This window comes from Vitis riparia, chromosome 7 (assembly GCF_004353265.1).
Source record: "Vitis riparia cultivar Riparia Gloire de Montpellier isolate 1030 chromosome 7, EGFV_Vit.rip_1.0, whole genome shotgun sequence".
NCBI classification, from domain to species: domain Eukaryota; kingdom Viridiplantae; phylum Streptophyta; class Magnoliopsida; order Vitales; family Vitaceae; genus Vitis; species Vitis riparia.
Window position 1 is genome coordinate 1,075,581 of NC_048437.1, and position 58,257 is coordinate 1,133,837.

Below are 58,257 nucleotides of genomic sequence, written 5' to 3' on the forward strand. Positions count from 1 at the left end.
GGAGAGAATAATTATGGGCCCCACACTATCAATTTGAATGCTGATAGGATCATATATATATATATATATATATATATATATATATATATATATAAAATATTTATTTTCAGATAAAATTATAAGTAAATGTCACCCAAAATCAAAATTTGAGTGTCATTTAAATGAAAAGTGTCACTGTTTCTTAGGAATTACGAATTAAGGTTTGTTTGATAACTGCTTTTTTAAAATAATTTAAAAAATTATTTTAAAAAATTATTTTTTAATGTTTTATATAATAAAAAATTATTTTGAAACTTAAAATATTTTTAACTTATTTTTAATATTTTTAAATATGTTTAAAAAAAAATTTATGTGTAGTGTTTTATTTTTAATCGTTTTAAATATTTGTATGATTATTTTTTAAAATATTTTGTAAAAATTAAGTAAAAATAATAAAAAAATATTTTTTAAAAATATCCTTATTTCTATTATTAATAGAAAAAATTATTGGTTATTATGAATTATGATGATATTGTGGAGGAAAATCATATTTATTTGTACAAAAATCATAAAAATGCAAAAGGAAAAAACAGATTAATTAATTTAATAAATTTATTAAAGTACACTACCCATTAAAAATAATAAATAAAAGACAAAAAAGGGGGAAAATCCGAAAATCTTCCAAAGTTGGTCCAAGGGAGTTGGTATTATTCATCTACACTCAACAAAAAGGGAAAAACATCGGAGAAGAAGAAAATGGCCAATTTCGGCGGCCGCAAAAACGGCATCGTTTCGAGGGCGATGTGGGAGGGGTTGAACCCGGAGATACTGGCTTTGATTCTGGTTCGAATCCCCGTGGAGGAGCTGCTCCAGACCATTCCTCTGGTCTGCAAATCCTGGTGGTCCGCCGTCGCCGGACCCTACTGCTGGTCGAATATCGACGTCGAGGATTGGTGCCGCCGTTGGAACCGCTTCGACCGAGTGGACTCGCTAGTCCGCAAACTCGTGCGCCGCAGCCGTGGAATGTGCAGGAGGCTCTCTGCTTACAGACTCGGCGACCCCGGCTTTGCTTTTGCTGCTAACTGGTACTTTTCTGGTACTGTTTTTTGGGGTTTTATGAGCGTTTTGGCGGTGTCTAGGAAGTGGGAAAGTTGAGGGAAATGGTGGTTTGGTTTGGTTTTTATCGGTTGTGACCCTGGCTTCTGTTCACGTTTGTTTTTTCTCGGGAACCAACCAGAGGGAACCCCTCCTTTTTTTTTTAACTTTTTTCTGTTGTTTTTGGGGTTTGATAGTGCTTTTGTTGGTGTTCGGTGGTGAGGATGTCGGGGGAAATGACATGTTTCTGTGGGTTTTTGTAGTTGGTTTACGTAAATTTTCTTGGGAACCAAACAGAAAATGGCGTTGTGTTTTGTTATGATTCGAGTGCAAATGCTTTTTGCCTTTTCGAAGTCCATCACATCTTTTGACTGCCGTAAAATGAAGCAAAAATTTGATTTGGGTTTTGTGGGTTTTGAGTGGCATTGTTTACGTAAGTTTTCCCGGGAACCAAACAGAGGATGACGTCTTTATTTATGATTCAAAAGCACATGCTCTAATGTTTTTGCCTTTTGGAGTCATCAACTCCTGCGCTCCCGTTTGCGTACCGAGAAAAACGGAAGAAAATAATGGATCCGTTTTGGGTTTATGGATTTTGACCTTTGAGTGGGTTCATTTACGTACCTTTTCTCGGGAACCGAACAAAGCTGATATCACACTGCACGTCTTATTTTGGAGTTTTTTGTACCCTACTTAGTCTGAGACACTGAGGTTAGCGTTTGGTTGACGAGAAACTGGAGGAAAAATATGGGTTTGTTTTCGTTTTCCGGGCAGGTTTTTTTTACGCCCACTTTCTCGAGAAACAAGCAGAGCTTAATTGCTGGACTTCTGGTGCCTATCTGCCTTGCATCTTATCTTTTCCAATTTCAGTATATCTAGTCTTCCTGTTTGGTGCCCAAGAAATGGGAGGAAAAACGTAGGATTTTGAGTGCTGGTTTTTTACCTACCATTTCCTGGCCAACCAAACAGACGGCGGTCCTTTTATTTGATTGTAAAACAGATACTCATATGTTCTGGAAGTTCACCAAACTTTGCCCTCTTGATTGGGTGCTAAGAAAATAGAGGAAAATTATGGGTTTTGCGTTCCTTTTCCTTGACTTTGAGTGGGTATGCTTAAATTCCATTTTTCTCTGGAATCAAATGGAGCAGTGAAAATTCATCCTGTTTCGGAACTTTTTTGTGCTCTACCGTGCTTTCTTGGTCCTTGGGTACTGAGAAAATTGAGGAAAAGAATGGGTTCATTTCCATTTTTCTGGAATTTTTGAATGTGCTTATGTACACATATTTTCTTGGGAACCAAACAGAGAATATACAACTGTGGACCTTTAAGCTGAGTGGTATGGAAAATTTAATCCTCTTCCCATTTAGTTGCCAAGAAAACTAGGGAAAATAATGGGTTTCTTTTGTTTTCCTGCATATTGAGTTATTTTCCTTCCTGTACATTTAATAGTAACCAAACAGGAGTAGATCATTAGGTTTATGGTGTCCATTAGCACTAATTTGATTATTAGAATATGGGATAAAGAGTCCCAACTATCTCTAGCATGTCTGTTTGGTTGCTGGTAAAACCCAGGGAAAGTGAAGGTTTATATTCTTTTAATCTTGCTTTCATTTTTTTGGTCCTAATGCATGCTGTTTTGGGATCAAAAGCAAGGATAGACAGCACGTCTTGTGATGTCTAATTGGTCCTTTATCTTGATGATTAAACCCTACTACTCATATTTGGGTCCTGAGGAAATTAAGGAAAATGTTGGGTTTATGTTGCTCCACCTTTTAGTGCTTTTACATCTTCTCAGTATCCAAACAAAGTATAGATTACCACCCTGATGTTATCCAATTTGGCCCTTATCATTATGACTAAAACACCTACCCTATGTTTCCAAAGTCCAGCTCTAGCCCTTCCATTTGGTCACTGAGAAAGCTAAAGGAAAATGAAATGTTTGAATATTACAATTCATGTTCCTGTTCTGGTGTTTAAGTGCTTATCCTTGCATGCATTTTGTCACTGGCCAAACAGAGCATAAATAAGTATTCATATGATGACAAATTGGGCCTTCACCTTCATGCTCAAAATAATAGGGGACAACTGTCCTTTACTTGTATGTGTTCCTGCATTTTCCATGCATTTTAATTGCTTTCCTAGGAACACTTTCATGGGAACCAAACATAGTATGAATAACTAGTCTTATGGAAGCTAATTAGCCTGTGCACAAACTTACAAATGGAACCCAAAATTTATGTTCTGTTTAATTACCTGATCTATTGATGAAAACATAGGAGTTGGAGGAGGAAAGGAAGAAAACGACTAAATGATTTTGACAAGACACGAGAAAATTGCCACTATTTGTCCCATAAAATATGAGACAAGCCATTGTCCTATGCAGAATGGATAACATTATTCAGGAATTATCAGTGGTCTTAGGGCTGCTACTAAAAGTTTTGTTCTGGTACACACATTAAGCGGCGGGTGTCCTGATCGTCCCTAATGCATTTTTCAATAATATCGAGTGTTGACATCTGTGAACGCCAATAAAAGTATTAAATTATCAATGGTCTCATCTTGTGCTCCTGAAAGAGGTTTTTGTCGTAATATGAGTTGTTAGGATGTTGTTTGTCTGCAGATTGTTAATAACCCTAATTATTTTTTGTTATGATTCGAATCTTTTGATGACTGAGAAAGTGTTGGTTACATTTTGGATGACGATAATTTTCAGTCTTGTTTTAAGAAAAATAAACAGCAAGAAAATTTGTTTTTTTTGCCCTTTCTTCCTAATAAAGGAAAATATTTTATACCAATGCTGCTCCTACAATCTGCCAAAGTAAATTTATGCTTTCATGATGTTGATATCAATTGAAGACTCAAAATTTTTCATTTCCTAGGTCGATCTAGCAGAAAAGTATGTGTGGTTGTGTGGATACTTATTGAGTGTTGTTGGATGAACAACCTTGCAGGGTGAGATGCCTTAAGGTGCTGCAGATTCCAATGAGTGAGGTCTCGGACAACATGGTGGAGAAGCATGCAGAGTCGCTAGCGACTCTGACAGTCTTGGACATCAGCTACTGTTTGAGGATCACAAGCAAAGGGCTCAAAGCAGTGGGAAAGAGTTGCAAGTTCCTGATTCAGTTGAAGAGGAATATGCCACCTCTGGAGCTGGAAGAGACTGAAAAAAGGGCTAAAAAGACGGATGATGGTGAGGCTATGGCAATCGCCAACACAATGCCTGGGCTTAACCGCCTTGAACTTGCTTATGGCCGCTTTGGTGACCATGGCCTCAACGCCATTCTCACCAACTGTAAGGCCCTCACTCGCCTTGACATTGAAGGGTGTTTGTACGTGGAGCTTAATGGTGACCTTGAGCAAAGGTGTGACCAACTCATGGATTTCAAGGCCCCCTGGACCGATGATGACCACCTTTTAGCTGTGGCAGCTGCAGCTGATGATGACACCGAGGACTTTTCATCCTCAGAATCAGAATAGCATTGGGTTAGTTATCTTGAAACACAAAGGGCAAGTTTTGTTTCTCTCTTTTTCTTCTTCAGTTTCTTGTCTTCCTTTTTGGTGGGTACATGCTAAATTTACAGAAACAAATCATACATATAGTGGAAACCAATTACATTATCTAGGATCATTGAATTTGCTGTATATGTAAATTTTACACATAAAAGTTGATTCCACATTTTAGCCATACCTATCAATATATATATATATATATATCCATCCACATTTTGGCGGTAGATTCATATTTGCAGCTGACTGGTGGACTTTGTTTCTGAGAGATATGGTGTTAAACACTGAAGAGCTTGATTTTTAGGCCATGGCTGCAACATGATTCAGGTGATCACTGTCTGTTTCTTTCAATGAGTCTTACTCCTCTTCCCCATACTGCAAGTTTGACAGGAGGAATGGTGTTTGGCTGTGGAGGATTTTCTGGGAGGGAATCATGCAGAAGCATTGATGCAGTGCTCTTCTTCATTATCATTCCCTCCCCCTCTGTATTTTCCTTTTAGCATTAGGCTGATGTTATGGTGGCCTCCAATTACTATTTTAGACCATTGTAGTTGGAGGAGATGGTCTATGCTCATTTGTATTTTCGAATTTAAATTTAATGTTAAATTGTTAATAATTATTCAATTTATGTACCAAAATTATTGATAGAAACTGTTATTAAACCATGAATCAATTAGCTGACTCGAATTAGAAGCCCGGTACAATGAAGAAAGTTGAACATGCGTTGAGTGAATTCAAATAAATAATCTGAAAATTAACAACTGAGGTGGTGTTTTAATATATTTCCTAATTTTTTGTTTTCAAAAAAAAAATACAAGGTCATTTTTAGTTTGTTTTCAGAGAAAATCAAAATTAGGTCTGCAAACTTGTGTTAAAAAATGAGTTCAAAAATTTGGAAAAATCGGATTTGTTTAGGAACTGTTTTTAAGAACCATTTTTTTTTGTTTTTCAAAATAAAAAATTTAGGAATCATGTTTGATAATCAAAAGTTGTTTTTTATTTTATGTTCTTAAGAACAATTTTTAGATAACATTTTTTTATTATTATTTTTTTCACTTGTTTTATGAGGGTTATTTTAAGAAATAATTATACAAACATGTAGAACGATTAACAATAAAACACTACATATAAATATTATTTTTAAAGCATATTTAAAAATATTAAAAACATTTTAGATTTCAAACGAACTTTTATTCTGTAAAAATTAAACTAATTTTTTTCGAAAATAATTACCAGACCTCAAAACACCAATTTGGTCTGGTGCTTTCAGAATTTTCTTGAAGAAAAAGTGAAATCCCTTTTTACAAAAAGTTGAAAAAAATTCAAAAAAAAAAAAAAACAAACTTCATATGATCCGTGATATGAAAGGGAAATAAGTATTATAAATATGAATCAAATAAACATATATAAATTATTTTTGATTTTCTTGAAATTTTATCTCATTTATCACATAAATAATTTATTAGATTTCATATATTATATTTTATATCATATTTAAATTTATTTATCATTTTTATGTGAAGAATGAAAATTAAAAAAATGGATAACTTTTAAATTAATTTTTTATTTTTTGGTTTTCCACCTACATAAAAAAAAGGAATTTGATTTCTGTTGAAATATATATTTTTTTTTATCAATGAAATAATGTTGATTATAAAGTTAAAATATTCAAAATGACTTATTTCAAAGATGTTCTTTGAAAAACAAAAATAAAAGTAAAAAATATAAAATGTTGAATCATTTTCAATTTGTAGATTACATGGGTGTGAAATATGAAAAAAATAACCTAGTGTTTGTAATTGTTATTGAAATTAGTTTTTTATATTTTAAAATATAAAAGGTTTTCGTGATATCATTTGGATAACTTTCTTATCATTTATTTTAAAAATAAAAAATAATAGTAATTCATGTATAAAATATAACAACTCTTAGAGAATTACAATAATAATAATAATGAATTTTAAAATTTGAGATATTAAAAAAAAATTATTATACTTTCCATACAAGAGTTACTATATTTTATGTACATCTTATTATTTTATAATTTGTTTTAAAAAAATGCATTCAAATAAGCACTAACTTTTTTTTTTTTTTTTAAAAAAAAAACACTGCTAGACACATTTTTTTTATCGAGAGAATTTGTTACGAAAATAGGTTTTTTTTTTTTTTTTTTAAATGTAAGATGATTTAAACTATTTTTTGGATCATTCTAAAACCAATTAAAAATATATATTTGATGATATTTATGTTATATATAAATGTATAGTACTCTAGAAAAAGTCAAGATAATTATTTTTTATATCTGAGTTTTTTTAATAGAATTTTATTTAAAAATAATTATTAAGAATGATTTTTAAAAGGGTTATATAGTTAAAAGAGTTAAAATAACATAAAACGAATCCCCACGTATTAAAATATCTGAGATGTCTCATATACTACAAAAATGCCTTTATTCCTTTTATTTCTTTCTAACACATGACAATCTAAGGAGATTATTCATCTCTCTTGAACCAACATTTTGTTCTCCCCTCGGGACTTCAAACTAGCATTTCGTTCTTCCATTCACACGATTTCAACTTTTCTACTCTTGAGATTAAACCAACATTTAACTCCTAGAAAACCATAAAAAACCTCTTTCATTTTTCATTCTCTCTTGATTTAGATCATCAACTTCTTTTTCGTTCTTGTTAGCCCAAGGGTTCTCATAATCATGTTTTGATGATAACAAACTATGGTTAAATTACTAATTGGTTTGAATTATAAAAAATTTAAGATGTTAGTTTGGAAATTCATCAAAGGACCTAATAGATGCAAGATCAAGTTTTTTGAAAGACTTTTTATTCATAGGAAACATATGTAAGATAAATGCATGGGTGCACTTAGAATTTACATATCATTTCATGCATATTTGAAAAACTCGGTTTATACTTTAAAGTTACATTTCCATCAAAATCTGAGATCTATCAAATGAATCTTAGACAAAACGTTTCAAAATTGACATATTATTTTACCTAAAGACCTTGCCTAAGTGCTATAAGTAAAAAATACAAGAAAAATATAGGTTTTCGGGCCAAAAACGGTGAACAGGTCGAGGCACTGGTCAAACCTGCTCAACTGGCTAGGGTACCAATCAACCGATTACCCCTTCCCGGTCGAGGTTTGATTGAGAGATGCAAAAAACACACTCTCTCTTCCAGTAGCCTTTCTTTCCCAATTGAGGGATTTGCCTTCCTGGTCGAGGTCCGGTTAAAGTCCGGTCGAGGGTAACGGTCACCTGTCAAGCATTAAATGCTCTAATGGTTAATGAATCGGTTGACCCCCAAATCGATCGGTCGAGACTGCTTTTTATTTATTTTTGGCTCTCGAGATTAGAAACCTATAAATTGAGAGTTCCACTTCATTTATGAGTAAGAGAACATCTGCATTTATTTGTTATATACTTGTTTGTGCATTAAATCATCATTTGCATATTCTTTAGTGCACCCTTGTGATTCATCCTAACATTTGAGTTGTATTTGAGTCATTGTTGAGCTAGGTTGAGAGATTTATATTTGTTGATTGAGTATTAAAGCTTTCAAAGAGAGTAGAGACTTGAAGAGATTGTGTAAGAGCCCATTGGAGCCGGAATCCAAGTGTAAAAAATGATTAGAAACTTGGTTGAAGCTTCAAGTATAAGTGGAATCTTCACTCAGTTAGGAGCTTGAGGAGAGTGGATGTAGGCAAGGAAGTGTCGAACCACTATAAATTTGAGTCTGCTTTCTATATCCTTATCTCTTTGTATTTGTGTTTTTTGTGCTTAATTTTTTTTTTAAACTCCAATTCACTCCCCCCTTCCTCCTCCCTCTCCCCCCATTCCCCCTCTCTTAAGTGTTTTTATCCTTTTAGATTAACCCTTTATTTTCTCAGTTCTCTATCATAGATAGACAACAAAAACCCTAGAAAATCACAGGAAACCTCTTCACTTTGCATTCTCTCTTGATTCAAATTTGTATTTCCTCTTTTGAAGTTATCTAACATCTTATTTTTTAAGTAGTGATAACTATATATATATATAGTTCCTTCAAGAGTTGTAAACCAAAGAGGTTCAAAATGATATAGAGAAAACAATTATCCCAGTTGCTAGCAAGATGAAATGAATCTATTGAATCTGTAAGTATGGTATTTCTTTTCTAAATTTTTGGAATTTATGTATTATATATGTTCCAAATTAAGGAATTAATAATATTAATCACTTATGATTTGTAGGATAATGTTATTAAATGGTATTTGATTTCAATTAGGTTTGTTAGTTGATGTTTTTAAAAATTTGAGAATTTAGGTATTGAAGTGTGTTCAAAATAATAAATTGCATATTTGTAATTTTTTTTTAAATAAATTTTCTCCATCATTGTTCATCATGAATTTGAAGTGGATTACATAATATTTCAACATATGTATTGTCATTTGATTAGGTTAATTTCCTATCTTAGAGTATAAAATTTATAAAATTTTAGGCAATTTAGAAATTTGTTTCATTTCTTATGTAGAATGTCTATTAATTAAGAATATATATTTTTGTTTGAAATTAATTTATAGAAGTAGAAAATTTTACAATATAATGTAGACATATATTTGTTTTTATTTTATGAATAAATGTTTTTTTATAGATGAATGGCAATATTAGATTTTTCTCTTATATTGTATAGTAATTTCAAATAATAATTAATATTAAGAGAGCTTTCATAAATTTTTTTTAAAGATAAATATTAATTCTAGTCTTTTTTTGGAAAATGTCTTTTAAATGCATACTAGTGTGATTAGTTCAAAAATATAAAACCTCATAAAGAAATCAGGGATGAAAATTATTTAAATAGACAAATTAGCAACTTTAAAAAATATTTGGCTTTGTTATTTTCTATGGGATGAAAGCAATTTGGTTTATAATTTTTTTTTTTTGTCAAAGAATAGTCTTAAGTCATTTTGTTTTACAAAACTTAACACAATTTTTTGTAGATGAGTCGTAACCATAATTAAGTTCAAGTTTATTTACAATTAAGTCCATGTAACCATTTTGATTTCTATAATTTAATTTTGCAGGATAATCATAATTAAGTTTTGGTAAATATTTTAATTGAAAACTTTACCCTGGTTTTTTTTTTTTTGTAAATGAAACTTAATGATAATTAAGTTTAGGTGAATATTATGATCAAGAACTTAACCTCAATTAAATAAAACTTAATTATAAGTCTAGGTGAATATTTTGATTAAGAACTCGACCTTAATTAGTTTTTTATAAAAGAAATTCAATAATAGTTAAGTTTAAATAAATATTTTGATTGAGAATTAACTTACTAACAAGACTAAAACCACCATTATTTTTCATATATGAGACTCCTTATCATCTTTTAACATTGTTATATAGTGAAGTTTTTCAATTCTTTTTGAACTAATTATTTACGTCTTTTAATTCATTTTTCATAATTAACAATGGGAAGGGTTTTTTTTTTTTTTTTTTTCTTTCTACAACGGTGGAGTTAAGATTTAGATTTATTTATCATCGAGGAAAAATGAAAAAGAAAAAAAAAGAAAAAGAAAAAGAGAATTGAAAGGAGAATTATCATATTGGATGGATTGGATGTGATAATGACTATAAAGGACCACCTACTTTGATGAGTCTTCCAAATGCCTCCAAATATAAAAAGTCAAGTATACCCTTACACTTTTTATTTTAAAGTCAAACATATCCCTACTTTATCTATTATTATTATTATTATTATTATTATTATTATTATTATTATTATTATTATTATTATTATTATTATTATTATTATTATTACGATAACCATCATCGTTAATAACCTATTAAATAAGTATAATATTAATTCTATTACATATAAATAATATAATAATTAATCATAAATTATTTGTGATAATTTAAAAAATAAATTTATTATATTTTTATTATAAAGTTTTCTTAGGAAAATATTACAACAATTTTTTTAAATATATTTTTATTAAATGGATTTAAAAGATTTTGAATTTTTTAACTTTATAATATAATTATTTATAAATTATTATAATAAAAAATTATTTTTACAATTGTTAAAAAATGAAAGAAAGATTTGTTGTAATGTATTTTACTTTTAGTATACTTATATTATAAGTTTAATATATAAGTGTTGTAACTGCGTCTTTTTTTTTCTAATCATCATCACCATCATCATCAATAACCTATCAAATAATAATAATAATAATAATAATAATAATAATAATAATAATAAATATAAATAATATAATAATTTTACAAATTATTATTTCATTCAAATAATTAAAAATATAAAGTTATTATATTATTTATTATAAAAATTTCATAAATTTTGAAATAATTAATTTTACAATATAACTATTAAGAATATATTACAATAAAAATATTTGTTGTAATGCTGACTATTAAAGAGAATTATGACTTTCCCAAAAACCAAAGAGGTGCCAAAAAAATAAAGGAGAATAGAACATAGGAGGGAGTAAAACAAAGGGCATCTTTGTTACGTATGAGTCATTTTTTTGTCTTTTAGTGAAAGGATTAGTTTTACAAATAGGTTTATTATTTTAAACCTTTTAATCAAATAACCATTTTTATAAGTACACACTGTTATTCAAAGAAACATCTTTGACAAAAAATTTATTTACATTTTAAAAAAAAGTTTCCCATTTTAGCTACACATATAGAGTTGTTTAATGGGTTAGGATACACATTTTGACCTGTGGCTTGATAAATTAAAAGGTCGGACTAGACTGATATGACCCAATTACTGTCGGGTAAGACCAACATGAGCCAAAGGAGTGGACGGTGTTAGGGCTAAGGAGATGACCCATCATACCATCATGCTAGTCCACTTGACCATTTCAAATATCACTTTTTACCTTTTTCTTTTTTCCTTTTATTATATGTCAAATATCTATAACATCTCTCTCAACAATTATATAATAAACTTGATAAATAGAAATATAAAAAAATGAAAAATACAATTATTAGAGGTTTTTAAAGTAAAAAAAAAAAGAAAAGATAAAATGACTTAAAAATTTAAATTAAAAATTTTAACAAATGACTGGCCCATGAGCCATGAGCCGCAAGCACGTCCCATTGCCACGGTTGGCAGGCACGGCACGATTGGTCCGCGGGCCTATGGCCTGTGCCGGGCCACCTATTTTGTTTACATGGGCCGATCCAGCCCAGCACGATTTTTAAGTGGGCCGGCGCGGCCATGTGACACCCCTTCAGATAGGAGACGTTGAAGAAGCGGTTTTGGGAGTTAGGCAAAAGGGAGGGAAAAGCAGAGCGAAAAAATGGCGGCGAGAGGTTGGATTTGTACGGACGAGAGCGCCAAGGAAATGCTGTCTAGGGTTTCAGCAGAGCGGTCATTGATGCTCCTCCCTCCTCTCCACAGAGTTCCTCTCCGCCTCGGCAACGTCGTCGAGATCGCCGGCCCTTCCCCCTCCGCCAAGACCCAGATTTTGATTCAGGTACCTACAAACTCTCATTTTTCAAATCTGGAATTTATTTGATTTTGGTTACTGTTGTTGTGTCTTTGAATGGATTTTTTTAATATTGGGTTGCTCTCGTTTGGTTGGTAAATGTTCGCATTTTGCCCTTGATTTTGCAAAAATTTACGCGGCGTTGCATTTCGTGCAGTGGGATAACTCATTTTTGCATTGTTATTTTCGTTGTGTATATGTCAATTGAATTGTTAATTAGGTTGCTTTTGTTTGATTTACTAATGTTTTAATCATATGGTTTTTTCCCCCCACCGAAACCTAAAATTTTGATTGAACCCTCATTTTTGAAATCCAACATTTACTTGGGTTTTTTATTATTTTATTTATTGATTTGGTTGTTGTTGTTGTGGCGTAGCGGAAGAGGGAAACATGAGAAGGAAGTTATATTTTTTCTTGGTTTAAAAAAATGAAGGAATATGAAATATTTGATGAAGATAATTAAAGAGTTTGTACATTTTTTATGCTTAAGATTTACTTGATTTTTTCTGTTGAATGTGTGAATTGGTTTTTGGCCTATAAAAAAAAAAATGTAAATTGAACTGTTGATGTTGCATGTTGGATCATTTGATTTTGGTTACCAAAAAACTACAAAACATCATTTCTCAAATCCAAAATTTATCTTTCTAGTTTTTTTTTTTTTTAAATTTTTATTGGAGTATAATTTTTGAACCGTGGATTGCTTTTGTTTGGTTTGGAAATGTTTGATTTATACCCTAGTTGTGCAAAAAGTTATAACGAATTGATGATAATGAATTTCCAAGATATACATTAAGAAAGAGAATTAGTATTAGTTGGTGTTGAAAGAGAGAGAGAGAAAACCTTAATTCTCATTCATATGATTAACTTCTTACAATAGAGAAATATATATACAAGGCTAGGTTGAACTAACTACCATATTTGTGACCTATATTAAGAAAGGAAAGAAAGATTGTACACTATAAATACATTATATTCAACACTCCCTCTCAAGCTGGAGCATATATGTCATATGCACCAAGCTTGGTACAAATGTATTTAATCCTAGGACCTCTGAGAGATTTAGTGAAGATGTCTGCTAGTTGATCATTTGAATTAACAAAACTTGTAGCAACACACCTTGATGTGATCTTCTCTCTAATGAAGTGACAATCAACTTCAATATGCTTGGTCCTTTCATGAAAGACTAGATTAGATGCAATATGTAATGCGGCCTGATTGTCACATACTAACTTTATCTGTTCATCTTTTCCAAATCTCAATTCCTGAAGGAGCTGCCTCAACCATATATAGTTCATGTTGCCAAAGCCATAGCTCGATACTCAGCTTCGGCGCTTGATCTGGCCACTACATCTTGTTTCTTACTCTTTCAGGATATTAAGTTACCTCCAATAAAAACACAATACCCTGAGGTGGAATGCCTATCTGAGGGTGAACCAGCCCAGTCTGCATTTGTGTAACCAACAATTTGGGTATGACCCTTGTCTTCATACAACATACCTTGGCTTGGTGTTCCTTTAATATATCGAAGAATACGGATCATAGCATCCCAATGGTTGTCACATGATGACTGTAGAAATTGACTAACCACACTCACAGGAAAAGAGATGTTTGACCGAGTGATGGTGAGGTAGTTTTTTTTTTTTTAAATTTTTATTGGAGTATAGTTTTTGAATATTGGATTGCTTTTGTTTGGTTTGGAAATGTTTGAATTATACCCTAGTTATGCAAAAAGTTATAACGAATTGATGAGAATGAATTTCCAAGATATACATTAAGAAAGAGAATTAGTATTGGTTGGCATTAAATTGGGATTAGTACTACTTGCAATTAAATTAGGATTAGTATTTATTGGAGTCAAATTAAGAGTAATTAATTAAGTTGTAGGAGAATTAGAATTAGAGTCATAATAGGTTATTAGAATCCTAGTATACTTTAGAATTTTTAGAGAAACCTATAAATAAAACTAATTGATGTAAAGCCCGCCAAGGTGACCTAGTTGGTTAGGGCGAATACTAGGATGTGTGGTAGAGGTGCATGGTCCTAAGTTTGAATCCTACCACTATTTAAATACCCTGATTTACCTGATGTTGGTTGTTACTGACGCGGTTAACACTCCGAGGTTTGGGTTCCCATGGAGAGTCCTAAAGGCTTGACCATGGAAGGTTCCTTGTTTATCAAAAAAAAAAAAAAAAAGGCTAATTGATGTAAATCAAAGTAATGGATTGATGATTGATAATATTATATTTTCTTGCATACTTTGTAGTTTTCAATGGTTAGATTTCATTGATTTTCTTCTAGGTGAGACTCTTGGAAGGCCTTAGTGCCACTCTAAGGTTTCTCCTTATCTTCTTTCTCTATATTTTTTATTTTATTTTTTTCCACCATAAACTTTATCCCCTGTTCCTCTCCTTAAACCCTAAAAAAAAATAAAAACCCTACCCCACCTATTTGATAGTATGAAACCATCTTAGGGTTGTCCTACATTAGCCCATGGTTGAAAGTTATGACTTTTTTATGCAACCATTGGTGAACGTACCAAGGCTAAATGAAGAGGAGGATTGATGATGTACTAGCATCTTTTGAACTCATGTTGCTCGTCAAAGGAAACTATGTGCTATGATTATTAATGGAGGTAGCAGTTCCAACTTATCTTAAGAGGACCTTGTTGAGAAGCTTAATCTAAAGAGAGAAGAGCATCCAAATCTTATCGAATAGCATGGGTAAATAACATATCTATTTTGGTGAGTTCTTGTTGTCTAGTGACATTTAATTTTAGTAATAATTTTGAGATATCAGTATGATGTGATATTTTGCTAATGAAAGTTACCGATATTGTGCTCGAAAGACTGTGACTTTTTTATGGAAGGGCCTAACATGATGGATGTGAGAACACATACGCTTGTGCGTAATGGGCGTAAAAAGATCCTCTGTTGAATGAAGGAAATTCCATCACAACAATCAAAAGAAAATTTAGCATCCTTGAACACAAAAAAACCATCAAATGTTCCCATTAAGAGGCAATCCGAAGTTACTAGTAAGAAGGAAGAAATTATCAATGATGAATTTAGAATGCAAGATGTGATTGAACCCATCATAGAACAACCTATAAGAGAGCTCAAATAAGTTGTAAAGCCTTCAGAAGAACCGTTGCTCGACTTTTCAAGGCAAAACATTCATTTTTTTTTTGATAGGCAAAAGTAGAAATATATTAGAAAAGGGCACCTTGAGGAAAACCCAAAAGCATACAGGGAGTATACAAAAGGCACCTTATGGCACAAACAAAAGAAGAGAAGATACAAAACCATCCCTCATCTAGCGCCTAGCCAATAAAAAAAACTAAGTAAAGGAAGAGGACCTTCATTTACAACCGACTTTGTCCACAACCAAAGATTACAAACAAAAGAATTTTTCAACCTATGAACCGAAAAATCCTCATTATCAAAGGCAATCCTATTTCTTTCCATCCAAACCGCCCAAAAAAGGCACAATGGGGCTGCCTTCCACACCTTTCTACGTTTCTTGCCCAACATAAAGCCCCTCCATTCAATAAGGGTATCTCTAACCGAAAACGGGAGGACCCAAAACACTCCAAAAAGGGCGAACAATAACTCCCATAAAACTCTTGCCCTGGAGCAATGTATAAGAATATGATCAATAGAATCCTCTTCCTCACAGCAAAGGAAACATCTATTAGCAAGAGCCCGCCCCCTCTTTTTAAGCTGATCCATAGTAAGCACCTTACCCCAAGAAGCCTCCTAAGTGAAAAAGCTCACTTTGGAAGGCACACTAGGGCTCCAGATCAAACCATGAGGGAAAAGACCAGCACTTCTTGAAGATAGATCATTATAGAGGGATTTAACTGAAAAAATCCCATTCGAAGTCACTTTCCACAACATTCTATCTTCCACAAGAGGAATAAGCCTTACACCCGGATTGTCAAAAGAAGCCTCTCCACCTCCTCCACCTCCCAATCATTGAAGGGCCTAGAGAATCTAGGACTCCAAACCCCTTCCTCTCCCGATGAATCCCAAAACTCCTTTACCCAAGCCTCCTTAGAGGAGGCAAAAGCATACAAGGAGGGAAAAGAATTGCAGAAGGCGAGGTTCCCACACCATTTATCTTTCCAAAATTTTACCCTTCTACCATTCCCCACTGAAAAAACGACTTTATTTTGTACAAGGGCACCTTCCTTCCTTATTTCCTTCCAAAATCCTACTCCATAACTCTCCCTAACTTCTCTAGTAACCCAACCCCCTTCTTCCTCCCCAAACTTCCTACTAATGACATGCCTCCAAAAATTCTCCCTTTCATTCGCAAAACGCCAATTCCACTTGCAAAGAAGGGCCCTATTGAGAGTAGATAGACGTCTAACTCCCAAGCCCCCCTTCCTTTTGTCCAAACAAACGGTATCCCAATTAACTAGGTGAGGCTTCCTCTCCAAAGCACCCCCTCCCCACAAGAAATCCCTTTGAATTTTTTCCAACCTCAGACTAACTACTCTTGGCATTCGAAGTAAAGACATCAAATATATGGGCATACTTGACAATGTACTACGAATTAGAGTGATTCTCCCTCCTTTGGAAATAAATTGCCTTTTCCACAAGGCCAGCCTTTTCCGAAATCTCTCTTCCACCCCATCCCAAATGGCCACAGACTTGTGGTTCGCCCCCTAAGGAATCCCCAAATAAGAAGAAGGTAGCCTGCCCACTTTACAGCCATCCTCGAGAGCCAAAGTCTCCAAATTCTCCATTCTACCAACCGGCAAAATTTCGCTTTTGTCCAAATTGATTCTCAAACCTGATATGGCTTCAAACCACATCAACAACCAGCTTAAGTAAACCATCTGATCTTCGGAAGCTTCACAAAACACTAAAGTGTCGTCGGCAAACAACAAATGAGAGACCAAGGCCCCATCCCCACCCCTTCCATTGACTCTATAGCCTGAAAGGAACCCTCCCCCCACTGCTCTATGGATGAGCCTACTAAGGGCCTTCATTCCGATCACAAAAAGATAAGGGGATAGGGGGTCCCCCTGACGCAACCCCCTTGAACTGTTGAAGTAGCCTTCCGGAGTGCCATTGACCAAGACTGAAAACGTTGCTGTAGAGATGCACCAGGAGATCCACCCGGTCCACTTCTCCCCAAATCCCATTCTTTGCTATACAAACAACAAAAATTCCAGTTTATGTGATCGTATGCCTTCTCTAAGTCCAATTTACATAACACCCCACTCTTGTTTCGTTTCAATAAAGAATCTATTGCCTCATTGGCAATAAGGGCAGCATCGAGAATCTGTCTTCCTTCAACAAAGGCGTTTTGAGCTGAAGACACCACTTTGCCCACTACCTTCTTAAGCCTGTTAGCTAACATTTTTGCCAACAGTTTATACAATCCTCCCACCAAACTGATCGGTCTGAAGTCTCTAAGGTCCTCAACGCCTGCTTTTTTTGGGATTAGGACCAAGAAGGTCGAATTCAGGCTCCTAACGAATTTGCCATGCTCGTGGAATTCTAACAAAAAACCCATAACTTTTTCTTTGACAAAATCCCAACAAAATTGCTAGAAACTAAGGGGGAAACCATCTGGACCCGGAGCCTTGTCCCCGTTCAGATCTGAGAGAGCTAGGAAGACCTCATCCTCTGAAAATACCTTCTCCAGTCTAGCTGCTTCCTCATCTCCAATTCTATTAAAGTCCAAACCTTCCATAGATGGGTGCCAGCCCCCCGGGTCAGTCAACAGGTCCTTAAAAGCTCCAACCACACCCCTCTTTATCTCTTGCTCCTCTGTTAACCATACTCCGTCTATTTTAATCTTGGACAGGCAGTTTCTCCTTCTATGGGAATTAGCCATTTTATGAAAAAAAACCTGTATTTCTATCACCCTCCCTCAGCCATACTTCTCTTGATTTTTGTCTCCAAAAAACCTCCTCCATTAGAGCCCATTTTTCGAAGTCCCCCTTTGCTTCCTTTCTAGCTTCCAGTTCCTCCAATGATAAGGGGCGAAGCTTCTCTTGACCATCCTAGAAATCCACCTTGCCCAAGGCCAATTTCTTATTGACTCCCACCTGCCTAAAAACATCCTTGTTCCAAGACTTTAAGATAGCCTTCAAAGCCTTCAACTTCTCAGCAAGGATGAAACAAAAAGATCCATTGAAACTTAGACTTTGCCACCACCCCTTCAATAGGTCCTTAAAATCCTCCTCCTTAAGCCACATATTTTCAAATGGGAAAGGGACAGGACCTCTTCTAACCCCTCCCCCATCCAATAGGATGGGGAAGTGGTTGGACACAGGCCTAGGAAGAGTACACTACACTGCCCCCTTAAAGTGACCCTTCCAGTCCTCCGACACCAAGAAACGATTTAGCCTGGACATAGCTTGATTGTTCAACCCTCCGCTCAAGGTGAATGGACCCCCTTGAAGAGGGAGATCCCTCAAGTCCAGATCATCAATCACTTCTGAAAATCTTCTCATTGAAGAAGACAACCTCCCCCCCCTCTTCTACTCTCATTCGGAAATCTAATCAAATTGAAGTCTCCTCCGATACACCAAGGATTGCTCCAGAGCCCGCGGATGGCCCCTAGCTCTTCCCAAAACAATTCTCTATATCTTTTCAAGGTAGGGCCATACACTCCTGAGAAAATCCAACTAAAGCCATCTTCACAGTTCTTGAACCGATAGGAAATGGAGAAGAGATCCACCTCCATCCCTACCAGCTCCAACACTCTATTATTCCCAAAAACCAGCACCCCTCCAGCTGTACCCCGTGCATTCAGAACTCCCCATTCTAAAAATCTCCCCATTCCAAGACTTCTCACCACCCCTAAAGACATCTGTGACATTTTAGTCTCCTGCAGGTATACCAAGTCCACTTTTTGTGAGCTGATTAAGGCCTTTATTAAACTCCTCTTATTTCTGTCATTCACCCCTCGGACATTCCAAGATAAAATTTTAATCTTCATTTAAAGCACAGAGCTCTATCCCCTTTTCTTCTATCCGAACCTTTCTTCCTGCTTTCTCCTTCATAATTAATCGACCATTCCAATTTTTTCACTTCCCTATCAAACCTAGTCATTCCTAAAATTCCTTTCTTCTTGTTCAAGGCAAAACATTCATGATTGGTGGCAAACATGAAGAATCCTATGATATAATAAGAATTGATGAAAGAGATTTTCTTTGGGGAGGAGAAAACTTGGAAAGGAAAGTGCACCTTGTTAATTGGGAGGTTGTGTGTACGGAGAAGGAAAAAGGGGGGCTTAGCCTAAGGAAGCTAACCCCGCTAAATAAAGCTTTGTTGGGAAAATGGATTTGGAGGTTTGCTTGTGAAAAGGAAAATTTGTGGAAACAAGTGCTTTTGGCGAAATACGGGCAAGAGGGACTTGGTTGGATGACCAAAAAGGCTAATGGGACGTTTGGGGTAGGGGTTTGGAAGGAAATTATGAAGGAAAAAGATTGGTGTTGGGAAAATATGGCGTTTAATATGGGGAATGGTTCCAAAATCAGTTTTTGGAATGATCCTTGGTGCGGTTGTACAGTGCTGTCCCAAAGGTTTCCTCACCTTTATGGGATGACTGCTAATAGGAATGGCACAGTAGAAGAAATGTGGGATCAGAATGTGGGCCAAGGAGATTGGGATTTAAGATTTGTGAGGGGTTTCAATGATTGGGAGTTGGAGATGGTAGGTAATATGCTTCATACTTTGAGGGGGTACAATCCTACGTTAGAAGAGGATGCTGTTTTTTGGAAAGGGGGGAGAAACGGACAGTTTAAAGTAAAAGAAGCCTACAACTTGGTGGTAAATACCGTGGCTAATAATTTTCCGAAGAACAACATTTGGGTGGATAAAGTCCCAACAAAAATTATGTTTTTTGCTTGGGAAGCTACTTGGGGCAAGGTGCTTACGCTTGATAGGCTTCAGAAAAGAGGGTGGCACCTCCCTAATCGGTGCTTCTTGTGTGGCTGCGAAGAGGAAACTGTAAATCACATCCTCATTCATTGTATAGTGGCAAAAGTCCTGTGGGATATGATATGTGCTTTGGTTGGTGTTCAGTGGGTCTTTCCAGAAACTGTAAAGGAGGTCTTATTAAGCTGGAGGGGCCCTTTTGTAGGGAAAAAAAGGAAAAAGATATGGAAGTCTATACCGTTGTACATTTTTTGGACCCTTTGGAAGGAAAGAAATAGGCTTGCTTTTAGGGGAGGGATGATAGATATTCAGAAACTTAAAAATTCTTTTGTCTGTAATTTATGGTGTTGGGCAAGAATGTATAGTGGAGAAAGGTCGCTGTCTCTTATAGGCTCGTTGGAGTGGATAGCCTCCACTTAAGGGCTGGTGGGTTTTTTGTTGTCTTTTTGGTGGTGAGGCTTAGCTAATTTGTATACCCCCTGTATACGTGTGGCTTTTTGGCCTCTTATCAATATATTCTGTGCTTACTTATCAAAAAAAAAAAAAGAATTGATGAAATTACTTTTGAATATAGGGGATTCAGAATCTAATTATTCTATAAGATAGTTTACAAGAAGAGTTTAGGAAGCAACTGTCATGAAGCTTATCGATGACACATAATTATTTCGAAAACCATCAACTTCTTTTACAACATTGGGAAGTTTTTTGAAGTTTTGTTTTTGCTTGGCACAAAATTGAACCAAGTTCAAGAGATCTTGAGAACCTACCTTATCATGGTAAAGAGTTGATGAAGAAAGAAAGGGTGGTAGGCAATGCTTCAAATTTCAATTGATTGTGGAAAATAACTAAAACTCGAGCTCTTAGGTTTGAGTTCTGGGTTTACCTAATACATGGTTCTTAGGGGAGGGGTCATGAATCCATGGTTTTCCATGCGAAATGAGGCTAGTGGGTTTCCACATCATTAAAAAAAAGAGTATGTGATGACCCTCATCATATTGCTGATGCAAATATGTTCTTCATCCTGTTACATGTAGGCTGCAGTTTATAAAAGAAAATTGTATTTGATGACCTTTAGTATATTGCCAATGCAAATGTGTTCTGTATTCTGTTACATGTAGGCTGCAGTATATTGCATTCTTCCTAAAGAGTGGCGTGGCGTGCATTATGGGGGCTTGGAGCATTTAGTGATGTTCATTGACTTGGATTGTTGCTTTGACATTTTATGCCTTTCACAGTCATTAAAGCATAGGCTCATGGAAACTAGTGGTAAGCTGTATCCCTTATGTACATCAAAATATATCTTTCTCAATTGTATTTTGTATCTCATTTATTTGAATTACAGGCTTATGAATTTCCTGGTTATTTGTATCTAACTCATTTGCTATGTGAAGATAACATTATTTTTCAAAAACTTGTTTTTCTCAAACTTTTATGCCCTCTTGGTATTATTTTATTGTATTCATTCAAAGGATCTACAGTAGCGGATGAGGCATAATACAGGAGAACCTTTGTTTCTTGAATGTTGGTGTTGTTGGCTAGTTGTAGGGTCAGCCTGAGAAGGTAAATGCTGATAGCCTTGCTGCTTACCTGCTCATTTATGGTGACACAAATGTTTTGGAGCTGTTACGGAGTTCTTGTTGGATTTATGCCTGTTGATGTAGTTGCCACATCTAAGAGCTATGGCAAATACAAGTGATGTCTCTATGGGTTTGGATCTGATTGGTTTAGAGTCCTTATTTGGTGGAGTTAGTGCCAATGGTGGTGTTTGAGGCTGGTTTAATGGGTAAGATTGGTAAACAAAGAGAAACTAGGGTTTGGGGCTTAGGGTTCAATGGTAGAGACGCTTGGAGTGCCACACATGGCCTTTAACAGCGAAAAGATGTATTGGAAGAAATAATACTGTAAAGTAACATGTATAGATAAATAAAGAAAAAATTCTGGATTCAAGGCTCTAACAAAATGACGGTTTCTTTAAGATAAATTTGCCACCCTACCAGTAACTTTATGAGTGCAAATAGGACAATTGGAAAAAAAGGGTATACGAGAAGGCATTTTTTTCTAAAGTTTTCTGGTTTATAGGATTTGCATTGCTTGTAAATAGCCTGAACTTCAAAACAAATAAAACTAAAATGCCAGGGATATGAGAAGAAGGCATTTTTCTTTTCTATTTTTTGTATAATATAAGACATATTTTGAAATATTCTAACAAGGTGATGGTTCCTTGAGGGAGTCTTTCTTAAGTGTTAAGAGGACACCCAGTAAGGGGACTAGATGAGCGTAGGAGAAAGAAGTGCTACTTGAATCAGTGGGCTTATTGATTGAGCACTTCAAAATCTTATAAACTGTTACTTTTGTAATCAGGTAGACCAGTGGGAGGACCAGATTCTAGGGCTAGGTGGTTTTTCTGAGATCCCTTGTCCTCCACGTGGGGAGGGGATTAGTCTGGTTCCTTGGGGCCAACTGGAGGTATCACTTCAGTATATTTGTTGAGCGTTTATCTGTTTAGGCATCAGATTCTTTTGGTGCCTAGATCTTAGGACATGGGAACACCACTAAATAATCATTTTTTTTCCTCGTTCTATAACCTGGGCCAAATTGAAGTATATCTCTAATTTGAAAAGTTTGATGTGGGTATTTGACTTGTATTCATGCAACAAACAAATGGATTACAGGTGTCTAAGGTAACTGAAGGAACTTTGTTTCTTCTTCTTCCTTTTTTTGATCTGTTGGGTAAATGGTCTGACCAATAGGCATGTTAGGCACACATTCTTAGTCCTCACCCAAACCCTTGTCATATCATGTCTAACATGGGGTACATTCACACACTTTGGAGTTTGCACGTGACATTTGCAAATTGCAATCAATATTGCATCAAGGATTTTCTTGTTTTTGGCCAAGATATTTTATGCTTCACACAATAACGTATTGATCACCTCTTTTCAATCTCTGGGCTAGGACATAATAGTTTATAAATTCCATCCACAAAGCCTATCTGTATAAAGTCCTTAAGATCCTCAATTCCCCCTCTCCTTGGAACAAGAGTAATGAAAGTTGCATTCAAGCTTTTCTTGGACTCTCTGATATCATGAAATGAGTTTTGCTCTCTCAGTACCTGCTTTTAACCACATTCAATTATGTTGCTAGATTGCCATTTTGAACTGGTCTAGGCTTGGAGCCTTATCTTCATTTTCCTTTTGGAGCCTTCATAGCCTCCTCCCCAAATTCTCCTTCAAGCCACCATTCTCAATCAAGCTAGTAGACTGGAATTCCATACTGTCCAACCTATTTTCCAATGGTATTTGAAAAAGGTTGATGAAGTAGTGAACTAATCTATTTCACATATCTTCCCTCATGTTCATTCTCATTGTCCTCAATATCCTAGTAAGGTTGTCTATAATGAGCATTCCACACTTGCTAAAGAACTTTGTATTTAGAACCCCCATCCTTTCAAAATTCATCCCTGGTTTCTGATGCCAAAACCTTCATTTTGGCCAATCCAAAGACTTCCTTCACATGACACCTCCACTTTTGACAAACCCCTTTCTTTTTCCTTGTCCTTTTCCATGTTGCATTTTTTCCCATCTTTTCTAGTTGGAATAACTCTTGCTTTTTTTTTTTTTTTTTTTGCTGCTATACCCTGAGTCACTTTCATTGTTCTTTTTAAGGCCTTCCTTGAGTGGTTGTCTTCTTAACCATAATTAAACTATCAATTCTTTATCACTTGATAACCCCTTTTCTTTTAACCTTATGACTTCAACTCTGAACATACATTTTCCCCTCCATAAATCACCACTATCAAACAAAATCAGGGTGTGGCCCATGTGGAGAAACACGTTTCTTAAGGAGTTTTGACTTTATATTTTATGTAAATAGGTTTAAATTTGGTAGATAATGTAATCTTTGATTTTTTGGGATTTAATCCCTGATTTATAGGGATTTAGTTTACTGATTTATGGTGATTTGGTTTAGGGTAGTTTTAGTTTTCTATAATACTCCTATGGCTTGTCCTTTTTTATATAACCAGATGAGTATTCTATTTAGAATGTATGAGATTTTCTTCTCAATTTTTCCACATGGTATCAGAGCCTTAGGCTCTCAGAATTCACATTCTTTTGCCCTTTGTCAACCTGGTTTTCTTCTTAAGACCTAGTATTCTTCTATAGTCAAGTTCTGGTTCTCTGCCCCTTATTCAATCAGAGTTTCTAGTTCTTTGCTCTTTCTTCAATTTAGAAGAAAAAGAAAACATCCACCATGTCTAAGACATCCGAAGCCACCAACATTTTTTTTTTTTTGATCAGAAACAAACATATGTATTAATTGAGAATAAAAAGAACATGAGAAGGATGAGAAATCCTCCTCAAGAAATACAAACCTGATAAAAGAACTGAGAAAACCTCCACTTTACAATGGGGCTATACAAAAAGTACAAAAAACCTATACAAGTGTAACAGCTCCTGACCCTGTAGACCCAGCCCTAAGGTGTACAAATCGAAAGCCAACTAAGTTGAATTACACTCAAAGGGTAGGGTTTAAAAACGTTTGTACAATAAGCCCAAAAAGAAACAAGGAAATCAAGTAAATTCCACATCATCACCGGCGTCTTCCAAGTGTCCTAAAAAGTCCTAGTTTTCCTCTCTCTTCACACAATCCATAACAAAGAAAGACATGTGATCCTCCGAAGCCACCAATGTTCCTGCAGTACAACCAACTGAAGGGCTGCCAAGTCAGTTCAATGGGGAGCTTCAAAACATTCACGCCACATACAGGTTGAATGGGAAGAATTATTTGTAGGTCACAAGTTGTGAAGACATTCTTGAAGGGGAAAGGAAAGTCACTTGTTGTGTATGGGACCAGAGCAAAGTGATCCCAAATTCCAGATTTGGGATGAGGAAGATTCCATGATTATGTCATGGCTTTGGAATTCAATACTACCTGAGATTAGTAGCACTTTCATGTTTTTGTCCACAGCTAAAGAAATTTGGGAGGCAGTGAGACAGACTTACTGAAAGTTACGGGGTGCAGCACAAATATTTGAGATAAAGATGAAGATTTCAGCCACCAAAGAAGGTGAGCGTTTGGTGATTGAATATGCCAATCTCCTGAAATATTTGTGTCAAGAGATGAATTATTATCAATTCATTCAAATGAAGGATAGTCAGGATGCTGCCATATTGAAAAGATTTGTTGAGAAAGAAAGAATTTTCGAATTCCTTGTTGGTCTAAATCTAGAGTTTGATCAAGTCTGAGTTCAGGTCTTAGGAAAAGAGGACCTACCATCTATAAATGAAACTATTTCCATAATTCGAGCAGAGAAAGGAAGAAGAGGTGTAATGATGAATGAAACACCTACAGTAAAAGCTCAGCTGTGCTGTCAAACGCTGGAATATGAAGAATGTTGTAGAAAATCAGTCCAATGTTGCAAACAAACGACCAGATTCATCCAGGTGGTGTAATAACTGCAAGAAACCTGGGCACACTAAGAGTGCGTTTGGTAGTGGTTCTAAAAAACGTTTCTAACATTTCAAATACTTAAATAATGAAAATTTTCAAGTATTAAAAATGTTAGAAACACTTTCTAAAATCATTACCAAACGGGCTCTAAGGATATGTGCTGGAAGTTGCACGAAAGGCCACCAAACTTCAACAACAATAATAGGGGATGGAGACCTAATGGTGAACAACAACAAAAAGTTCAAGGGCAGACAAATCTCACCAACATCAATCTGCTAAATGATGAGAATGAGACCCCAACACATGGAGAGTTCAAGGAGGATATTGAGAGGCTGAAAAGATTGTTTAGATCATTTGAAAAACCCTTTGGTGCTTGCTCCTTATCACTTTCAGGTAAATACTCTGTTTCTCATGCATTTAATGTCTTAGACTCGCCTCTTTCAGATTCTTGGGTCATTGATTCAGGAGCCATGGACCATATGACCGACTCCGCTTTGAAATTCTGTTCCTACTCACCTTGTCTAAGTAACAAGAAAATTTCCATAGTAGATGGCTCTTCGATTGCCGGTCAAGGAAAAATTCATATAAATTTGTCTCTTACCTTAGATAATGTCCTTCATGTTCCAAAACTTTCAACTAATCTTGTGTCCATACATTGGATCGTCAAAGATATGAATTGTTGTGTAGTCTTTTACCCTTCTCATTGTGTTTTTCAAGACCAGAGTTCGGGGAAGACGATTGGACTTGTTAAAGAAAAAAACGAGCTTTACTATCTTGATGTATTGGGTGATCAAAATAGGACTGAGAACAAATTTCCCTTGTCATACTTAACCAAAAGCTCCATCTCAAAGAAGGACAAGATTTGGCTTCATCATCTTTGTTTTCCTAGTTTCCAATTACCTGAATTTTCTATTTCTAGTTTCCTATTTTAGTTATTTCCATTATTTTTGCATTACAAACATTATTGTGTTTCAAGCATAATTAGCAAGCTAGCAGTGCATGATATAACTCACTAGCTTGAGGGGGAGTGTGGAGAAACACATTTCTTAAGGGGTTTTAACTTTGTATTTTATGTAAATAGGTTTAAATCTGGGAGATAATGTAATCCCTGTTTTTTGGGGATTTAGTCCCTGATTTATATGGATTTAGTTTATTGATTTATAGGGATTTGGTTTAGGGTCATTTTAGTTTTCTATAACACTCCTATGGCTTGTCCTTTTTGTATATAACTAGATGAGTATTCTATTTAGAATGTATGAGATTTTCTTCTCAATTTTTCCACAGATCCAAAACTGATCTAGGTAGAATGCAATGGAAGATGTTCGAAAATTATTATTATTATTTTTATAAGCAAACAAAGCAAATATTATAATGAAAGTATTAGAAAAAGGCACTGCAAGGTATAAATGATGCATACAAAGATCGCCAAAATAGGTAAACAAAAAGGAAAATGGAAAACAAAAAACAACTTTCCTTTCCTTACTTCAAGCTTAGCTAGTCTACAAAGCCTACCATTGAAGAAGCATCATCATCTATATATAGTCTAATCTAGCTCAATTCATGAAGTTATGCATAAAGGAAGTTTTAAGCTCTTGTTTCGACTGCTTTACGCCTTTAAAAGATCTCATGCTTTCTTTCTCTTCTTTCCCATAAAGAACCATCCAAACTCAGAAGGTTGCCTTTATCGGAATAGTGCATTACCCAGGCCACTCTAAACAAAGAGAAAGCTAACTACCACAAGATTTGTGCTATGGGGTAGTGAGGCAAGTGATCAACTGACTCTCCACCCCCTTTACACATGTAGCATTTGTTCGAAAAGTTCAAACCCTCCAACTAAGCTAGTCAAGAGTTAAGATGCTTCCCTAAACAGTTTCCTAAGAGAAGAAACCCACCTTCATTGGCACCTAAGGATTCCAAATGATCTTGCAGGGAAGGGCTCATTACTTCCCTGGGTTAAGGATGCATAGAAAGATTTAACAAAGAACTTACCCGTCTTTGTTTCCTTCTAACTTAAATTGTTTTCCACATCCCTTCTAATTGAGAAAGGATGCAGTTTTAAAAAAAAAGATTTTCACTCTCGATTCACAATCACAAGGTTATCTATGGAAATGGGGGCTCCATAGCCTCCCTTCTCGAGCTCTCACAAATCTACTATCCAAGATTCTTTGTTAGTGGGTTTGGCAAGATTCTTTGTTAGTGGGTTTGAAAAAAAGCAATAAGAAAACCTCTTCCAAAGAGATATCACCTCACTAGATATCTTTCTAGAATTCTATTCATCTACCATTACCCACAATTAAATGAGTCTACTTTTAAATATTTCCCAGCCATTTTTTATGGCCCTCTATAGCCCACCCTATAGCTATTCCTTCTTTTGACCCATGCCTTCTAGTTATAAGCTGTTTCCATAGGGACTCTCTCTCAAATGTGAATCTCCAACTCCATTTACTTAGAAAAGCATTGTTAAGAGTATGGAGCTTTTTGATGCCAAGCCCCCCATCCCTTTTGTCTAAGCAAATGGTGGCCCAATTAGGAATGGTGAAAAGAGACATGAAGTATATCAACATACTTGATAGTGTACTTTTGATCACAATGAGTCCCCTTCCTTTTGAAAGCTATTATCTCTCCTACAAGGCTAACTTTCTCTGAAACTCTCCTCCATTGAGTCCCATACCCTTGTTGATTTGTGAGGTGCACCCAAAGGCAATTCTAAGTGTGTAGAAGGTAGGCTACCCTTATTGATTTGTGAGGTGCACCCAAAGGTAGGCCTAAGTGTGTAGAAGTTAGGCTTCTGACTTTGCCTCCCAACATGGAGGTAAGGTCCTCCACATATGTTGTTTCCTCTACTGGGATAGGCTTACCTTTCTCCAAATTTACCCTTAGGTTGAAATCACCTCGAACAACATAAGAGCTCATCGTAGATACTTTAATGCTCCTTGTTAGCATTGCAAAATATTAGGGTATTATTAGCAAACAACAAATGGGATAATTTCACCCCCGCCCCACCTCAACCTCCCTCTTTGAAACCCAAGAAGAAGCCCCCTTGTCAGTTTTCAGAATCTGACTGAGGGCCTCCATGGCCTAAAGGAAGAGATAAGGGGAAAGAGGGTCTCTCCACCTCAAACCCTTGGAGCTCTAGAAAGAATCAGATAGAACCCCATTGACTAGGATAGAGAATTTTTCCGTAGAAATGCACCATTTGATCCATCTCACCCATTTATGACCGAAGTCCATTTTCTCTAGAATTGTTGGCAAGAAGTCCAAGTTTACATGATCATATGCCTTTTTGATGTCTATCTTGCAAATGACCCAACTGATGTTAACTCTTTAGCCTTTGAATCTAAGGCCTACTTGCAATGAGGGCTACATGTAAAATTTGCCTAATTTGCCTACGCTCCACGAAAGCTTGTTGGAACATTGAAACCACCTTACCCACCACCTCCTTGAGATGGTTAGCCAACACCTTATCTAGGATTTTATACAACCCCCCAACTAAGCTTATAGGTCTGGAAGACATTTGGAAAATGCTCATCCAAATCCATCGTAACTATGATATAATGCTTTATTTTTGCTTTATATATTCTTCTTGTACATCATAATGAGTGGGAAAATGTAAAATCTGTGACCACAAAAGTTGATCAACTTTTTTGTTGTCCTTAGCAGGTTAAAATCCTCTAGCACTAACTTTTCTTGTTTATGTTTATTTATTCTGAATTCATTGCAAACTACTTTCAATCAGGTTACATTCTTCTAAGAATACTGGCATTTAAGAGAATTTGATTTATCTTGATTTTATTTTGCAACAATCTATGCAGTTTTTCTTCAATTTGTCATGCAGTTATGATATGGTGAACTTCTTGACTTAAATCTTGTCTGCATTATAGTGATTTTTAATGTTTTCATTCCACCTGCTTGATGGACAAAGGATCACTAAAAATGCTTTTCATGTTTGCACTATTGTCATTTGGTGTTATCAGATAACAATACTAGAGATATCAACTGTTGTGTTTGTACACACTAGAGAAAATAATTCTGTTAGTGTGTTAAAGTTTCATTCAATTGTCTAGGATCTGGCAATAAAGTAAATTGGGAACAAAATGATGATCCTTGGGGCTTTGGTACAGAGGAGCCAAATATTGGTTATGATGAGGAACTATTTGCAGCATGCATGAGACGGTTCTTGTACATCCGTTGTTATGATACTTTTGAATTTCTTGCCACTCTCAAGGTGAGGAACTCCTTTAAATTACACTACGGATAATTATTATTTTAAAAAACAAGAAAATTTTAAATTTGCCCATTTTCGAGTGATATAAATTTTCTCATATTAATTTTATCCATGTAGTGTGAGTTTTCCCTTGAGTTTTTAACCATAATAGTTATGAGGAAAAATGAAATAGATACAAGAAAAATGGAAGAAACCAAAATCACATAGTTGAGGGGATGTTTGGGAGGATGATTGAAACAAATAGAGTGAAGCTCTACAATCAAGCTTTTTCTTATTCAAATGATAATCCATCATCAAAACATTCTCCCATATGTAGTCATACATCATTTACGTCTACAATAGATTAGTACATATCAATTTGTCTTATGTAATTACACCTAGTTGCTGTTGTAGTACTCTCTTCAGGGGAGTAAAAAATATTATTGGTGCTGGATTGTTGGAATTCAACACTATGATGGGAATTTGGGTTTTTGGGTGTTTGTTAATAAAAAGGTTTTAAGGAAGAAACCTTGGAAACCACAACTAGGGTTTTCTAAACAATCAAACTCTGGGAAGAAGGCAATCACACCCTCAAGCAAGAGTTTCAAAGCTGCAAATTCTCAGTGGCAATTCATCCACTTAAAAGAGAAGCTAAAATATTTTAATAAGATTTATATGCCTGGAATAAAATCAATCATATCTCTTAAATCAAGCCAATCTCAACTTCCAATTTTAATAAATAAAAGGACTCAGAGGACAACCCTTTTTTATTTCACTGCCAAATTAGGGTGATCTGTGTTGCATCTACCAATGCTTGAATTGATGCTAATTTAGGTAATTAAAAATGTTATATATTTTGTTTTATTGTTTTATTCTTCTGGATTGCAGACATTACGCTATCGACTTCAAAGAGCAAGAGAAACACATGGTGTTACTGCTCATTTCCTTATGATTGACAGGTATGCTTTAGAGTTTGGAATATTATATGTAGGCTTGATCATGTTAATAATGCTTACATGATATTTGGTTGTCCTCAGTTTTTCAGTCTTTGCAATGGATTAACTGTACCATTGGTACAATTGGTTAGTTTATCAGTATGAGGATGAGTATAATTTTACATGGAAGCATTCTGTTAGTTTGAATAAACTGCTCACATTAAAACAGATTTTTTTTTTCTTTTCTTTTTATAAAGCAACTACAATTGAAAAATGTCTGGTAGATGAAGTGAAAAGTTGCACTGAATAAAAGGGCTGCCAATTAGTTGATTTATTTAGATATGTAAAGATATTTTCTTATCTTCTAAGTATAAGTAAACCCTTTCTCTTTTTGGAACTGAGATAACGTAAAGAAACAATTGATGATAGGAGGAAAACTTCCCTTTGTATATGATATGCTATGGTCCACAGATCTGGATATATATATCAATGATGATGGATTTCCCTTTTAGTTGACTAAGGATAAATGTAACCGGGTGAGATTTCTAATGAGAATGATAACCTGAGGGATTTCTAAGCTAAGTATTCCTTCCATTTGCCTATAGAAGGGCCAGAATTTATTGAAAACCCTCTTAATTCCTGTTAGGCACTTATTGCATTCTTCCTGTAAAAGATTGTTTACAAGATCAAGGCAAATTAAATGCTCATCTTCTTGTTGCTTGTTTTCTCTGAAGCATCATATGATGGAGAACAGTTTGTGTTTCTTTTTTTTCTTTTGAAAGAACCTTTAATGGTATTTTCATGTCATGATGCTTTTTATGAACAGAACATAAAGAACCTTAACATCTCCCTCAAATCTACAGCCTGTAGATTTTATTGCACAGTTGGTGGGTGAAGGTTTTAGTGCCATTGGAATCAATCAATTGAAGGGATACTGATCTGATTTAATCATTATAATCTGAATTTGCATTTCCGTTCTTTACCAGCATTGGAGCATTTTATTGGGTAGATCGTACCTCAACATCTCTGCATCTAGAGAGTAATAGCAGGTAATTGATTCAGTAGGGTCATCTTGAGTTCTAGTTTTTCAATAAGTCTATAGTTTGCTAACATTCTATGGCAATTTCCCAGCTATTTTGTTTCTCAATTTACAATTCTTATGCTGGAAATTTATTCAGAGTTGAGTATGATACAAGCCTTTGAAGTGTTATTGTTAGGTGATTATTGTTTTGTCCTTTTATCTTGTTTCTGCTTTCTTCTTGTTGTTGTTTAATTAATTTAGTAACCATGTGGATACACTTCCTGTTTCTATTTTTAAAAATAGAAAATAGTGGTAACTTCTGTATAGAGTACAAGAATTTTTAGAGACTTACATTGAAAATGTAGTAGTTTTTAAAAACTAATTAAAAAAATTGAGGCATTAAAAATTTTTTAGTACCTCAAATTTTAAAATTTTTGAAAGTAATTTTTAAGGGCATAAGAGACATTTATACTTTTTGTATTAGAGTTTCAACATTTGATATAGAAGTTCCTATTTTTAAAAACAAAAAATAGGAAGTGTATCCAAACAAACTCTTAATTATTTAATTTTTTTATACAATTTGTGGGTTTGATGCCTTATTTTTGCTAAAGACCAACATCATTTTTTTTTTCTTGCCAATAAGAAACGTATGCTTAATTGAAGAGTAACAGGAAAAAGGATACAAAAAGGATGATCTGTTCTTAAACCTCCCCCCACCCTTCCAAAAAAAAAAAGAAAAAAGAAAAAAAATGAAAAGAAAAGAGATAGAGATGTTTCAGCACCACCCACACTAGTGTGAGCCAAAATCATCCTGACTAATAGCAAGGTTTCATCACCAGCCACACAAGTCCTTGGCACTATTCATTCTCTTGATAGTTGATTTTGTCATGAACTGCATTAGATTGCCCACTCTTGGTAAGGCAGCAGCACAAACTAGTTTGTATTTTATTGACCTAGAATGCATCTATTGCATGGATTAATATATATTCTTGTAAAGGTGGTCATATTGTTATTATCTTTTCCTTTCATCGTCAATATACTTGGTTCAAATAGGTTATCTTGGTACAACTTGTCAGAAGTCTCCAAGTGAGGTTATATTGATTCTTGGGATTGCTTGGTTGTGTGCATTCCATTTGAAGTTTGTGTGGGAAAATTTTTTTTCATCCTTGTGTTTTTATCCTTTTTATTTTCCCTTTTGTTGTCGTTGTTGGTTTTTTAGGTTGGAGGAGGTGGGGTGCAATTTTTGCCATGAATATAATTTGGCTGGCAGTAAATTCAAGGTTGTTACTGAACAAAACAATAAATCCTTCTTGACCATAGTTGCAATTTATTCATCATAAATTCTGGTTTTGCGAATGCTTAATGCATACACCATTTCACTCATTTATGTGCTAATCCAAATATTAATTACATATGCTTGTCTATTCATGTACATTGATAAACAATAGTTAACTCTAGCCATATTATAAATTTATAGATTTGCTGATAGAAAACTTTCTAAATTTGTTGACAAAAAGTAAATTTATAAAATTTTCAACTTCCAGGATGAATCTTATATACAGGTTCTTAATTTCTTTGGTGTGTAGGAAAAGACTCTCCCTTCAAAGTATATCAGAAACTGTAGTTGAGGAGATCAGAAAGCTGCTTCTTGTGCATCCCATGCTTGTACTTGCTACAAAAGCTACCATTTTAGGGGACACATACTCAACAAATGAAGTCAAGAGGTGAGTCCTCATTCAGTCAAGAAGTTTGATGATTCATATTTATTACTTTTTTAAGTTAAGGAACTTGAATCCTCCATCTCTTGATGTGCACATGTTAAGTTCTCAGCATAAGTGAATTTATTTCTGGGGTAAGCATTAACATTCCTGACAAAAAATTCTTAAGATTAAAAAATCGGGTAGAGTGGGCTGTGGATAATATTTTTGTGTTAATTTCTTGTTGGGTCTGTTGCTAATGGTGTGTGTCCAATGCAATACCCCATTGTCATTTGAGTAAAATATAATATTGTTTGATTTCTGTCTTTTTTTTTTTTTTTTTTTTTAATAAAGTGAATATTTGCGTATCTATATCTGTAGATGCTGACATTAGTTATCTTGTCACTGTTGATTGCCAATTCACATTTTCTTGTCACTCCTTGGCGGATGGCCATAGGATATGGCAGTATTTGAAGTCATCTCTAAGAAAGGACTGAAAAGCACCTATGGTAGAGTGAATAGACCTAGAAGGGGGGGGGGGGGGGGGGGGGGGGGGGGTGTGAATACGTATTTCTTGATTTTTTTTTTTTTTTTCTTTTGTTTGAGTTTTTTGAATTAATCCCATTTAATTAATTATCATGTTCAAAGAGTAAGCCAAAGCAACAAGATGCAATGCAGAAAAATAAATAAGAGACAGACCGGGTTTTACATGAAAACTCCAAACTCTGTCTATTTCTGGTTGAGGTAAATGTGTGGGGCATGAGCCAAACTAGATTGAATATGTGCTATTCTTCCTCCTCAGGAAGGATTAGCTTCCTTACATTCATCTTGTCTTCTAAAGGTACTCCATAAAACATGGTCCCAAAAGCTCTTCTCCTACAAAAAGGAAGGTCTAGTTAGGAGAAGGGTAAATCAGAAGTGTTGCAAGATGATTGTGATTGACATTAATACCAGAAAAGATGCTTTTGTCTGTGTTTCTCTAGGTCAATCTAAGTGTTTCTCATATTTTATTTTTCCTCTTTTATCTATATCTTCCATCTTTCAGGGGCATCTCCTCCCCTCTTTGCTTTTCAGAAATTGTTATTTCTATGGAAGAAAAAAAAACACCTTTTTTTTTCTTACTTCTATGATTTTGAAAAGTGATTTCATTGTTGATAAAGAAAAATTACTGTTTTCCATTCTGCACTCTGTTGATCTTTATTTGCATCCTTCAAAAGCCTGCTGCAGATGACTTTAATATAATGATTTGTGCTGTGTCATGAAAGTTGAAGTTTTGAGCTGGTCACATAGATGTAAGGTGGCATTTTTTTTTTCCTGCATTTACGTTATGTTCAGTTGTGGATTTAACAAACCATAACTCTTTGTACAGGACTTCCATGAAATTGTCTTCAAATGATCCCTCAAATTTAAGAACTGTAACAGGTGGTCCTCAGAAACTTTCATATCGTGAATTTATGCCTTTGGTCTGGCAGGTGTGTTGTCATCAATGGTTTGTTTTTATGAATTAGACATTGATTTATATATTTAACTTTGTCATTTTATTATTGATTACTTTACTAGTAGCGAATATCATGTCAATCTCATATATAATTAATTATTACATGAATGATTCTGTTCTTATGTTTGATGTAAGCTTTTATTTGGGCCTTTTTTTTCCTTTTTTTTTTTTATGTTTAAAAGATAGGAGTACATATTGGTACTTGTGAAGTAAAATATTAACAAGCAAATGTCAGTGATTCTATCAGTTTTCTGAATGCTGGTTCTTGAAAAGGTCACTTTACAAGTGAAGGGCTTGTATAATTACGACTTTGCTACTGATTGACAATATTGATGCTTAAGACTGTTTTCCCATATGGGTGCTCTTGTTTATGAAATTTGTCAGGTCTTTTTACCTGGATGGGATATGTAGTCTTGAAATATTAGACATGATGTGAGGGATTATTTTGTTGTTTCAATATTGGCAGTCTTGAAGTGTTCAGCTCTGCACAAGTTTCTGTTATGTTTACAAGCTTTATTCCTGAAAGCATGATAGTCATTCACTATTCTAATTTCCTATAGCTCATAATTTTTTGGGTTGTTGCAGTCTTTTGTTACTCACAGGATACTTGTACGAGCAGCAGGTTAGGACTTTTCTTCTTGTGGGAAACTGTAGCCTAATGTTCCTTTACTTAGTTTAGATAATAATAGCTAATTATTGACTATCTATATTATGCATTTAAAATTATTTTTATTTTGCCGCATCGCAGATGATGATCCTGCTAGTAGCAAATATCAAAGTCAGTCAATCTTTTTGTCAGAATGGTTGATGCCACCATTAAATTCTTCGGACAAATTTATAGTGAGAGATGTAATAACATGCATTTGCTGCTATCATTTTGGGAGCACACATTTACAAGTGTATTAAGTTTAAGCAGTCCTCATTGCATCTCTCTGACTGTTGTCATTTGCCATCTGCAGGCTGGTGTCTTCGTTGTTTCGTGAAGTGCATTTGTGGAGACATGAAATAAGATTTTGCTTCTTGTACCCAGCCATCTCATATGATATCAGGTCAAAGTGATTGTTTCAATGTAGAAGATGCCCTACATTATTTTAATCTCATCATATTCCAATTCTGGCTTTTTTTCTTTTTCCCTTTCCTAAGGATTTGTGCAAATAGATGTTGATGATGACTAGTTCAGTGAGGTTCAAGGTTCATATAGTAATGGACTCCAGAAGGGTGTTAGAATTGGGGGTATGCGAGATATTAGGGTGTGGGTCTGAGGCTGACCTTCGCAGACTAGCACCATTGGAGAGAATGAAGCAATGTTGTTAAAACATATAAGCTGGTCATGGAGTTGGGAGTCTGAGCTGGTGGATACTTTGATATGACTATTTATATAGAAATAGAGATAAACATGGAAGCACCAGATGATATGGAGTGAAAATTAGAAGTTGGGATATGTTCTAAAAGTGAAAATTAGACTTGACTATTTATATAATGTTTTAAGGCAAGAATGAAATCGTATTATAATCATACTGATTTTTCAAAAGCGGGTAGGGTATTGTTGGCAGGTCCCGGCGGTTTGACCCGCAGGTTGCGGGGCGGACAGTATTTTAAATATTTGATACGCGAAATCAAGGAAAAAAGGAGAGAAGTTCTAGGAACTTACCGGGAATTGGGGAGGAGAAAAGCCGGAGGTACTTGAAAATTTTGAAATGTGGGTCCTCTCTCACTTGGTCTTCTTCTCGTTCTTTTTCAAAGCATAAATTAGTGGAACACGTGGCTTGTGATTCTTGAATTTGTAACTAAACCAAAGACAAATGCCTCTAATCTCTTCCTTGTACTGTGTGGGTCTTGGGTTGTTTGCCTAGGTTGCCATGAAAATCACACCAAACACATTTGGATACAATTTTGGCTAAGAATGATTTCTTCAAAGAATTTATTCTAACAATGGGGTGATTTTTTGGAACAAATTTGAGGATTTTTTAAGTACTTCTTATGTAGTATTTTACTTCAAAAATTGCTTTAAGTCATGCAAGAGTTTTCTTTCATTCTTATATTGGGTGAAATATCATAGTAAAACATCTCCTTAGTTAATTAATTTTTTTTAATTTTTAATTTTTAATAAAATTAATCACCTTATTGAAATTTATAAAAAAAAATTAAGAAATCCTTCTTTACAAAAGTTTAGGGTATGTTTGGCAATCAAGAAAAGTTTTATGTTCTCCCGTGTTTGATAATAAAAAATAATAAAAAAACTATTCTTTGTTTTCTATTTTTAAAAATTTGAAAATAGGGTGTTTTCAAATGATATCTTTTAGTTATTTTCAATTGTTTTCACTTATTTTTTAAGGATTGTTTTAGAAAATAATTATACAAGTATATAAAATGATTATAAATACAGTATTTGATATAAAAATTATTTTTGAAATATATTTTAAAATATTAAAAATAGGTTAAAACATTTCAAGTTTCTAAATGGACGTTTATTTTATAAAATATTAGAGAACGGTTTTCAAAAACTATTTTTCGAATGAGATATTAAATTTTTGAGAATTGTTTTCTAAAACATTGCCAAATAAGCCTTTACAATTTTATTTTATAGTATTTAGGTCTGAAAGTTCATAACAATATGAATTTCATTTACATTTTCTTAACATTTTTAATCACTTAAAATTCAGTTTTTCCTTCATATAGAAAGTATTATACAAGCGAAGACCATTCTTTCCCAAAAGCAAAAATCCTTTTGTTTTTGGGTGTCATTTTGCTAACACAAAGTACATATTTGAGGGCGGCTTAGTAATAAAAACAAAGGATGGAGTTCAATAATGGTGGAATCATGTGTTTTCATTCCCTTAAACCTAATTTTTTTTGTTTGATTAGAAAAGTTGTGTTTGAATAATTTGCTTTTTCTCATTGGAGACTCAAGGGTATGAAAACTATAATTTAAAATAATAGGTGGCATTAGTTCAATAATAATGGAGTGTTATGTCTTTTCATGTTCTATCTTTTTTTTTTCTTTACAAATTTGAATATGTGTTCGAATCATTTTTCTCGACTTATGTGATTTGTTAATTTGATATTAATACTTATTATACAATTTAACTTAAAGTGATTTTAAGTTAAATTATTTTTAAATTGTTAACTTAAAATTTTTTACTTATTTTTTATTTTATGTATTAAGGGTTGTTTGTTAAATTACTTTAAAATTTATTTTAAGTTATTGAATTGACATATCTATCATAATTAATGTTTATTATTAAAAAAAATTTAATTAATATTTATTTTCATTAATCTGAAGTGATAAATTTGTTATTTAACATCTACACTTACAAAATATTGTAGATTTATAAAATAATCTTAAAATATTTATTAGAAAAAATGATATTTGGATTTGGAATCTTGGTTATTAAATATATTCTTATTAGACATAGGCAAATAAAAAAAATGGGATTGAAAATAAGTTAATTATTTTGACTTAATTCTTAAAATCATTTTTAATTTTAAGTTATAATATTAAGTTATTTTATGAAACGTGCTTAATTTGCTTAATAACTTAAATTAAGTTATTAAGTTACTTTATATTATTAAATTGATTTACCAAACACCATCTAAGTTACATTGTTTAATTCTACATTATTTTCTAAATTTAATAAACATGTTTCAAGAAAATTAAACAAAAGGGTTAGTAGGTATTTGGTAAACCAACTTTTAAAGTGACTTAATAACTTAATTTAAGTTATTAAATAAATTAAATATGCTTGGTAAAATAATTTAATGATATGACTTAAAAATAAAAAACAATTTTAAATAATAAGTAAAAACAATTAACTTATTCTTAAGTACATATTTTTATTTTACTTTTTTTATCCTCATTTGTCATAACTACTTTCACGATCTTTATTGCTATTATATGACCTTTATTGTTACTTAACCTCCCTTACCTTAGTTATAATTTATGAGAATAAATATTTTAATTTGATGATTTAAAATAAATTTTAAGTTAATTTTATTAAACAAACTTAATACTTAAAGTAAGAATCAAGTAATAAGTTTTAAATTAACAACTTATAAATAATTTAACTTAAAGTTAACTTAAGTGATTAAGTAATAAACATTAAATTTTATCAAACAACCTCTTAATAAATTATGTATTTAAAATACCCTCTTAATTTATGTAATTTTATAGTATTGAAGGCATTGTTAGAAAAATTAGGTCAATCCAACTTATGGTAATCACCTTAAAAAAGGGGGAGGGAGTGGGGAATAGAGTGATGATCTCTTTTTACAAATTTAAACTATGTGAATGTAAGAAACAAATATTATGCAAGTATATAATAAAACAATATAAATACAATTGCAAGTAAAAGAGTAGGGAGAAGAGAATGTAAACACAAGATTTTATAGTGGTTTGGCGCAACCCGGCCTACATCCACTCTCTTCTAACTTCAATCCCAAGCTTGAGGTTCCACTAATTCAGGGCTTCCAAACCAAGTCTTTAAGCAATACAATTGGATTATAGTTTCAATCCACCCTCTTGGACTTTTGGCTCCAAACACCTTTTATAATCCTCAAGAGATACTTCACTCTTGAACAACCTCTCAAGTGATACCCCGTACTTGAGAATCTTCATCTCAAAGATATACAAATAATTAATCTCACAAAATCTCAGTACAAAAACTTTAAACTCAAATGATACAAGAAAACTTGGATTGAATGGTGCACTAAAAAACACTCTCCCAGGGCTCTAATATATTCAAGAAAGGTTTGGGAAGGTTGAGCTCTTAAACAATGAAGATTTGAAGCCTTTTTATAGAAGAAAAAAAACCAAACTAGCCGTTGGGGGTTCGATCGGTCGAGTTAGGGGTCGACCGGTTGACTAGCCATTAGCATTTAATGCTTGGCAAGTGACCGTTGAACCTCGACCGATTGAGGTGTGGGTTGACCAGTTCCTCATCCGATTGAACAACCATTTTGGAAGAGAGAGAACGTTTTTTTCACCCCTCGACCAGTTGAGCTGGGGGTTGATCGGTTGCTGTTCACACCCTTGACCGGTTGAACTGGGAGTCGACCTGCTCCTAGATCGGTTGAGTTGAGGGTCGACTAGTTCTTCATCCGATTCAAACGATTGAGCCGTTTTTGACTTAATAACCAACTTTTTCAACTTAAAACCTTTTAAACAAGTTTGAAAAACATTTGACACAAGGTTTTAGTTGAAAACATGAAATCATCCAATTTTAAAATATTTTAAACAAAATAACTCTTGAATGATTTTTGTGCATAAGTAAAGAATATAATGCATGAAAATCCTAGTGCACCAACAACCTTACAAAGAGATCTTATGAAGTTAGGGTATTGAGAAACACTTCTCTTTGAGGTGGTTTTCTCCTTCATGATTTCTCATTGACTTGATTTGTCTTTATGATTGTCACTTTGAAAATCGTCTTGCCTAATCACACTTAAAACATAATCATTAGTTCTAAACCTTATTTTGTTATCATCAAAATCGAGATTAACCAAATCTTGATTTCATAGACGTGATTACATATTTTTTTTCCAATTATATTACATATTTTTTAAGAAATCCATTTTGCTTAAGAAAATTAAAACTATACCAAAAACTTCATTATGAAATATTAAATATTTTTCACATTTAAATTTTTAAGAAAAATTTTATATCCAAAAACAATTAAAAATTGTCATAAAAAAAACCAATTTTTGAGACAACAAATCCTTACATTTTTTTTTTTATAAATTTCTTAACAATTTTAATCACTTCAAAAATTCAGTGATTCCTTCATTTAGAAAGCATTGTGTAAGTGAATGTCATTCCTCTTTGGAAAGCAAAAATCAAAATGATTTACTTTTTGTTTTTTTCCCCATTGAAGTCCCAAACTAAATATCTTGAGGGCGGCTTTGTAATAAAAACAACCAATTTTTTTGTTTGATTAGAAAAGTTGTGTTTGAATAACTTTATTTTTTTGTTACCGGAGACTCGTGGGGTGTTTTAAACGTTTTTTTTTTTTCATTTTAACGAGCAAATTTTTCTTGATTTGATCGTTATTTTCTTGCTTTGACGTGTTGGATGTCTCCAAGAAGGTTGTATTAATTTAAACCTTGGAATTATGAAAAAAAGAAAAGAAAAGAAATAGTAGATAGAATTTTTGCTCTATTTTAAAAAAGAAAAGTTTAAAAAAATATTACTTAAAACTTCATTTCATTAATTCGAAAAGTAATGACATTTTAATCAAATAAGCTTATAATGTGTTTGAAAGTGATTTTAGAAAATATTTTAAACATTTCTAATACTTAAATGATAAAACATTTCAAGTGTTAAAAAAATTAAAAATGTTTCTTAGAATCATTGTAAAACGAACTCTTAGAGTGTTTTCATAATAATGCTTTCAATCTAAAAAATATTTTTGAAAAAATTTAAGGATTTGTTTAGTAATTGTTTTCGAAAACAGTTCTGAAAAACAGTTTTGAAAAATAGTTTTTGAAAATAGTTTTATAAAATAAAAGTTTGTTTGAAAATTTAAAATGTTTTTAATATTTTTAAATATATTTTAAAAATCATTTTTATATGTAGTGTTTTTTTTTTAAATTATTTTACATGTTTGTATAATTATTTTTTTAAATAGTTATGAGGAAAACAATAGAAAATAACTAAAAGATGTTATATGAAAAATATCATATTTTTTATTTTTAAGAACATAAAATATAAAACAGTTTTTGATTACTAAACATATTTTCTTAATTTTTATTTTGGAAAACATAAAATTGTTCATAGTTCCCAACATGACATTAATTTTTTTTTTGGAAAACACTTTTTAGGGTAAAAGTGTTTGCTAAAATTACTATCAAACAGAATTTTAGAGTTGGTTTGGAAGTATTTTTCTAGAAGTGTTTTTAGTAGAACTATTTTTTCTAAAAACATTTTTAAAACCATCACATATCAAGGGATTCTTCAAAAAACATTATAAATGATTTTTTAAAAATTTTAAAATATTTTTAAAATTTTATCTAACACCTAATTTTCTTTAAAAAAAAAAAATTTTTTTTGAGTAAAAATACTTTATAGAATCATTACTATACTAATTAAATTAAGTTATTCACTCTATAATTAATTAAATCAAATTTAATGCCTAAAATAAAAGAAATTTAGGGTTTAAAAAATTCTCTTTAATAAAATTAGGGTTACCATTTTCCTATAGGCCGTTTGACCAATTCTTGAGACAACGTCATTGTTCAAACTTACAGAGTGGGGAAAGCGAGACTACTCCAAAATTTCTCAACTAGTCTTTTCCAAAAAAAAAAACAAAAAAAAAAAGAAAGAGAGAGGAAAAAAGGTAAAAACCAAAAATGATGATTGCTAATTTCTTGAACTTATTTTGACAAGTCAATGTATATGACAAAAATTTGGCCACGTAAAAAAAAAAAAGCCAAAAATTCTACATGAAATGATACTCGAGTTTGGCCCATGTTAGACTTGACCTCAAGTCTACTACCTCCTTCCTCCATTATTGTATGAAGACCAAGTCATTGAAGTATCCTTTTCTAAATTCCGATTGTGATCTTTATTATTCATGGTTCACGCGGTTGGTCCTATTCAAGCTTATTATTATTATTTCAATTTTTAATAATTTTATACTAAAATTATACGTCCTATATTATGTTCATTGACGCAATAAAATAGTATTAAAGCCCGTTTAAAATATTTGTAAGAGTAAAAGATTAAAAATTAATTTAATAGATAAAGATCTGAGAAAGAATGAGAGAAACTTATAAAACGAAGGTTCAGCATGAATATAAGGAGTGTGAATTTTTTTTTTTAGAATTTTTTATATTATTATTTTTCATTGTATTTTAATTTGACTGCATTTTACCAAGTTTTCCATGAATCAAAATTATTAATTAATCAATCAAAGGGATTAAAGAAAAAATGAATTGAAGACGGAGATGGGAATGAAGTGAAGAATAGCATTATTAATAAGAGAAGATGAAAGAAGTGTGGAAAAATTGGAAAGATTACCGGACTTTTGAACTCAGTTTTGTATTGTATAAAGACAAACAGAATGTTCCAAGGAGAGAGAGACTCACCGTTGCATGTTCCAAGGCTCATCTGGGAGATAGAGAGAGAACCCAGTAGGGAGAGAGATCAATTTCATACAAATAGAGAGAGAGACTCATTTGGGAGGGAGAGAAGGAGAGAGAAATAGACCCGTTTGAGGGAGAGGCAGAGGGGGGAGAGAGACCCATTTGAGAGCGAGGAACAAGGATCAAGGATCAACGAACAAGGCAGCGGCTGACCTCCTATTCCCAGGATGAAGAGCAGGAACAACTCCGAAAAATTCTCACCCACATGGATTTTCATTCTCTGTATCTTCAGCTTCGCCCTTGGGATGCTTTTCACGAACAGGTCTCTCTCTGTTTTTTTTTTTCCTAATTTCTTTTTCTGTTGAAATTCAAATGTTTTTTCTTTTTCTTATTTAGATTAAATTTTTTATTTTTCAATATTTTTGGATGCTCTCTGAATTGGGTTATTTATTTATTTGTTGTTTCAGGATGTGGGTTGCACCCGAGTCCAACCGTCAGATGATCTCCACCCAGAGACATGAACAAGAATTACAAATCATTTCTGAGGACTGTACATCAAAAAAGGTATTCAAGAATTTTTTGTGTGTTTGTTTGTTTTTTACTGTATGATTATCTTCAGGGTTTTCATCCATCTTATATTGTTTTGTATTTTGTGTGTGTATGATTCAGAAGGTTGGGCAGGATAAGGATGTTATGGGAGAGGTTTACAAGACCCATGAAGCTATCCAGTAAGTTTATGTTTTTAAGGTTAAAAATTGATTGATTATTTTAGGTTTTCAAAGCATTTCAAAGTGTAAGATAGAGACATCTCAGTTATTGATTTGAATTGGTTTGAAATTCAAGTTTTGATTTGGGACTCAGTCTCGCTTGAGTCATTATATCCAATGCTATTTACTTGAAATCCAATGTAAAAAGTATGGTGAATTCATTGAATTTCCATGGAACATCTAAAATCCCCGTAGGGAGGTTGTTTTTTTTCCTTGAATTGTTCATCAATATGGTTCCTTTGGTGAATTCTCTGTTTGATTTGCAGATCATTGGACAAGACAATTTCAACACTTCAGATAGAACTGTCTGCTACTCGGACTTCCCACAAGACAGGGAGCCTAGAAAGTTTGCCTGACGCAATGAGATCTTCTCATGACAGTTCTCCTAGGAAGAAGGCTTTTATGGTTATTGGAATAAATACTGCTTTTAGTAGTAGAAAAAGGCGTGATTCCATCAGAGAGACTTGGATGCCTAAAGGTATTACTATCACTTGATATCAGCTATGAGTTTCTCTGATTTAAAAATTTACAAACTCACTCTGTAATGTTTGATTAGGGCAAAAGCTCCTTCAGCTAGAGCGAGAGAAGGGGATTGTGGTCCGGTTCATGATTGGTCATAGGTATATTACTTATTTGATTCAGCTGAGTTGTGTTTATGTGCTTGTTATTATTGTGTCAAGCATCTGCTATTGTGATTTAATCCATTCTAATCCCTTTTCTTCTAGAAGTTTGTGATTCTTGTATAAGAAAATCAGATATTCAGGTTTCTCAACAGAAAAATAATTGTTTTTTTTTTTTTTTAACTACTAATGGTGGTACAATTGCAGGAGTTAGTTAAATAAATTGAGAACACAACCTTAAATTGTGTTTTATCAATGCCAATCTGTGAGGCAATTAAGGGCAAAACTGATATCTTATCATTGCAATTTTAAGATCGAAGCTTGAAAAAAATTAGTTTTGGATGGACTAAGAGGCACTTGTCACACTTATACATCTGGATTAATGCTGAAGAAAATATGCTCCTCTCCTTATATATACTCACATATGAATTCCCTGTTTATGTTGTGCCTGTATTTTTAATTCTTTTTTTGTTTGGATATTATTGGTGAAACCCTCTAACTTCAGTGTTTCTCGAAGGCTCTTTCCAGGCAACCAAGTAGATATGATATATCTGGGAGCATATTTTCATTTAACAATTTGTGTGGCCATTTCTGTGTGAACATCCCATGCACTGATGTTGACACCATTTTGTTCAACCTCCAACAACATGAGAAATGCTCTTGAAAATTTTCTTTAACTGAGAAAATCACTTTTTGGTTCTCATGATTCTAGAATTACTATTAGATCTTGAAGTCATTATTCATTTTTCCAATTTTTTCTTTTTCTTTTTCTTTTTTTGTTGTTTGGTTGGTTAAAATCATCAGTGACATTCTGAACTCCTTGTTAATTGATTTCTGAAACCAGGTTGCAAAATTGGGTCTTAATAGGGTAAATTAAGGTGATTTCTCTTAATGAGATCAGAGGGGATTTTGTTACCTGTAGGCTGTATATTCCGTCTTCATTGTATCAACTTCAAGTTTGGCTTTTGTCACAGCATACTGATGAAGCAGCATGTACTCTGAGGGCATGTTTAGAATGCTGCAATAGGAGATGAGAATGGGAAATCCATTCTGTTTCCATTCATTCCTATGTTTAGATTAGAACTGACAATAAAAGTAGGAATAAAAAATTCGTTGTCATAGAAATCAAAAAACCCATTCTTGTAAGGATTTTGATTCCTATCTTCCAAAGAGTATTGTGATTCACCTCCATCTTCATTCCTATTTCTATTCCTATTCCTGCATACCTAAGGTACCTTGAAAGGATGTGTGTGGGGCTATTGGTACTGGAGTTGTATAGGCATTTATGTAGGATATGGGTGATATGGTCCTAAAGTTTAGCTCATGGCTTTTAGGCACCTTTTTGTTATCTGGCTACGAGCCGAAGTCATTCAACCAACAATGGGGCTAGATTCTTATGCCTTTATTGTTGGGAAAGAAACCTTTTTATTTTTGTCTTGCATACCATCTTTTCAAAGCCCAGACTATTCTTTTAGACTTTCATTAGTTCCATTTCAAGTCTTCTGAGCTAGTTATGGAACAGGGCATGAGCTCATGACCTCTTTGCAGGTTATTCTTCCATCACTTGAATTTGAGGGAGCTGGAATGGCTTCTTTAGCTGGTTTGGTACCTTAAGTTTATTAGACCATTCTGCACTTAAGAAAAATCAAATCAGAAGTACCCTTTATTATAGTATGCCATTTTCGAACTTGGGAATCATCAGGACAAAGGGTGATAGAACAAATTTTCTTTTATAGTTAGTACAACATGAGGATTGTTCTCAAAGGGAATGATTTGATTGATCAACATAGCAAGGTAGGAAAAGAACACATTCTTGGGACAAGTTCAAGTCAAGTGAGCTTTCTTTTTGAGTGTGAATTTTATAATGGAACACAAAAATGGCAAATCCAGTGTCTATATTTAATGTTATGCAAACTCAAAGTAGAGACACACAGTTTTGGTATCTTTAAGGATAATGTCCAGAAAACGCTACTTTAATGTTTACATATGGAAGAAAATTAAAAAAAGAAAAAAAAAAAAGAAAAGGTGAAGGTGAATCAACCCTTTACAAACATCTCACACCTTTTTCCTATTTTCCATGTTGTATGTTGCAAGCTTTGAATTTCTATATTTAATCTTGCCTTTTTTCCTAATAAGATTTGATTAGAAGCGTAATACTGCAACATATCATCCATAATGGAATCTGACTTCAACAAAACTTGCCCTGATGACACAGTGCAACTTCTAGCAGCATTCTAGATCGAGCGATTGACTCAGAAGAATCTCAGCATAAAGATTTCCTTAGACTAGTAAGAAAACATGTTTTGAATTGCTCGGTGTTGATGAGAAAGATATATGATGCTTTGCTGGAATTACAGTTTGAACCATGTTATACTATCTGTGCAGGAGCATATTGAAGGGTACCATGAGTTAACTGCAAAGACGAAAACCTTCTTTTCCATGGCAGTTGCACAATGGGATGCCGAGTTCTATGTCAAGGTTGATGATGATGTTCATGTGAATTTAGGTCTGTGCTCCCTGTTTATTTTTTCTTCTCTTCCTTTCTTTATTTTCTAGATAGCGATTAGAGATGGTAACTAGCCAAGTTTGGTGGGATGTAGAGTTCAAGTACTTTCCAGCTTTACTATTAGCCTCACAGAGTAGTTACTGAACTGGGACTTTCTATTTGTTTTGAAAATGCAGGTATGTTAGCTTCAACACTTGCCCGCCATCGTTCAAAGCCCAGAGTGTACATAGGATGTATGAAATCTGGACCCGTTCTTTCTCAAAAGTAAGTCCTACTAGCTCTTAATGAAGAGAACAGAGATCCTTGATTTGGTTCCTGGGTTGACTATGGTGAATCTCAATTTTCAGTTCTTCTTGCTTTCTTTCTTTCTTGTCTGCAGGACTGTGAAGTATCATGAACCTGAATACTGGAAATTTGGAGAGGAGGGGAATAAGTACTTTCGGCATGCAACCGGGCAGATTTATGCCATCTCAAAGGATCTGGCCACATATATCTCTGTCAACCAGTAAGAACAGATAATGGTTTTCAGTCTACAGAGTCTCATAGATTCCATCTTCCAAAATGTTTTTATATATAATATTTTAAATTTTTTTCTCTAGTCACTGAAATTATGATTTCATTGACATTTCATTTATGATAAATACACCTTGATCATGATATTGTGTTATGCTATAAGGCTACGATACTGAAATATATAATTGTTGCATAACTTGCATTAGCATATGCCATTTCCTTGAAAATGTTTCAGTTTCATATTAGTGACTTTAGACCCATTTCTTTCAAATGGAACAACAGATTTTTATCTCTCAATGGTAAAATGCTTTGAATGATCAGAAAAGGTTTGATGTTTGATTGATCGTTAATATCTTATTCAGACTTGTTAACCTTGGAGATTTGGCTATTTTGATTATCCAGGCCAATTCTGCACAAATATGCCAACGAAGATGTGTCACTTGGTGCCTGGTTTATTGGTCTCGAAGTTGAGCACATAGATGATCGCAACTTATGTTGTGGGACTCCACCTGGTACACGGTTCTTCCATTATATTCTTTACTCATCTTTTTTCATGTAAAAGTATTCCTCCCAAATGGGGTTCTTTTTGAACACTTAATTTTGGTGGTTTCAGATTGCGAGTGGAAGGCACAGGCTGGTAATGTCTGTGTAGCATCATTTGATTGGAGCTGCAGTGGAATTTGCAAATCAGTGGAGAGAATCAAAGATGTTCATGCAAGATGTGGTGAAGGCGACGGAGCCATTTGGAGCACTCCTTTCTAAAAGCATCACGACAAAGACAAGAGGTTGGGAAACATTATCTTCTGGAATTATCCATTATTTACCTGTGCTGACATGAAAGAAGATGACACAACAATTGTCCACAGCCATGACAGAAACAGAAATTACAAATCTAATATGGAAGTATGAGCTCTAGGCGGGGAAGCAGTTCCTGCCAGTGGCAGGCTGCCACTGAAAGTCTGGATGTTTTTAATTTTCAATATTTATTCTTTATGTGATTAGGATCATATTACAATCTCTAAAAAGAACTAGTTTTTTTCATCAGGACTTGGTTGTATCTTGGGGTACTGAATATAGAATTAAGAAGGCATGGAAGTGCGCTTATGAAGGCCCACTCTGCAATCCTGTGCTTGTAAAACCATTACTTGAATACAAGTTACAATAAGCATTTTTGTACGCCGAAGAACAGCTCATTTGCTGAAAAAAACATGAGAGCCTAATCGAAAAAACCTCTTGTAAGCAGTTAGGATTTTGGTGTCATCCTCGTTGAATTGGTTGACAGCAACTATTTTGTTCTTGGCCTGGACTTGTGTCTGAATAGTGTCATTCTTAACTATAGCTAGCCTGAAACTTAATATTAGATGGAAAACTCACATGTTGGCATACTAGCAGAATGCTCCTACCCGCTCCCCATCACATGATATCTCATCATAAAGCTGGTTGAAATATACCACTTCCCTGAAATTGAGACTATTGGGGGTCCCCTTCAAACTATCTCTATAGAGATGAGCCCTCCAATCACTCAAAAACCAATGTGTTGCACTAGTTCAGGTCTAGATAGAAGTCTCCTTTCCACTCTAGGAAATTCTTTTCAACCTATCATTGTCCCTTGCCGGTTTGTAGTATCTCAGCCTATGCCACAACTGTTTCCTTGTGCTAATCCCTTGTCTTTTCTCACGTAGCGTTCTTTCTTTTTTCTAGTCCATTAAATTACATTGTTTTCTCCCTTCACGTTGTTCACTTTGTCCTGTACATTATCAGGAGAGTCCGCACATCAGCACCTACAAGTTTCTTATTCATTTACAGATGATACCGACAAAGTCTTAATCCATCCATGTCTTCAAGAGCATGACTCCTATTCCCAAACTGAAAACCACAACTCCAAGAGGCCCAAATGAGTATTATTCCATGGAAGAACCCAAAATTTGGGCTGAAGTATTACATTAGATCTTCTAAAATATTTCACACTCATATCAAGTGGGGTCTTATTTCTTCATACAATGACTAGTTTTGATGATGAAACTCATGCAAATGCTGCTAACTTGGGCTTGGGTGGATTCACCAAGCACATATCCAGGAGGTCATCAACTGAAGTGTACTTGTATTCTGGGTATAATTCTGATGCCTCGAGGTGGTCGGCGGTGAGTTTGAAGTTCATCTGATCACCCATGATGAATATGTTGTGAAGAATAGCTGGTGGTACATTATCTGGGAAAGGTAGGCCTGCAAGAAAAAAATGAGTTCATGGTAGTTGAGATTAGGGCTTTTATAGAGTTCAAAAAAAAAAAAAAAAAAAAGAAAAAAGAAAAAAGAAAAAAAAAAGAATGAGAGATGATGAGAATATGTATCAAGTTATGAGTGTTCTTGAATAAATGCTACCTCTCCCAAAAGGTCTCCCTTCCCAAAAAATCTTTACTACAAGACTCCTTCACCTCTGTGTTTTTCAATTTAGATTCAATTTATCTTTCTTTTCCAATCATAAAAAACAAATGCAGGTTTGTTTTTGATATATCTTAAATTTCCCTATTGATTTTTATTTGTCCCAAAAGCACTCAAACCTCCTATGTCAATCTCGTATCACTAAGGTGGGCCTAAATGACTCTAGGCTCTGTTTGGATTAACTTTGAAGTAAAAAAACTCATTTTCAAGCATAATCAAGGGTTGTATTGATTTTTCAAAAGCCAAAAACTATTTTTTTAAGCTTAATAAAAGCTTCTGCGTGTGTTGTGCTTGCATGGGTGTATGTGTATATGCACTGCTGTGTTTGGATTGACTTTCAAAAGTTTAAAGCTCTTTTTTAAGCTCATGTAAAATTGGATTAACTTTTCAAAAACAGAAAGTACTAATTCAGTAAGAGCTTATTTCCTTAAAACAAGTTCAGTAAGAGCTTATGTTGAAACAACTTTTCAAAATTGGCCTGCTTGATATTTTCAGAAATGATTTTGGCATTATGCCAAAGTTGCCTTCAAAGAGTAGGTGGAAGACCCTTGTTTGAAACATACCATCATTTTCATTGGATGTGAGATAAGCCATGAATTAATCATTCTAAACGCCTTCCACCACATACTAATTGACTATTGGATGCATATTTCTTTAAGACCTTCCTTGAGCCATTTTTTAGAATTAATAAGTGTTTTTTTTTTTTGACTAATTTTCTTAAGAGCACGTAAGACTTGAGAAAGAACCTCAACATGCAAGTTAGAAAAATATTACTTTTTATAAAAAGTTTCAGTTTGATTTATAAAAAGCAGGGATGAATTTCTTAGTTTGGAAGCATTGGTATTCGGCTTAACAGGGCGAACATAGGCATACGTCGGATGGTCCATGGAAACGCTTGTCTTCACCATGTATTTACCCAGATACCCCGTTCCTCCAAACACAAGAATCTTGCTCTTTTCATAGTCCATGCCTACACCTTCTTCTTCATGCATTTTGACTGATTAAGTATGTTAAATGTTAGTATACATTATCGATGCATATATATAGTCTGTCTGCATGAAGGGATATTATAGAACAAAAGAAAATGAAAACAGCCTAATGAAGCCTAACTGTACCTAAGAGTTGTCTCTTATGGTTTGTCTTTATATTTAATGAAACCTAATTGACCAAACACTTTTCTATATATATATAGAACTACTTTGGGGGAGAACAAATACTTTAAAAAATAATTAATGGCTTGAAAATTCCGGTTTTAATTTTTGTTTTTCAAGTTTTTTGATTAGAATATTAAATATAAATTAATCCTGAAAATTTCCAATTACATCGGTTAGACAAGTAGTCTATATGGAAAACTACTCATAAAGCTTTCCAGAGACATTATGAGTATAAAAATAATGGTATTAACAAATTGTAGAGTTAAATCTAAAAAACTAAAAGTCTCGTAGGGAAAACCCAAGAGGGGAGGGGGGTGAATGAGTAATTTATTATCCTCAATTTTTATCCTAAGAGATAACAAAGATACCTGTATAACCAAATGAGCTATACTTGAAATCTTTAAGTATAAAAATATGATTTTTATCTTTTAGAGATAACTTGCAAGTTGTTAGGGATAACAATGATAACGAAATAGTCAATGTTATAGTAATGAAATTAAAAGATATGCAATGTGCATAAGATTTTTACATCACATTAACTGTGGAGATAAAAAATCATGAGTCTAAGACATACTAATCTAAATCCGTTATATGAAATCAAGTTATATAGATTTACATGACTGCTTTACCTTAAAGACTTACTCTCTAGTACTTACAACTTGATTCATATCTGTGACATAGTAACCTTCAATTGCTCCATTGGATCACTTTAGCCTCGTTGAAGAGATGAAGGTCTTCAACACTTGAATCCTTTGAGTGAGAGATCGAGAATAGCATGACACATTAGGTTTTCTCCTTGATGAAATCCTCTCAAATGAAATGAGATCTCCTACCCTCAAAGGGTTATAATGAGGTATTTATTGGTAACTAAGTTGAAGCTTGAGTTTTGGTTTTGGAAGATTTCTCAATAGAATCTGCGTGAAAAATTCTTTGCAGAAATAACATGACCACTCGAGCCAACTCACTCACTGCTTGAAAGCCTTGGGCGCTTGAGCGATAAGGATTGCTTGAGCGCTTTAGGCCACTTGAGTGGTTCTACCTTTTTCAAAAATTAACTTTAAATCATTTTAAGTTCAAAACAAAACTGAACCTCTTTATACCTCATAGGAGCTTAATATGCCACAAGCCAAATCTTTTTAGACATAGATGTGACTTCCCGATTAAACGAACAAAAACTCTTAATCTTAAATGGAAAGCAAGTTTCTATTGAAAAGGACTTCTATGACCAAACATTAAAATGAACAAAATTGCCAACATATAAACAAGATTTAACTTCTTAACAAAATCCACTAAATACACAATTTTACTTGATAGTTACTAGTTCATTTGAGACTTATGTTGTTGATATCTATACCTATTCTTACATTTGCAAAGCAACATCTTGGTACTCCTTAGTGAGCTTTTCAACAATTTAAGGGGAAGCAATTTTGTACCACAAACTCCAATGAGCAAAAGATTTTCTTTTTGAGAGTATTGAAATTGTAAAAGAATAATGAAGTGATGCTTAGGGCAAGTGTATTTGAAAACACACAATATAAGGTATAAGAAATAAATCCTAATGAACTTGGACTCAAATTAAAAACCTTATTTTACCAAAACAAAGTTTAGAAAACTTGGGAATAGAAATCGGAAAACTCCCAAAGCTGGTTAGTGATTGAATGTTAGAGCGCCATTCAAGGGTGTTGGAGCAACCCTTGAGGGTGCTTCTTCCTAATTCTTCATTTTTAATTTTATTTCTAGAAAGATTTCCTTTTTCTAGTTAAATTTACACTCTCAATTTCCTATTTGTCTACTTTATTTTTTAAATGTCATTAGCCTTCACATAACTCCATAATACTACTTGTATTATTTTGAGTTGATTTTATAACAAGAGTCTTAATCAAAATAAATAGAATAAAATTCTCAACTTAATTTAAATAACCTAATGCACTATATATGTAGTTTGCTACATAAAATACTATATCTTATTTTTTTTTTGTTTATTTGAAGTGTGAAAAGATTTGAATTAGAATATAAATAGAAGCAAAAGTGTTTTCAAACTTAGGTTTTATATTAAAATTAAATTTTTTTATTTATTATATATCTAGATAAAGTATATTTAAAAACAAATAGTAATAAAATATCTCAAGTCTATTCAAAATTTAAAATAAAAAAGAACTTGGAGCTACATTTAGATTATGAAAAGTATGAAATAAAAAGAATATATAGAAAAGAATTTAAATTCTTTTATTTAATTTACTTAAAAGTACAAAGAAAATTCAAATGTAATAAATTATTTTATAAACTTATATAGTTTCAATCAATTTTGTATAAAAGTTGTAAGAAGAAAAACAAATCTTGATTGTGAGTGTTCAATTAGGTTGACAATTCCAGACAAAATTCCTAAGTGTTTTCTAACTCGGTCTTTCTAAATCATTCTTCGAACTACTTGCTTAATGAAGATCAAGTTGTTGGATTTGTCAAGAGACTAAAGTATGAAGTTGAGGTTGAAGTTGGATGAAATTGAATCAACCATGTATTTCAAATTGTTGTTTTTCTTGAAATATTTTTTTTTTTGGACTTAGAGAGGTTGGGAAGCATATTTTTACTAAGTGTTTAAATGCCTTATTCCAAGATCAATCTAGATTTAGGTAAGATCAATCCAGGCTACTTTTTCTTGATGTTATCTTAATTGTTGGATTAGGGGTTTCTTTTATTTAAAAGCCTAAAATTGTTTGTTGTTTTGGTGAGAGAACACTTGAGAGAAAAACTTGTAGTCGCCTCTTGTGCTCTCCTTTCTTACCAAATTTAAGGTGTTTGGTTGTTGAGAAGATTTCATTTTTGGGTTTGGGTGAAATCCCATTTTCTTCTTGATTAAATAATTAAGCTTCAAGAAGAGGTTGAGATCAAGCTTGGTGAGGATGCCAAGTATGTTCCGAAAGATGAAGGTATGCAGTTAAAATGAGAAGGTGTTGGTCAAGTAGTTCGTGAAGGATTAGAGTACTTGAATTAGTTAAATCCTTGTACACATTGCTTGTTCTTTATAGTGAAATTTTTTTATCGATGATAGGCCTATGATTTTTTATCTTTTCGGAGGTTTTCTATGTAAATTATGGTATTATTGTTTCTTTTTCTCTTATTATACTCCTTAATTTATTTTTAGTTTTAGTTTTCATTTATTAGTTGCAGATTTAAGTTGAATGAATAGACAATGAGTTGAAATAGGAGTGATTTTTTTTGGATATCTTGAATATTTTTTTCTATTTATATTGATATAGCCATTTAGTAGAAATAACAATTTGTGTTATTAAGAAATTGTTCTTGTGAACATTGTTGGGGAGTGTTGAAGTATGTGCATATGACTTGCATTTGAAAATTGTTGGGACAATATTCTTGCATTCATACTTGCATGTGACTTTTACTCTTTGTTGGAAAGTATTTGAAGAGAAAAAAAAGTATGGGAAATTTTATGGTTAAATAATAAGTGTAGGGAATTTTTTTTAAATTGGTTGAAAAAACACCTATTCACCCCCTTCTAAGTATAGTCCATAATTGAGATTCACCTTCATTGACAAACATTTAAGAAAAAAAATATTAAGTTTAACCTATCTTTTTATTTTTTATTTTTTTTGTTTCATTTTTTTTTTATTTCCTTTCATTTCATCTAATTTATTTATTTTTTTCCCACATGGTTCACAAGATCCATTTTTTCCTTTTACGGTTCACAAGATTTAATCAAATAACAATATAATTAGCATATGGTGAACAATTTTATATTATATTAAGTCCTTGGAAAAAAAGTTCATTAGAATGCATAGTTATCCTTTTCTTATACTTCTCAAATTTAAACATAGTCATTTATATTTAGGGTTGAAAATTTTAGAATATTTCATTGAAATATCGAGAGTTGTTGAGATAATATTGGTTATCGAAAGTCGGTTGGGCAAAAAATTGGGAATATCGTTGATCTATCGGTGAAATATCAATTAAAAACTGATAAATTGCAGAAAAATCAACAACGGAAAACAGGTCGTGGAGAGTATAAAAAAATTGACGATTTATTGGTGATTTTTTTTAAATGAGCAATAAATCAACGATAAATCATCCATTTTTTGAAAAAATCGCCAATAAATCGGTCCCTTTTATACCTGTTTCATCCAACAGTTAGATTGATTTTTTTGATGATCCAATAGCCCATATTCCACTTATATTTTTGTAAAGGTATCTAGGGTCAGATTTGTGATCCAATGGTGGAAAATGATTTTGGACTTGGTCCAACAATTACGAAATGTTCCTAATGGCTAGATCAAGATCTTATGGCTAGAATTAATTTATAATGGTTATTTAATCATGTAACGACTAGTTTGACAAAAACATTCTATGGATACCCAAAATTCATTTCATTTCATACATAAGTGAATTGAAAGCTTTTTGATCTTTTATTGCTCCATTTTTTTTTTGTTTTGTGATCTCTCTCAAAAATTTTTAATTTTGGGAATTAGGTGTAGAAGTGTTGGATTAACTCCGAATCAAGGCTAATTCTAAGTGTACACTTCCAAAATACATATTTTATATCCATAAAATCCAAGTACAAAATTTACTGATATAATCACGTTTACCGATATAATGGTGTTTACAAAATAATTTTAACATGTATATTCTTACTTATTTTATCATTTTATAAAGTTTTTCCAAACATTTCCATGAATTTTGAATAACTTTCACCCCATTGATATTTTTATTAAAATATCTACCGATATTTTAATTAAAATATATACCGATATTTTTATCAAAATATCTACCAATATTTTACCAATATTTTCGATATATTCGTAAATCCAAGTATCGATATATCCCTATTTACCGATATTTTTATCTCTGCTTATATCCATCCACATTTTAAAGCTGGAAATTATATGATATGCAACCATTTATCTCATCCAAGTTCTAAAACTTTTTTGAGAAATTAATCAAGAAACTAATAGAAGGAAAAATGATGATATCTAGTATTGTTGAATCCCATCTAGTTCAAGTTAGATATATGTGGGAAATAACAGGGAAGTTGAAGTAAAATTAAGAATTGTTACTGTAAGCTGACATTAGAATTTGCATGGTGGATAAATTCTTGTGCTTCCTGATGTGCTACATACTCTACTTGCTCTCAAGATTCAATGGAATTTACTTTCTATTTATGTACTTAATCTAGGCTCTAATTTGAAATATATAACCACACAATTTTAACTTATAATGGTTTGTTAAACCAAAGTTTGATTGATCTCGGTTTTAATAATTACAAAATAATGTTTGAAACTAATGATTTATCCTAAGTATGTTTTTGGGTAAAAATATTTTCAAAGAGACCATCAAAGATATATAAAAAAAAAAAAAAAAAATTTAAGAATAAGAAGAAGATATTAAAGAGAAGATGAATCAATAACTATTCTAAGATCTCTTTATATGGTTGTTGATGCACTTGGATCATGAATTTTATTTTACATTTTATTCATCTAACTTTCTTAAGTTCTTTCAAGTGTTAAATAGTTTCCAATTCTTTTATAAATTTATGAAAAATTGATTTGAGGAAAAAAAAAATTATTTTTTTAATGTGGTTAAAATAATTTCAAAGGTTAAGAAGTTATTAGCTGAGGTTTTTTGACCTTGATCTAGTTTCAAATTTTGCAAAAACAATGCAATTGGTACTTGAAGTACATGGAAATAAGTTGAGTCAGTTAAGCTTAATTAGTTGGGGAGCAAAAATGTTGACCCAAAAAACATTATTTATACTAGTTATTGAGCCTCGATTGGTTGAGAACTAATTGAGGATCGATTGGACAATTATTATCCTAATGGCTGGTAGCCAGTTGACTAGTTGAACATAAACTGTGTTACGGTTAGTTTGAACTTCTAATTTCTATTTAAAGGCTTCAAACTTATGCTTATGAATGTGGTTCTTAAATATTATTTAACCTTGGAGAAGTGGTTTTTGAAAATACTTACTTTAACTTGGTAATTATTTTTTATAATAGTTCTAAAAAAAGTTTTTAAAAACTGTTCTCTAATTTTTGTAAAACAAAAATCTATTTGAAAATCTAAAATATTTTTAATATGTTTTTAATATTTTTAATTACGTTTTAAAAATAATTTTTATGTCTAATGCTTTATTTTTAATCTTTTTATATATTTATACGTATAATTATTTTTTAAAACAATCCTCATAAAATAAATAATAATAACATAAAATAGCTAAACGATATTCTTCAAAAACACCCTATTTTATTTTATTAAGAACGAAAAACACAAAACATAAAACAAATTATGGTCACTAAACGCATTTTCTTGTTTATTTGTTTTATTTTTTATTTTTTTATTTTGAAGACCAAAAAACTGTTTTCGAAAAGAATTATTGGGAAAAACAAAATGAAAGAAAATAAATAATGAATTTAAAATCAATAAACTATTTTATACGTTATTTTGAGCTCATTTAGTACAACAAACCAAATCACACCTCTTCGATCATTAATGTGATAGTGCTTTGAGATGATGATTATCATGGAGAATTGTAGATAGAAGTAGAACACCATTAAATTTTATTTTATTTATTTATTCATTATCCAACTGTATGAACCTCGGCTAATGAGCACAACCCAATTGTTGTGGGTTTGGCTCTAAAATCCAACCGAAAGGCTCATTTTAATTCGAATTTGAAACTTACTGCATCTTTATGCATAAATTTTAGGAATTTTCCAACCTCGAAAGACAATAATATTAACTAGTTTTGGATCATAAAACTTAAGCAAATGCTGCTCGCTTAGGCTTGGGTGGATTCACCAAGCATAAATCCAGGAGCTTATCAACTGGAGTATACTTGTAGTCTGGGTACAGTGCCGACGCCTCGAGGTCGTTGGCGGTGAGCTCAAAGCTCACTTGATCACCTTTGATAAATATGTTGTGAAGGATAGCCACAGGTATGTTTTCCGGGAAAGGTAAGCCTACAAGCAAAAAATTTCAATTCCTCAAGTCACATTGGTGCCTCTATATCTATATGTACAATGAAAAAAATTAGAGAAGATGTATTACCCTATAAATATCCTTGCTGCAACTCTACTTCTAATACCCATATAAAATCTATAATATAAATATATTATAAATTATAAATTAATTTGAATTATATTAGTATCTTTTGTATAATAATTAAATAAAAAATAAAATTATCAATATTTTTTAACAAAAATACTTATGCATATATTACCATTAATTTATTTTATATTCTTCTATATAAACAAATTAAATATGTATTTTTAAATTCTATATATTATCACAAAATGTCACAAAATATTATATGTATTATATTTTTCAAAGAATTTTTATTTTATCATTTTTTATTTTATTTTATAAG

General features: G+C 33.1%; 3 protein-coding genes across 12 annotated transcripts; all 3 read left to right on the plus strand.

Moving 5' to 3' along the window:
- Positions 1–735: 735 nt before the first annotated feature.
- On the plus strand, positions 736–5,147 carry LOC117919254 (F-box protein FBW2-like). The gene is made up of 2 exons (XM_034836388.1): positions 736–1,064; positions 4,027–5,147. The coding sequence occupies exons 1-2, from the start codon at positions 736–738 to the stop codon at positions 4,550–4,552; spliced, it is 855 nt and encodes a 284-aa protein (XP_034692279.1). The 3' UTR covers positions 4,553–5,147.
- A 6,742-nt stretch (positions 5,148–11,889) lies between these two features.
- Positions 11,890–36,678, plus strand: LOC117917422 (DNA repair protein XRCC2 homolog). Of its 8 annotated transcripts, XR_004651688.1 has the most exons (11): positions 11,890–12,085; positions 21,117–21,264; positions 29,514–29,674; positions 30,542–30,612; positions 31,575–31,637; positions 33,196–33,333; positions 34,676–34,778; positions 35,390–35,426; positions 35,553–35,653; positions 35,764–35,853; positions 35,948–36,297. XR_004651688.1 is itself a non-coding variant. In XM_034833693.1 (10 exons), the coding sequence occupies exons 1-10, from the start codon at positions 11,909–11,911 to the stop codon at positions 36,581–36,583; spliced, it is 1,227 nt and encodes a 408-aa protein (XP_034689584.1). In that variant the 5' UTR covers positions 11,890–11,908; the 3' UTR covers positions 36,584–36,678. The 8 variants fall into 8 exon arrangements, 7 of the variants coding, with proteins under 7 accessions (XP_034689584.1, XP_034689585.1, XP_034689588.1 ...); XM_034833693.1 differs by lacking the exons at positions 35,764–35,853; positions 35,948–36,297 and adding an exon at positions 36,404–36,678 and having other exon boundaries at positions 35,553–35,701; XM_034833694.1 differs by lacking the exons at positions 35,764–35,853; positions 35,948–36,297 and adding an exon at positions 36,404–36,678 and having other exon boundaries at positions 29,571–29,674; positions 35,553–35,701.
- A 6,185-nt stretch (positions 36,679–42,863) lies between these two features.
- On the plus strand, positions 42,864–48,547 carry LOC117918651 (beta-1,3-galactosyltransferase 7-like). Of its 3 annotated transcripts, XM_034835449.1 has the most exons (12): positions 42,864–43,205; positions 43,351–43,447; positions 43,553–43,611; positions 43,917–44,128; positions 44,207–44,270; positions 46,486–46,558; positions 46,656–46,776; positions 46,953–47,040; positions 47,156–47,281; positions 47,692–47,801; positions 47,903–48,074; positions 48,335–48,547. In XM_034835449.1, exons 1-11 carry the CDS (start codon positions 43,111–43,113, stop codon positions 48,049–48,051), a joined length of 1,194 nt encoding a protein of 397 aa, XP_034691340.1. In that variant the 5' UTR covers positions 42,864–43,110; the 3' UTR covers positions 48,052–48,074; positions 48,335–48,547. The 3 variants fall into 3 exon arrangements, with proteins under 3 accessions (XP_034691340.1, XP_034691341.1, XP_034691339.1); XM_034835450.1 differs by having other exon boundaries at positions 43,556–43,611; positions 47,903–48,535; XM_034835448.1 differs by having other exon boundaries at positions 42,865–43,205; positions 47,903–48,535.
- The last annotated feature ends 9,710 nt before the right edge of the window (positions 48,548–58,257 follow it).

Bases quoted from the DNA above. Each gene is read 5' to 3' on its own strand.
- LOC117918651 (XM_034835449.1), top strand. From the start codon at position 43,111: ATGAAGAGCAGGAACAACTCCGAAAAATTCTCACCCACATGGATTTTC. The intron at 43,206-43,350 runs GTCTCTCTCTGT...TTGTTGTTTCAG, and splicing joins GGGATGCTTTTCACGAACAG to GATGTGGGTTGCACCCGAGT. The intron at 43,448-43,552 runs GTATTCAAGAAT...TGTATGATTCAG, and splicing joins AGGACTGTACATCAAAAAAG to AAGGTTGGGCAGGATAAGGA.
- LOC117917422 (XM_034833693.1), top strand. From the start codon at position 11,909: ATGGCGGCGAGAGGTTGGATTTGTACGGACGAGAGCGCCAAGGAAATG. The intron at 12,086-21,116 runs GTACCTACAAAC...TGTTACATGTAG, and splicing joins AGACCCAGATTTTGATTCAG to GCTGCAGTATATTGCATTCT. The intron at 35,702-36,403 runs GTGTATTAAGTT...ACAGTATTTTAA, and splicing joins TTGGGAGCACACATTTACAA to ATATTTGATACGCGAAATCA.
- LOC117919254 (XM_034836388.1), top strand. From the start codon at position 736: ATGGCCAATTTCGGCGGCCGCAAAAACGGCATCGTTTCGAGGGCGATG. The intron at 1,065-4,026 runs GTACTTTTCTGG...ACAACCTTGCAG, and splicing joins TTTGCTTTTGCTGCTAACTG to GGTGAGATGCCTTAAGGTGC.